The 72089-nt window shown below is 36.3% G+C and overlaps 2 protein-coding genes and 2 pseudogenes across 2 annotated transcripts; 3 read left to right on the plus strand and 1 right to left on the minus strand.

The window, feature by feature from the left end:
* The first annotated feature begins 1738 nt into the window (after positions 1 to 1738).
* LOC115985209 lies at positions 1739 to 20499 on the plus strand (annotated as a pseudogene).
* A 7611-nt stretch (positions 20500 to 28110) lies between these two features.
* LOC115987840 (probable LRR receptor-like serine/threonine-protein kinase At1g06840) lies at positions 28111 to 40951 on the plus strand. The gene is made up of 20 exons (XM_031111446.1): positions 28111 to 28256; positions 31128 to 31278; positions 31669 to 31740; positions 31915 to 31986; positions 32258 to 32401; positions 32482 to 32553; positions 32647 to 32718; positions 32937 to 33011; positions 35034 to 35102; positions 35273 to 35341; positions 35512 to 35583; positions 35944 to 36030; positions 36288 to 36356; positions 36570 to 37054; positions 37700 to 37858; positions 38331 to 38614; positions 39137 to 39188; positions 39299 to 39549; positions 39954 to 40088; positions 40465 to 40951. Exons 1-20 carry the CDS (start codon positions 28148 to 28150, stop codon positions 40807 to 40809), a joined length of 2844 nt encoding a protein of 947 aa, XP_030967306.1. The 5' UTR covers positions 28111 to 28147; the 3' UTR covers positions 40810 to 40951.
* Positions 40952 to 43661: 2710 nt separating this feature from the next.
* LOC115987839 lies at positions 43662 to 45699 on the minus strand. The gene is made up of 3 exons (XM_031111445.1): positions 45614 to 45699; positions 44415 to 44746; positions 43662 to 44280 (listed from the first exon to the last, which is right to left on the minus strand). The coding sequence occupies exons 2-3, from the start codon at positions 44742 to 44744 to the stop codon at positions 43798 to 43800; spliced, it is 813 nt and encodes a 270-aa protein (XP_030967305.1). The 5' UTR covers positions 44745 to 44746; positions 45614 to 45699; the 3' UTR covers positions 43662 to 43797.
* A 4793-nt stretch (positions 45700 to 50492) lies between these two features.
* On the plus strand, positions 50493 to 57886 carry LOC115985210 (annotated as a pseudogene).
* Positions 57887 to 72089: the final 14203 nt, after the last annotated feature.

A 72089-nucleotide genomic window follows, 5' to 3' on the forward strand; every position in this document is an offset into this window, starting at 1 on the left:
AAAAAAATCATCAATAAACTAAATATGTAGTGGAAAATAAATTAACACGGTGATTTGTTTACGAATGGGGAAAACCAAATGGCAAAAACCCTATCGGGTGATTTTAAGGTCACTACTCTCGAAAATCCACTATTATCAAAACAAACAGTTACAAGTAAAGGAATTCTAGTAACTTATATTAACTTACAGTTGAACCTTTACCCCAATACTCAATTGGACTTGTTCTGTAATGACAATCTCTCCTTATAATGCACGGCTCCTAGTACGTGACTAACCAATTGTGCAAATCTCAGTACACGATTTCAATCACCAACTAGAAAAGGTTGTTAGCTGCAAAGTTCTTTAGTTCATCACACGATGAAGATCAAAAGGCTCCTTGGTTACAAAACCCTACGATGCACAAACACAGCAGTTTCTTCACAAAAAAGATGAATTAGGGCAAATTCTATCTCCGATCACAATTTGCTTGAACAAACTTTGCTCAACACTTGTGCAACTTGTTCCACCTTTGAAGGCCCTTAAAATAATCCTTTTATATGTTTAGGGTTGTGAGAAAAAAAAACCCAAACACACAATCACGGATTAAATGAAAAACAGTCCTGAAAAACTGAACTTTATAAATCTCGACAGATACCTATCTGTTGAGCTGTTGTTGAGCCACAAGCTGGAACAGCTCTACAGGTCTTGATAGATGCTAGCTGTCGAGCTAACTATCAAGATTTAATGACAGACACTTTTCAGACTTGAATCTTGGATAGATTTGCATGGCTTTAACACTTGAACTTGAAACAAGGTTTCTTGAAGTATTAAACACATCCTAAATCTACCCAAATACAAGTAAAGTGTGTTTTGTCAAAAGATTAGCTAATTACATAAAATAGTGACATATGTTCCTAATAAGTGAATCACATATATCCTAACAATCAGGTTGCTAGTATCATTAATCAGCCTTTACTTGGTTCTCAAGGTCAAGAGCCGTTAGGTATTTGGTTTTCTCCATCCTTTGAGTATTCTGTTTTTTCTTCAAGTGTCAATACTTCAAACATAGGCTCTACTGGTTGGATTCCTGATAATGGAGCTACTGACCACATGGTTCACTCTCTTCATTTTTTCAAGTCTATTACTTCTTTTGTTCAGATTTCTGTTAGGCAACCTAATGGTGATATGGTCAAGGTGATTCATGTAGGCACTGTCCAAGTTTCTGCCTCTTTACTCTTAGAGAATGTTCTTTGTATTCGTAGTTTTTGTTTCAATCTTATTTTCATTAGCAAATTGACCCAGAATTCTTCTTGTTACTATATATTTCTTTCCCATTATTGTTTTATCTAGGACTTACAGCTTTGGAAGATGATTAGATTGGGTAAAAAGCAAGTAGGCCTTTACACACTACAGTGCACTCCACAAGTCACCCTACCAGATTCTATTTCTGAGGTTTTATCAAAGTCGTCATCCTATTTTCATGGCAAAAGTATTAATTCTTGTAATCTTGATTCCTCATATAGTGTTTTTAGGCTATGGCACTATAGATTAGGTCATCCATCTTCACAAAGATTGAATTTGTTGAATACCATTGTACCCGAAATCAAATCTTGCAATAATAATAAGCCTTTTGATTGTCATATTTTTCCTTTAGCTAAACAGCAAAAATTTCCTTTTCCTCATTCTACTAGCATTTCTTTATCTTGCTTTGATTTGATTCATGCTAACATTTGGGGACCATATTCCACACCTTTCCTGAATGGATCAAGGTATTTTCTTACCTTCGTTGATGATCACAGCAGGTTTACTTGGGTATATTTGATGACGCATAAGTCTGATGCTTCTTCCTTGATTCAATCCTTCTTTAATATGATCTTAACACAATTCAAAGTTTCTATCAAGGTGTTTAGAATAGATAATGGACCTAAATTTTCCCTTTCTTCCTTTTATGCTTCTAAATGTGTCATTCATCAATTGTCATGTTTTGAGACTCCATAACAAAATGCTATGGTTGAAAGGAAACATAAGCATCTTTTAAATGTTGCTAGAGCCTTAAGATTTTAGGCAAATTTGCCTTTGAAATTTTGGGGAGATTGTGTTCTGACAGCCACCTATCTCATTAATAGGCTTCCTAGTCCACTTTTTCAAAATCTTACTCCTTATGAGAGGCTCTTGGGTCATCCTCCTACATATAATCATCTTAAGTCTTTTGTATGTCTGTGTTATGCTTCTACCTTAACTAGACATAGAACAAAGTTTGATCCTAGGGCTAAAGGCTATCCTTTTTGGTACAAACGGTTATAAATTGTATGATTTAGCTTCTAAGACTGTTTTCTTGTCTAGAGATCTCATCTTCAAGGAGTTCACTTTTCCTTTCAAACATTGGACATCCAAATCTGTTATACCTTTTGTTCCATCTTCTTCTTTTATTTTTCCACCTCAAACTTCAGTTCCAGATGTTACTCCTTTTGTTTCTGGCAAATTTTCCCTTCCTTTCTCTTCTATTGATCCTGCTGTTCCCCCTGATGAATTTCTTGACCTTGTGCATTCTGATTCAGCTTTTTCTCCATTTATCAATGTCCCTTCTTCTGATCATAATGAGCTTCCTGCTACTGTTTCCTCTCCTTTACCTGAGTTACCATCTGTTAGAAGGTCTTCTAGGACTCATAAACCACCTTCATATCTTCATGACTATCATTGTAATCTTGCATTTGCTCATGTGTTGGCCACTGCTTCTCTACCTTAATCACATGATTCCTCTATTTCTGATAGTCCAAGTATTCTTTATCCTCTTTCTTCTTCTTTTTCATATGATAGATTGTCTATTTCACATAGTGCTTTTGCTATTGCTTTAACTATTGCCAAAGAACCTACCTTTTATGCTCAAGCCTTGACTAATCCTTTGTGGCAAGTTGCCATCAAGGTTGAGATTAATGCTCTTCAAGCTAACAACACTTGGGTTATGACCAAACTTCCTCCTGGCAAGGTTCCAATTGGTTGCAAATGGGTGTACAAGATTAAACTCAAGGCAAATGGGTCTGTTGAGAGATACAAGGCCAGACTAGTTACTAAGGGATTCACTAAGGCTGAGGGCATTGATTATTATAAGACTTTCTCTCCTATGGTGAAGTTTGTGACCGTTAGAACATTGCTGGCTCTTACTGCTATTTATGGTTGGCATCTCTTTCAATTGGATGTCAACAATGCCTTTCTCCATGGGGATTTAGATGAGGAAGTATACATGGTTCCTCCACTTGGATTTGGCAGCAAGGGGGAGGTGTGTAAGCTCACAAATTCTCTCTATGGCCTCAAGCAAGCTAGCAGACAGTGGTTAGCTAAGTTGTCTACTACAATCATTGCTGATGGTTTCATCCAATCAAAATCCGACTATTCTATCTTCACTAAGGTTCACAAAGGTTCAATTATCATTTTACTAGTGTATGTTGATGACATTCTCAAAGCTAGCAATGATGTGGATGCTGTCAACACCTTTAAACTTTTCCTAGACAACAAATTCAAATTAAAAGATCTTGGCACTTTGAAGTATTTCTTAGAGGGTATTAGCTTATGTCAAAGGAAATTTACCTTGGAGCTACTTTCTGATACAGGTTTGCTAGCTAGCAAGCCTGCCAATGTGCCAATGGAGCAATTTGCAAAGTTCAGTAGTTCAATGGGAGAAGATGTTCTTGATCCTTCCTTGTACAGAAGATTGATAGGTAAATTGCTCTATTTGACCCTCACTAGACTAGACATATGCCACTCAGTACACAAGCTTAGCCAAGTCATGAGTTCCCCCAAAGTGCCTCACTTGCAAGCAGCTTATAGAGTTCTTAAGTACCTAAGGAAGACACCAGATCAGGGGTTGTTTCTTTCTGCAAGCTTAGAATTGAGACTTAAGGCCTACTGTGATACTAATTGGGCAGCATGTCCAAACACCAGAAGGTCCATATCAGGATTTTGTGTCTTTCTTGGTGAGTCTTTGATTCCTGGAAGTGTAAGTAGCAATAGGTTTTATCAAGATCTTCAGTAGAGTTTGAATACAGATCAATGGCTACAATCACAAGTAAAATTGTTTGGCTAATAGCTTTGCTCAAGACCTTTGGACTAGAGCACAATCAAGCAGCTTCTCTTTATTATGGTAGAAAGGCAGCTATATATATTGATGCAAATCCAGTTTTCCATCAAAGAACAAAGCATATAGAAATAGATTGTCACTTCATCCAAGAGAAGATTCAAGATGGTGTGATCAAGACCTTCCATGTTCCTACTAGACACCAGATTGTAGATTTCTTCACTAAGGCACTTGGACATAAACAATTTCATTACCTGTTATCCAAGATGAACTTAGTAAACATGTATAGTTCATCTTGAACAACAATACCGCTGCCGTCATTGCTTCTACCACCACCACTACCGCCTACGTTTAGAGTACGGATCCTAAACCGGTCAAGCCTCAAATCCGATTCTCCTCCTCTATTAGATGGTGTTTGCGGTGAGCCAATGCTCAAACTCCTTTGCAAGGTTGGAGTTGATCTCATTCTATTCACTTGGAGATGAGGTACTTGCACTTGAGGTACAACACCACCACATTTCTTAGACAACTCTACAAATTCATCATGAAGTCTAGGAAAACTTTTCTTGCATAGTTTCCTTCTTCAAACATAGAGCTCCCTAAAGAATTTTAGCAATGACAACAACCTCAGATCAACTGGTTTCTCTGACTTGGGTTGAAATTCATAGTAATTATTATCACCTATATACATATTGTCACCATGATTTAGGTGACTGCCCACCTTGATACTAGAATTAGAGAAACACATGGATCAGCAAAGCTAGTGAATTTTGTAAATGTTCATGTTGATGAAATGATGATTAAAATTTGTATTCACTTGTAGGGAAGGCATTGCAGGGCATCAAGAGCAGATTGATAGATCCCAATAGGAATCTGAGTAACTGGGATCAAGGAGATCCATGAACAAGGATTGTGTGCTACAATATTACCTTAGATGATGGATATCTACATGTAGATCAATTGTATGATTTTAACCTTTGCTATTTTATTTTTATCAGGGAGCAATATTGATTCTAATAATGTTGTATATTCTTCCACTTAGAACACTTTTCTTTTTTATTTCTTTTGTCCCCCTTGCATGATGAGATATTTCGTATTCCACTTTTATCTCTAGTCATATTAGTTGATGAAGGGAATGAAATTCCTCGGTTCTTTAGTTCATTTAAGATTCAAAAAATTATTGGGACTTGATCTAACAGCCCCATGTTCCACAATTTTTCTAGAAAATATGGTTCAGATAAAAGACCATGAAAGCGTTGATACAGCTTTTCTATTTACTACATGTAGGAATTTCTGTTGAAGAACTAATGTGGTGCTTTAATAATTCCTTTCTGGGCTGCCTTTCTGCAGGTTACTATTAAATATGAATTTGTTAGGAAGTTTCGCACCAAAGCTTGGCCAGTTATCGAATTTGACTATATTGTAAGGAAAAGCATATCTGAAAGCTACTTTTCTGTGCCATGATACTTTTTGTTATTCAAAGTTTTTGGTTACCTCTTTCACTTCATGTTCTGGGTTATTGTTATTCTCACCCCCATTGTAGCATTTGATGTACTTATCTTACTAATATATTTTTCTCTGTCTACTCTTTTGAAGGGATTTTATGTGGAACAACATAAGTGAGAGTATACCAAAGGAGATAGGCAATATTACGTCTTTGTTTCTCTGGTAAGTTGAGCAGCTTCTCTGTTGGACAGGTTAGACATTCAATATTGCAGTCACAGGATTACATGCTTAGACCATTAAGAAATGCAGATATGCTACTAGTTTGTGCATTTCAAAGCCTTTGAATTCTAAATACTATAGGAAATAATCCTTGTATCTGAACTAATTTACTTTATATGTCGGCACTTTTCTGAATACACGATATTTTAATATTGCAAATCTGCAATACATTGTTTTGTCTCTGATTCCATTTTCAATATTTTGTATGTTCCAGGCTTATGAATGGAAACCAATTAACAGGTCCCTTGCCTAAAGAGCTCGGTTATCTTCCAAACTTGGATAGAATACAAATTGACCAAAACCATATATCAGGACGACTACTTAAATCATTTGCATTCTTGAACAAAACAAAGCACTTGTGAGTGTGTTTCTGATGCTATAGTGTCTAAAATCCGTTCTACAATGATTAACCCTCATACTTCTCTTTTCTATGAGCTGTTACATGAACAACAATTTGATCAGTGGGCAAATCCCGCCTCAGCTATCCAGATTACTAAGTCTTATTCACTTGTAAGTCGGTAACTGGTTATCTTGTATATTATTTGTCTTATTTGTCAGTACAATCTGTGAGATCAGTGACCATCTTCAACTTTTGACCTGCAGCCTTCTTGATAATAACAACTTATCAGGGTCTCTTCCTCCACAGTTCTCCGAATTGCCAAATTTACTGATACTGTATGGTTTCTTATTTCTTGGAACATAAATATTTTTGTTTTTTATCACTTAAAAATGTCATTACAATTACAATTAAGATTTTTGAATTTATTTTCTTTTTCTTTTTCTTCTCTTCTTGAACAAGGTCATGATTTCTAATTTTCCTTTTTCTATAATCTAATAATACTTAAGCAATCTTTTCTCAAGTTTCTTGATGCTTCATTTTCTTTGTTTTATAGCCAACTTGATAACAATAACTTTGATGGGACTACAATTCCAGCTTCTTATGGCAACATGTCTAAATTACGGAAGTTGTAAGTGTATAATATTATGTTATTGTCCTGTGTTTTTATCTAGGTTTCAAAAGTAAAGGTGGATTGAGGTGCTAGCCTTGAGGTGTGAGGCAAAAAGGTTTTGTTTATTATTTTGGCAAAAATGCAAAACTGAAATAAATAGTGAAGAGGAAGAAAATTAGAGGTGACGGATCCATTTAGATGGACTTGACAGTGCAAGACAAATGGGCTAAAGTAAACGGATCTGATGTGAACGGACCCAGGGTGGATGGATCAAAAGGCCATGTGGCATTGAATTGGTCATTATGTGGTCTCCAAGAAACCCTAAACGGAAACGACTTGTGCCTCAAGATTAACCCTAGTCCATAGTGTCCCAATATGAATAGAATTTTAACATGAAGAGGATTCTGGAAGATACGCGCATTGATGGAGATCTTCTCCACAAGGAAAAGACTTGTGATGCAAGCAAAGAATTTTGATTCTACACTACTATAAAAACTTGAAGACCCTAAAAAAAAAGGTATGCATAATTGATTCCAGCTCTGACATTTTAGAGTTGCGAAAAGATTCTAACTTGACCTTTAGAGGATATTTGGTCGGCACCACACCGTTCTCTGTAAGGTCTTTTCTTTTTATTGTGTAGGTATTGTTGCGAGCGTGCAGGGACTGTGTGGCTCACTAGTGATTTTTTGGCATCATCAAATAGGATGTTGGTAATTGTCTTAGATTCTTATTTTGACTTAGTTGCCTTACCCGTGGATCTAGGCATAAAGTTGTTCAAACCACAGTAAACATTGTTGTCTTGTATTGATATTTCATTTCTCGTTTGTGTAAATGCACACTGAAATTCTGATAAGCTGTTATCAAAGCTAGGTTGATCTTAGTGTGGTTCAAGAAAAGATTTTTTGTACAAGTTTGTAATTGGTTTGATATAGGCGCACACAAGTTTGGCCTTATACATGGAAATGATGATCAACTTATTTGGGGAAAAAGTTTTTAGACTATGATGGAATTGTAACAGAAAGAACGAAGATTACTCGATGGTATTTGGGTCTGTGTGGAGATTTGATGAAAATTTTCTCCCATTTTGACTTGGTTTTAGTTTTCTTGGTGTGGGAGGAAAATTTATTCCTTATAAAAGAAGTAATTTGATACTTCTTTTCCACCAAGGAATATATACTGACACCTTATATATAGAAGACAGTACTGTAAATGGTTTTGTGGTTTTCTCCGAATAAATCCTACCATAAGGAGGAAAGAAGGGAAGGCTATTAGAAGAACACGAGTAGGTTTCTTCGAAGAGTAGTTTGAAAGGGACCTACATGTGAGACTTGAAAGTTTGTTTATTGTGTTACTTTGAGAGTATCATTGGGTGTATTAGGTTTTTTTGGATAGTGAAAAGGTCAAGTTTGCGAGTTGATATTCAGAGTTTGTTTTGGTGTATTAGGGTTTGGATTTGTTTGCATTTGTGAGAAGTTTTGAGTGTGTTGGTATTTGTGAAGGTTGTGAGTATTGTTGTGAGAGTGTGAGTCTAGTTTCTAGGCATTAGTTATGTGTTGTAATCCATATTCTTGATAGTGAATTTTTGTTGTTGTTTGTCTAGGGATGTAGACATTGAGTTTGCCAAACCTTGTTAAATATTGATGTCTTGTGGTAATGTTTATATTTCTAGTGTGTGGATGTTTATATTTTTGATTTTTGAATGTTCTTCAGCAAGCACCAAATTCTAACAGATGGAAAAACTAGCAAAATTAAATAAAAAAAAAATGATATACATTTTGTCGGAAATATATAAATTATTCAAACATTGATTGAAAAGAAATTAAATGGGAAAGTTACTTAACTTAGATTGTGGTGTTTGTTAAGCCAACTAAGGAGGCATATAAAGTGTTTTTTTTTTGAAACCTCTAGGCCACTGGTACAACAATGTTCCATACCAGTTTATGTAATCAGATATCAAAAATGTTTCATGTTATTTGGAGCTTTATATGCTTGCAAGATGGCAATCAAGGAGTATGCATATCTGTGTCACATGATATGTCAAAGAAAGATTGTTAATATTTGTGTTTTGGTTGGATTTTCCAGGAGTCTTAGTAACTGCAGTTTGCAAGGACCAGTTCCTGATTTGTGTCAAATACGACAGCTTGGTTATATGTTAGTTGCTTTATTCTATTTTCCTTTTTTCATCTATTTGACGTTGATTATGAATGAGCTTTTAAGTCAGAAAGATAAATGCACCAAACTGAATAAAATTTTCTCTTTACTTTATCAAAGATCAGTCTGCTAGCTACTTATACTTTAATATTAACTTACATAAATTTTAGAGATCTTAGTTCAAATCAGCTAAATGGAACCATACATCAAAATAGACTTTTTGTGAGTATCACGACTATGTAAGATTCTCCATCTTTTGAATGACATGTCATCTGCTGGTTTTTGTATTTTGTTTAAAATTATTTTCCAAATTTACGAAATATTCGGACACATCTTTCAGTTTTTGAACATAATTTACGCAAGCAATTCCCTTGACTTCTGATATCTATTATTCAAACAATATGCTCAGCAATTTATCTAACAACAATCTAACGAGAACAATTCTGACAAACTTTTCGGGTCTTCCTCTTCTTTAGGAACTGTGAGTAGTCCTCCACTACTTTTTTCCTCCTTCCGTATTTTTAGTTGTTAAGTTACCGATTGTTCCAAAATTTTAAGCTTTTGGCACATCGGATTGGAGAAGACAAGGATCAAACTCATGATCTCCTGCTTTGATACCATGTTAAATTACCGATTGTCCCAAAAACTTTGATACCATGTTAAATTACCGATTGTCCCAAATTGTTAAGCTTTTGGAACAATCAGTAATTTAACAAATTCTATAGTTCAATGTTATAGTAAATCATTTCATATCTATCTAAATTTGAGTTTCCACTTATCTCAACAGTTACTTATAAAGTTACCAGTTGATATTAGTCAATAAATTAAACTGTTAATTAATAAATTGCTTTATTTGGTAAATTATTCCCCATGGCAGGTCACTTGCAAATAATTCAATTAAACGGTTCATTTCCATCCGCCATTTGGGATAGTAGGACTTTGAATGCAAAGGGAAACCTTACAGTGTAAGATCTGAGTGACAATGTTTCTATTTCCCTTAGTTTAAAGCATAATTTTCTGTTGGGTGTGTGTGTGTGCACGTTCATGCTCTTAGACATCTTGTGCTTATATTGGTACAAATAAAGTTGATTCGTTTTACTGATTACAATGCACTCTTTTGTAAAATTCCAATATGTAACATCTTGGATTGACTTCAATAAGTTTTCAAGCATCTAATACTTGATTTTCTAAGCGCTTGCTTGTGGCCCTTTGGTATTGCAGGGAGTTGCAGAATAATAATCTTTCAAATCTTACTGGCAGTACTGTTCTACCTTCGAATGTCACTGTCTGGTTTGCTTCTATACTTGCTCCCCAATTTGCACTTGCTAATTAGCTTCATGTAGAATTTCATGAGTAAAAAAATGCATCTTAAAGTAACGTGATTACTTGTTAAGATGTGCTCCTTTTAGTTTTAATAATTAAAAAAAAAAATCAGAGGTGTAACAGACATACACATTGATACAATTATCATGTCACTTGTTTTGATAATTAATTTTCAGGCTTCAAGGGAATCCCGTATGCAACGGCAATGTAAATCTTCAGTTCTGTCAACTTGAAAATGACACTCAGAGTTTAACAAATTCCACTTCTGTTCCTATCCCTACAGTATACCCACCATCTTACGAATGTTCCACCACATATATGTATACAATAAAGCATTCTGATAGTATGCATAATAGTATTAGTTATTTTAAAACAAATCGGCACAACATCTTTCATTTTTAACATTTGACCTGTATTTAAGTTACAGTGTCTTGGACCACCATGAAAATTGATGGTGTGAAGGATTTCACTTATGGAGAAATAGCTCTGGCTGCAAACAACTTTAACAGCTCTTCTCAGGTTGGCCAAGGAGGGTATGGGATGGTTTATGAAGGCATTCTAGCTGATGGTATTCTTGTGGCCATAAAACGTGCCCAAGAGGGATCTTTACAGGGTGAGAGGGAGTTCTTGACAGAGATAGAATTGTTGTCATGGTTACATCATCGAAACCTTGTGTCTTTGATGGATTGTGTGATGAAGAAGGTGAACAGGTGCTTATTCTTATCTTGATTGGACATATAGAATTTTTTTTTTACAAAAGATTGGATTATCCATCATTCTCATGGTGGAATACACGAACATGAGTTGATGATTCCCATCAACTTAGGAAGTTGATACAATGAAATCATAAGGTCATGAAAGCGGTCAAAGAAAAAAAAAATAATAATAAAATAAAATAGAGTAAATCAAACTCAATCTAGACACATGATAGATGAGATGCTGCCAATTTTTTTTTTTTTTTTGCTGCGGAAATCACATTTTCGTCTTTACATTTTCAGGCGATTCCCACTTTGGTCCTTAGATTTTATTTTTACCACTTTTAGTCCCTATCTTGAAAAACGCTTCCCGTTTTGGTTCCTGCCGTTACATCAGAGACGGAAAATGCACACGTGAGAAACGACAGAATTAAAAAAAATATTAAAAATATTTTATTTTATTTTAAAATAAAATAAATTTTAGTTATCAATAATTTTAAATAAAAATATTAAAAATTTTAGTTAAAAATAATTGTTCTTCATGTTCTTCCCCCAAGAACATGGTTGCCCAAAATACTTTAAGGATGAAAATTGCTGATAGAAATTGCATCAAATCATCACCATTCCTCTATTCTCCTGTTACCCACCTCAATTTTCAATCTCAATTAATTAGACCCCTTTGAATTGATGTTTGTGGTTAATTAATAAGTAAATAAATAAATGAACCCAATAGATTTATTATTTTTCTTTTCTTCATTTTTTTCAACAAACAAAAGTGATGCTTAGTGTTCTCCAACACCCAGCTTGAATTCGTGAGTACTTCTTTCCTTAGCTTTCCCAGAAACCAAACAAAGAATTAAATTAAATTTATAAAAATAAAAGTAAAAACAAAACAAAACAAAGTTGAAGAAGGACCTGGAGCTTGCCACCGCTACCACCAAAGTTCATGTGGGCATCAATATCTATCTCCAAAGCCTTCATTTGGTCAACGATATCGGTGATCGTAGTTGGCAAAGGGGAGTTGGTGCCCCCGGCCTGCCACTCTTGCAATGTAACAGACCCATTGGCAAGTTCTCTAGGAGGAGAGCGAGAGGCTGAGCTTTATTTACTCTTTTATTTCATTTGTTAGTTGATTGTGTTAGAGTATCTGAGTTTGATCATGATTTTGTATATGTTTTTGTTTGTTTGGATGCTAAGAAAATGAAATAAAAGAGAAGAAAATCTTGAATTTCTTATTTTCTGGGCAACCATGTTCTTGGGGGAAGAATATGAAGAACAATTATTTTTATCTAAAATTTTTAATATTTTTATTTTAAAATTATTGATAACTAAAATTTTATTTTATTTTAAAATAAAATAAAATATTTTTAATATTTTTTTAATTCTACCATTTGCCACATGTGCATTTTCCGTCTTTGATGTAATGGCAGGGACCAAAATGGGAAGCGTTTTCAAGATAGGGACTAAAAGCGGTAAAAATAAAATCTAGGGACCAAAGTGAGAATCACCTGAAAATGTAGGGATGAAAATGTGATTTCCGCCTTTTTTTTTTTTTTTGTTAATGATGTAGAAGCATATGCAGAGTTCTTTATAAATTAAGGATGATTTGATTAAAAAAAAATGTATCAATAACTTATTATCTCCTTTCACAATGAACTTTCTATAGTACTGTTCTTCATAAGCAGTATGTTTCTCTTGCAAAATTGTTTGGCTTCCATACCAAGGATTGGCATTTTTATTCTTTGTGGTTGAATTTGTTTAAAAATATTGCTTGGGAAGAGCTTCATGTTAGTATTGTTGTGGATGCAGATGTTGGTCTATGAGTTCATATTAAATGGTACTCTAAGGGATCACCTTTCTGGTACACCTTACATACACCTTTTAAGTTTGCTTCTCCTAACAAATTTACTTTTCAAAATATACATCATATTCAAATGAGCTTATTTGTGGTTCATGTATGCAATAATACAATTAAGTCTAAAGAACCTCTGAGTTTTGCTATGAGATTGAAAATTGCCCTAGGATCATCTAAGGGCATCCTTTACCTACATACGAATGCTGATCCCCCAATATTTCATTGAGATATCAAGGCCAACAACATATTATTGGACTCTAAGTATACAGAAAGAGTTGCTGATTTTGGACTTTCTCGACTTGCACCAGTTCCTGATATTGAAGGAGATTTGCCTGCTCATGTATCCACAGTTGTGAAGGGAACACCAGTAAGACACTTATTTATGACATTTTCCTAAATAGAATTATAAACTTCATGAGTCTAGGTTGACGAGTGAATTTTTCCACCTCCTATCATTGATTTCATCATCAGTGTTCTCTTTATTGTGGCACCAGTGCCACATGTTAAGTGCCTATAAGTTTTATATGTTTCTTCATTTGACAATCTAGCCTGGGCTTCCAATCCTTCTTGGTAAAAAAAATAAAAATGAAATGATAATAGTGTCTTCCATTTCCATTTTTGTTTAAATTATAAATTTATACTTTTTTTTTTTTATCAAAATAAATAAGTCAAACTCAAACAAGATGAAATAGACTAAATATTGTGTGGTAGTAGATATGACTAATATCTATTTCTTTATTATTTCATTCTCTATATTAAATTTGCAGGGTTACCTAGATTCGGAGTATTATTTAACTCATAAACTAACAGACAAGGGTGATGTCTATAGCCTTGGTATTGTATTTTAAGAGAGGTAAAACGTTATAGACTTGTTTTCCTTAGATTCAATAGGAGCCCAATGGTACATTAGGTGATTGGGCATGAAAGATATTTTTGTTCTGTAATTTATTTTACCCTTGCAGTTTAATCCATAATGAAAATTCTCCTCTGCCATATGTCATTTTATACTAGGTGTAATAGTCAAGAGGGAGATCTTGAGTTGCAAGTTTCAGTTTAACTTCAAAAAAACATTGAAATCTTTTTACAATCCTATGCCAAACAGAATTTTATACAGTGAAGATCACTTTGTCATAATGTTGTTATCATATCATCCTCTAGGCAACAATGGCTTAAATTTGGTGTAATAAAATGAGAACTTGTAGTTTTTGACTGTCTTTATCCATTCCAAGTTAATGTCGCATATCAATCTGGTATGATCTTTTCAGTTATTGATGATCGAATGGGATCTTATCCTTCTGAATGTGTGGTGAAATTTTTGACTTTGGCTCTCAAGTGTTGTGAATGTTAACAATATAATGTGAGAGAAAGAAAGATTGAATAGTCTGTATATTGTGTGTAAATAATAATGTACAATAGAAAGTCTTATATAGACTAGGCATTTGTGCAGTACAAGTAATATGAGTAAATTACAAGTACAGTGTATTGGGCTAAGCCCAATGGGCTAATCTAGTCTAAGCTATACACTAACATCCCCCCTCAAACTCAAGGTGGCAAGGAGGAAGCCAACTGAAGTTTGGATATAAGATCTCGAAGATGACCAGGTGGGTGAGACTTGATGAAGATATCAGTAAGCTGGCGAGTGATATGGCAATCAATCTCAATGTGCTTGGTGCATTCATGGAAGATATCATTATGAGCAATGTAGATAGCACTGATTCACAATAAAGATGAGTGGTAGTGAGTTGTGAATCATCCATGTCAGCTAAGAGCCAGCGAAGCCAGACAAGCTTGTAGGTGGTGTCGGCAAGGGTATGATACTCAGCCTTAGTACTGGAATGGGAAACCACATCCTGCTTCTTGCTACGCCATAAGACAAGAGAAGTGCCCAACAGGAAACAAAAACCTGGGATAGGGCATCGATTAGTCAGATTACCTGCCTGTCCACATCTTAATAAGCATGAAACTCAAGAGAAGACTCGAAAGTAGTAGTGGAGACCATGATAAAGTGTGCCTTTGACATATCAGAGAATTCGAAGAACAGCATCATAGTGAATAGGATGAGGGGCATCCATGAACTTAATAACCATACGCACGACATGAGAAATATCCAGACGAGTAATAGTGAGATAGGTCATACTACCAACCAACTGATGATAGCGAGTAGCATCGGATATTGGTTCACCATCCAAGGTTGTGAGTTTTGCATTGTATTCCAAGGGAGTGGAAATAGTCTTGTTGTCAGTGATACCTACTTTGGAGAGAAGATCTGAAGCATATTTAGCTTAGGAGAGATAGTATCCATCAGAGGATGAGGTAACCTCAAGCCTAAGAAAATAGCTGAGAGTGCCCAGATGAGAGTGCCTAGATCTTTCATCTTAAAATGCTGACTAAGGAAGTGTTGAAGAGAGCTGATACCTGCAGAATCATCTCCAATAATAAAGAGAGCAATGTCATGAGGACTGAAGTGAAACCCTGTTGAGCAACAATTGAGCTAAACCTTTCAAATCAAGCTCGAGGAGCCTGCTTGAGGCTATAAAGAGCACGGCGAAGGCAACAAACTTGACTATTTGAGTGTGGATAGCTAAAGGGTGGTTGCATGTTCTTGGAGGTCTCCATTGAGGAAAGCATTCTTCACATCCATTTGATAAAGAGGCCAACTGCGAATAGCGGCCATAGCAATGAGACATCTGACAGATGTAAGGCAAGTAACAGGAGCAAATGTTTCCTCATAGTCAATGCCATACTCCGGAGTAAAGCCTTTGGCAACTAGGCGAGCCTTGTATCATTCAACAGATCCATCAGCCTTGGTCTTGATCTTGTAAAGCCACCTACAACTTACTACAGATTGACCAGGGGGCAAATCAACCATATCCCAAGTGTGATTCTTATGATGGTCATCTAGTTCTTCATTCATAGCTTGCTACCAAAGAGGGTCAGTATGGGCTTCATGATAGGTATGGGGTTCATAGAGGGTGGTAAGAGCAAAAGAGCAATGATAATCAGTGAGATAAGGGGGAGGAATGCTTACTCGAGTGGAACGACAAAGTTTAGGACCAACAAGAGACTCAGGAGAGGGTGGTGCCATAGGATTCAAGACAGGCGGGTCATATGCCAGGGACAGAATTGGAGATGAGTCGTCTAGAGAGGCAGCTAATGTCGAAGAATCCTCCATAAGTTCAGGATAGAGAGGGAGGAAAAGATCAGTAAAAATGGGAGACTCTGAGGAAGAGGACATAGGAAACTGCTGAAGACTCGTGAAAAGACGATGTTCCCAAAACTCAACATGACGAGAGACATGAGGGCGATGAGAAATGAGATCATAACAGTGAAACCCGTTTTGAGATACACCATAACCAAGGAAACAACAAAGACGAGCACGAGGCTGGAGCTTTGTTCGTTCATGAGGGGGAAGAGAAATAAAGCAAACACAACTAAAAACCCGAAGAAATGAGTAGTTAGGGGTTTGGCTATAGAGAAGCTCGAATGGTGATTTGTTGTGTGTAGTTGGTGAAGGAATACGATTAATGGTGTACACAGTAGTGAGTGTGGCCTCACCAGAAAAGCACTTAGGAAGAGAGGTAGAAATGAGAAGGGTGTGGACAACATCAAGAATGTGACGATATTTTCATTCTGCATGACCATTTTGTTGAGAGGTGTAAGGACAAGACCGCTGAGTAAGGGTCCCATGACTATCTAAAAAGGATAAGAAAGATTTATCATTATATTCTTGAGCATTATTTGATCGAAAGATTTTGACAATGTGATTGAACTGTGTTTTAATCATTTTATGAAATGTTTGGTAAATAGACACAAGTTTAGACCTAAGGTGAAGCAGATATATCCAATTATATTGAGACAAATCATCCACAAGTATGACAAAATATCTTAATCCCCCTCAGTGGGAACAGGTGTAGGACCTTAAATATCAGAATGTATAAGATCAAAAAGTACAGAAGAAAAGAAGTCACTATTATTAAAGGGAAATTTTGTTTGTTTACCAAAATGACAGGAAGTACAATCAAATTTTTGAAACTGAATTGAACCTAAATGGCCTTGAGAAGCTAACAAATGAAGATGAGATAAGGATGGATAACCAAGACGAGCATGTCATAGATCAGATGAGGGGGTGGCAGTGGTAGCAGCTACAGAAACAACTTGTGAAGGAATCTTTAAGCCATGAACCTTAAACATGCGACCAACCTTACGGCCTGTCCTAAGCACTTGACTCATCCGGGGATCCTGCACAGCCACACCATGATTAGTGAATAGAAGATCTATGCCTAATTCACAAAGTTGACCAACAGAAAGCAAATTGAGGGATAACTTTGGGATAAGAAAAGTGTCACTGAGGGACAAACAAGGAGAAGAGATTTTTCCTTTATGACTAACAAGCATAAGAGTTCCATCAGCAGTGTGAATGGTAATCGGGTGTTCTAAGGGTGCCTTATCAGAAAATTGGGATTCATCAGGAGTCATATGGTTACAACATACAGTATCAAAAAACCAAGGTTGTTTACCTAAGGTGACAGCAAGGGTAACGGAAGTTCGGGATAAAACCTGTTGAATTACTACCTCAATATCAGTCGTAGTAAGTGAGAAAGCCAAAGATGGACCTACATGAATTGATGGATCTAAAGGATATACAACAGTTGCTTGAGGAAGAGAAGCTTTATTTTACTTTTGCAGAAATTTTTGCAGGTTGCCACAAACTGAGATGTCATGGCCTTTGGTAAGGCAAAACTCGTAGCAAGTACCTTTGGAAGACTAAGAGGTGGGATGCCCAGAGTTTATCCATGGAGGAGCAGTGAATGCAACAATGGGAGGTTGTGGAGATGGTGTAGCCAATACATGATTAGATGATGACATGTGATGAGTAGGCCGACGGTTCTCCTCAGAAATGAGCTCCTTGACTATAGCATCAAGAGAAGGAGTAGGAGATTGGCTAAGCAGAGAAGCCCTAGTAGGCTTAAAATCCTCATGTAAACTCATCATGAAGTGCATAAATTTACGGCAATCCGATATTTGACAAAGAGCTCAATGTCCTTAGAACACACTAGTGGAGGATCTGCAGCAGAGAGTTATTCCCACATAGTAGAAGTCTGAGAATAAAAATCAGAAATAGATTGACCTGTCTCTTGGCACATTTGATAAAGTTTTGATTCAATGTGGAACTCTAGGCTTGATTCATTAGTACAATTATAGCGATCGACCAGAAATTTACAAGCAGCCTTAGCAGTCTCAAGGCAAGGAAGAAGATTATGAATGAAGGGAATAGATGTAACGACCCAAGGAAAAGCGCTAGCCACATCTGCGCTATACCTCAAAAGGACTAGTCAAAATTGAGGTATAGCACAGATGAGCTAGAGCTTTTCCTTGGGTCGTTACATATGGTATCAGAGCCGGCCTGGTAATCCCGTGTGGGCTCGAAGACACTACCCACAAAGTGGGCCCTAACGAGGACGTTAGGGATTTAAGTGGGGGAGATTGTAATACCCCAATTTGATTGATTGTGTGATATGTGTGGGTATGTAATGAGTCCCATATCAGGTATTTACTGGGTTGAATTGGACTTTATTAACAACTACAAGGAACTTCAATTGTGACTAGTCCTTTATTGTGATGCCCCAATTTGATTGATTGTGTGATGTGTGTAGGTGTGTGATGAGTCCCACATCGGGTATTTATTGGGTTGAACTGGGCTTTATTAACAACTACAAGGAGTCTTAATTGTGACTAGTCCTTTTGAGGTATAGCACAGATATGACTAGCACTTTTCTTTGGGTTGTTACATATGGTATCAAAGCTAGGTTCGATAACCCCGTGTGGGCTCAGAGACACTATCCCACAAAGTGGGCCCTAATGAGGATGTTAGAGATTTAAGTGGGGGAGATTGTGATGCCCCAATTTGATTGATTGTGTGATGTGTGTAGGTGTGTGATGAGTCCCACATCGGGTATTTACTGGGTTGAACTGGGCTTTATTAACAACTACGAGGAGCCTTAATTGTGACTAGTTCTTTTAAGGTATAGAGGTATAGCGCAGATGTGGCTAGCGCTTTTCCTTGGGTTATTACATATGGTATCAGAGCTGGCCTGGTAACCCCGTGTGGGCTCGAAGACACTACCCACAAAGTGGGCCCTGATGAGGACGTTAGGGATTTAAGTGGGGGAGATTGTGATGCCCCAATTTGATTGATTGTGTGATATGTGTGGGTATGTAATGAGTACCACATCGGGTATACTAGGTTGAACTGAACTTTATTAACAACTACAAGGAGCCTCAATTGTGACTAGTCCTTTTGAGGTATAACGCAGATGTGGCTAGCGCTTTTCCTTGGGTCGTTACAATATATGTATTGATAAACGAAGACAAGATCTTACTCTGAATACTCTCCCATTCCTCTAGGCGTTCTTCATAATCATCTGCTATAACAACAGTCTTGGAGGCATCTTCAGTAGCTGTGGCTTTGTACTGATGTTTTGGTACTAGCTTAGGAATTGAACCAGTCACATATCTCCACAGTTTATGACCTTTGAGAAAGACAATCATATTCTGAGACCATGCATGATAGCTAGTAGGACCATCCAGCATAATAGTGATAGGACGTATGATATCTCATTCATTTTGTTGAGCCATAATGAATAAAATGACCAAAAAGCAGTACTTAGACACCTCAAATGAAGAAACGGAGCCCGAAATTAGAATCTAAGCAAAAAACTAAGCAAGATTGGCCTTGTTCAAAATTTTTTGACTTTGGTCAAAAAGTCAGCACAAAAGTCATTGGTCAACAGTGCTAGTTAACGGTCAACAGTACTATCTGCTGACGTCACTAGATGACGTGTGATGCTGACGTGGTAGATGACGTGTTAGGGCTGACATGGCACTTAGAGGAGTTGAGCGCATGTAGTGCGTGGCACGACTGGAAGTGCGTGATGGCGGCTTGTCAGGCATGTGAGCCGCATGAGGATCACGGTGGAGCGTGAAAGCGTGTGCAGCGCATTTGTGACAGGTAGAAACTTGGGGCGACGTGTGAGGGTGCGTGGGAGCTCCTTTAGGACTGTTTCTGGCTGTGTTTTATTCAGAGAAGTTTGATATACCATGTCGTAACTGTGGTTCAACAATTTGATTGATGAATAGACTAGATCTGAGAGGTAGTGGTTGGGTGTGACAGCGGTGACTCGCTTCTGACAGTGGATACCGGTGAAGGCGAGGGCAGTGGAAGAACGCCTGAAAATACCACTAGGTTAGAGCAATGGCTCTAATATCCTGTTAACAATACAAAGTGAGAGAAAGAAAGATTGAATAGTATGTATATTGTATGTAAATAATAATGTACAATAGAGAGCCTTATATAGGCTAGGCATATGTGTAGTACAAGTAATATGAGTAAACTACAAATACAGTATACTGGGCTAAGCTCAATGGGCTAATCTAGTCTAAGCTATACACTAACAGTGAAGATGAGACAAATGCTAGACCTTCAATGGTAGAGGTGGTCTGAGAACTTGAAAATATATGGCTTCTGATGCCTGATTTTGACATTAAAACAACGGATCCTATGCTCTCAGGTTCAAAAAAGGCAATGACTTCGCCAACATCATCCTCTAATGTGAAGAATCCTTTTGTGTCATCAGATGTATCTGGCAATGACCTTGTTAGTGGAGTCGTTCCATCCATCACGCCTAGATAGGAAATGTTTGGAAAATTGGTTGTATTTGAACCTGAGGTTGCTAATGTCTTGAATATTTGAACTGGGAAATGGTCTTTATGTTCATCTTAGTTGTTGATGTTGTGGAAAGTCTCTCTCTCAAATCTTCATTACAATTTGTTTTGGAAAACTAATGTACTTAGAGCAGTAGATGGTTTAATAATATTGGCAGTGGCAGCGCCACATGCAGCTCAAGGTGTTCCTAGGAACACCCTGACCTGAAAAAAAAATTATATATAATAATTAAAATTTTTTATTTTTTTACCCTTAAAAAAAATTAGGAACACCCTCAAATATATATATATATATATATATATTTAAATTGTTCTACTTTCAAGCAAAAAAAAAAAATTGAACTCCTCAGTTCCACAAAATAATTCATAACTGTTGTCTTCCACGAATCTCTACTCTAATAATTCCTCTAATGTATCTGTAAGGGGAAATAAATGGGGGTGAGATAACCCAATAAGTGGAATACACTAACATTGAGGTATGGGAACAAACTTTTCAAATAAATAATACTTACAACAATTTCATAACTTGTAAGTCATCAATATTTCACATTAAAAAAATACTTTTATATTGTGAGCCATCATAATATATATATATATATATATATCAATACCATCATATAAACAATTACCTAGGCTTTTCTCGTGACCAACGTTTATGCCCTATTGACAGGGTTGTATTGTCTCCTTTTTGAGAATGGAACCTCATTTTCATCCCTTTTCTTAAGGATGGCTCCTTTGGAACCTAAAGGAGCACTCCCTTACTACGGAGCTTTCTTTTTGTATCCTCAACAGTATACTCCCTTACTAAGGAGCTATCAAATGTGTATTGTCCCCTTTTCTAGTACCGTCCCTTGTTAAAGACTAGCTCTAGTATGATTGTCCCTTGTTAAGGACTAAATACAATACTAAGCTTTTAATCACGACTTGGCATAGGTTTTCAAAACATATTCAAGATGCTCACTAAAATAATCCATTCAAGATGCTCACAAAAATAATCCATTAATAATTCTAAAAAATATAAGGATATATTCACACATACAAGTTTAAATAAATTTAGGTTGTCCCACAAGTTTTTCATAAAACTAATAGTCAATGTGCACATCAAACATTTATAAAATATCAATTTATATATAGAATATCAACATATTTCTTTGATATAAAAATAGTTTAATAATCAACATTGTTTTGGGAAAACCCTCAAAATTAGTAAATACCACTTACCTCTTAGTTGCAAAAATAAAAGAAATCAACCTCCCTTGAATCACAACAATTCAGTAGAATTAGAACCTAGCAACACCAAAAATAGGTTCATCAATACACAATTTCCCACTTAAAAAAAAAAAAGTCTATTTTCAGACTTAAACGGTTTTATCCTAGACAATATTGATATATTCAAAATTCTCCATTTATTCACCTAACTATCCAATTCACTTTCAGCTTTGATCATATTTTTGGACTTAAAGATATTGCTACCTAATCAGATTTTTCCATTACATTATTATAGGTATTCATGAAACTTCATTAGGGCCGAATAATGAACATGTGATCAACCTGAATGTAACAGCCATATTATTTATTCATATCCATTCACTCTAACATTACATTTATCCAATCTAATATTGGAAGCCACGTATAGTATAGCCTTAATTTATCAATCTAGTTGCTTAGCATTCCCTCTTGATGACGTTAGATATCTATTGACTCTAATATTATATATATATATATATATATATATTCAACTTAACATTGAAAGCTACATGATAGCTTTAATCTATTAATCTAGTTGCTTAGTATGCCCTCTTGGTGCCATTGGATTAGGATTTTGACAATAACAAAAGTGTGATGCATGTCAGTTGACGGTAAGCAAGTGAGACTATAAACAATTAAATATAAACCATAAAAAGCAACCTTTTCCCTCTCACATGATGACAACTTGAATTGATAAGTCCAAGCCTATTACAAATTCAAAGCCTGTGGCCCTTTCGTGACATATTGATCATTTCTTATCTAATATAATACAATTATAGGAGCCCTTTTATATTAGTATAATGATAGTCTAGGTTCATGACAAGGGCTAGCCATTGACTATTCAAACTTCTTAAATTTAGAGCAAGACAAACCATACCTGAACTACATGTGCATAGCCGTAGAGAAGAAAAGAAACAGTTTAATAGTGTATTGCGGCTGAAAACAAAAAGGAACTTTCTTATGTACATACATGTGTAACTTAAAAGGTAAAAGGTTAGGGTTATCAAGACCCATATTTTTACTTATGCCACCTCACTTGGGCTTCATATCCCATAGCATTTATCTTATTTTTTATATCTTAGACCCAAATCAATTTAATCTATTTAATTGTAGGCATCTTTTATAATTTACGTATAATAATTTAAAGAAAATGCTAACGAGTGTCCTTAGGGCATTGGTTAATAATCCATTTAAAGAAAATTTTTATGGGAAATGAAAAAAAAGGTAATTAATATTTCGACAACTTTTTTCATTTTCCATAAAAGTGGTATCAAAACTTTTCTAAAATGAATTATTAAAGAGTACCCTAAGGGCACTCGTTAGCATGATCCATAATTTAATTAATATCAAAATTATGGGGTGTTACATTAATAATGAGATTATCATACAACGATTTCAAAATATGAAAACTCGTAGAAGATAATTGTAAACTTTATGTATTTGCATGTATTTTGATTTGTTATTGTCAATATATGAATTTCTCAAATTGTATAATTTATGCTTTTTAAAGAATACTTTTGAAAAAATTTATGGAGCTGCCTTTGCCTCCATTGGTAACAAATTCTTAAAGCTAGTTATGGTGACCTGGTCAGAAACATGTGCCACCTTCCACAACCGCGTGGTCCCCATTTTCAAACTTCGTTTTCTGCGTTTAAATACTCATCTGTCATTACATATCTGCTTACATCATTCTAGTAAGTATTTCTTTATTTTTTGTGATAACCTTTACAAATATGTACAATTTAATTATTGTTCATCAAAAAAAAAAAAAAAATGTACAATTTAATTATTAATGGCAATTTGGCTGCTTTGTCTCTTCTCAAGCTGTAATATGGGAGTAGAACCTTGAGTGATTCTCTTATTTTATATTCTTCTTGGAGCCTTGTAGGTTTATTTTTGCTGTACTTAACTTTGAGTTCTTTGATTGTTCATTTATTTAATTACCACAGTTAAAAAAAGTTATTTTTAGATAAATTGAATTGCTTTAGAATTTGATTGTGTTTGTTTGAGTTCTGATGTAGTTTGTTTCTTGTTATAAGGTGGAGTACTGGGATTCAACCACAAATTCCAGTCTTGGGTACTAAGAGAAAGTTGAGAGTTCTAGCTCTCTTTGTGATAGTGGGATGTATCTGTTAAAAGCTTGTACGTATGGATTACTTATTGTTGCATGGTTGTCTTGTTCCTCACTACTTATTGATCGGAGCTTAGGATACTCGGATTACCAACCCGGATGAAGGTGATTTTGCTTAGCTTAATTTGCTGTTCTATTAATTGCAATTTATGATTCATAAGGTTTTTTGCAATTAAGGCTGTGTTTGTTTTGGCTTCAAATCACTTCCGAAAATGTTTTTCCGTAAATGCGGGTGTTTGGTTGTTCATGGAAAATAAATTTTCTGGAAAATATTTTCAGTTGACCGTGTGTTTTAGTTGGTTTGATTTGGAAACTGGTTTCAATCAAAATTTTCACTTCAAACCATTTCCGGACTCACGCGCAAAGAGAGAGAGAGAGAGAGAGAGAGAGAGAGAGAGAGACTTCGACTTCAACTTCGCTGATCTACGAACCGATCACGCCTTTGACTTCGCTGATCTACGAACCCACGAACCGATCTTCGACCCAGAGCCTTCAACCCACAAGCCTTCGATTTCGCTGGCGACCTAGAGCCTTCGACCCACGAACTGATCTTCAACTCAGAGCCTTCGACCCATGAGCCTTCGACTTCGTCGGCGACCCAGAGCTTTCGCACCATGAGTCGATCTTTGACCTAGAGCCTTCGACCCATCGATCTATGAACCCACGAACCGATCTTCAACCCAGAGCCTTCGACTTCGCCGGCGACTGAGAGCCTTCGCGCCACCAACCCACGAACCGATCTCTCCCTCTTTGTGATTTTGATTTTTTGTGTGATTTTGATGGACTCACAAACCAATCTATGTTTCTGTGTGATTTTGATTTTTTACTTTCTCTCTTTGATCTCTGATTTTGTTGTTGTTGTTGTGGTGGTGTGGATGGTGGTGTTTTGGTGGTTTTCATGTTGTGTGGTGGTGGGTTTTGTGTGGGTGGTGGTGGAAAATAGCATTTTCAAAATGTTACCAAACACATGAAAATATTTTTTAGAACAATTTTCATAATGCAACCAAACACTTGAAAATATTTTCCTTTCCCGAAAATAGCATTTCCAGAAAATATTTTACATGAACCAAACATAGCCTAAGTTTTCACAATGGTCATGGGCACATGTTTTCTGAAAATTTACCCATGAACTCTCTAACAAGTGATTTCATTCAGGAAAATGCTAAATATTGTGACACATCGGTTTGTAAGGCTTATGTAATAAAATTTACAGTATACCTAGCATTGCTATTTTATTTACCATGGTTTTTAGACCCAGATCGGATTGTACAGTTCGACCAGGAACCTTTCACTAACACGATTCTTTAAACCACCAGAAACACTCTATGCACAAAAAGCACGAAACCGTTTGAAACTCAGTTGAACTACCCGAATTTTAAAACCATGAACGCAGTTCATATCAACGCTTTTAAAAAAATTAAAAAATAAAATAAAATATTTTTAAGAAGCTAACAGCACGTTATCACGATGGTTGAAGCCTCAACCACTATGAGATGCTGTCAAACATTGAAAATATTGAGATCCCATCATCTCTATCTCGCTAGTTCTGTCTCTCGTTTGTTATTTGTCCATAACTTTTCTTCTTAATCTTCTTCTCTTTCTCTCTCTGTCTTGTTTTCCTACCTCTACTTCGTCTAGATGTTGCGTAAACTGGTTTAAGAAAACTAAAGAAAGGTAAAAAAAAGAAAAGGTATGAGCTGGGAAGTTGGAGTGATGGAAGAAACGAAGGTTAAGAAGACGAAAGAAGGAAAAAATATGTAGAAGTAAAAGGTTGACTTGGTATAGAGATTTTTTTAAAAGGTGTGGTGTAGAATAAACTTTGGGAAATGGAAGCCTGGGGGAAATTTTTTTTAAAAAAAAAGAAAAAGAAAAAAGAATTTAAAGTTGATGTTCTGATGAGACCAAACGTGATGTGTTGTTGGTATTGGAGTGGCCGGTGAATGGAGGGAATAAAAAGAAAAAAGATTTTAAATTTGTATTGGGTTAGAAAGAGAAAGGTTATGTCTACAATATTTTTATAATAAATTTTAAGTGGTGGATTGCTACTAGTTGTCATTGTTGGAACAAAAAAGTAATCTTAATGATAGGTTCAAATTTGAATTAACTTATAATTTGTTGTTAAAATAATGTAGACGTAGATATTCTAGATTAGAAATTAATGCAATGATATTTTTATTTAATATGTTTATAATATTTATACAATAAATTATTGTATTGGATTAATAATTAAAGTAATGTTAATTCTATAATAAATTCACCATAAATCTTAGGTTGAAAAATGTTTATTTTCAAAATAAATTATATATATTTTTTGAACTATTTTAGTTAAATTTTCATTTTTTACTAATTTAATATATTTATTTGTATTTTAAATAATTATTAAATAAATTATGACATTATCATAGTTCGACCCCGATTCGACCTCGGTCAGACCTTAAAAATCTTGAACCTCTCTCTTATATGGTTCTTTGAATGGTCCGGGTTTCAAAATCATGTTATTTACAGGAACTTCACATATCAAATACTCACTTCCCCTAAGTCATTACTGATTATTGTTGCAAATAGTTGAGCTGTAGTTGTTATTTGATTGTATATGCTCAAAACGTGGGGCTGCTAATTACAAAGTTGATGTACAATGGTTAAACAACTTTGCCTTTTCCTTTCATATGGAAACCTTGCTACTAGAATTAGAGAAACACATGGATCAGCGAAGCTAGTGAATTTTGTAAATGTACACGTTGATGAAATGATGATTAACATTTGAATTCATTTGCAGTGAAGGCATTGCAGGCCATCAAGAGCAGATTGATAGATCCCAATAGGAATCTGAATAACTGGGATCGAGGAGATCCATGTACATCAAAATGGACAGGGATTGTGTGCTACAATACTACATTAGATGATGGATATCTACATGTAGATGAATTGTATGATTTTAACCTTTGCTATTTTATTTCTATCAGGGAGCAATATTGAAAAAGTCGATAAGTTGGGATATTTATAAGGGTGAGATGTTGGAAAACTTGTTGGCAAATTCAAAATCAAACTTTAAATTAGATTAAGCTAAGTTATTACATGCTCATTACTTCAAGCTACGTGTTTTTGACTAGAAGATAGCTATTTCAAGGATAATATTGGCTAGAGCGACTTCTTCCTATGACAGCCCAGTAGAGGCTTCATTAATTCGAGGGTTTCATGGTATTTTGCGATAATAGGACTGGCTTCTCACGCAGTATTTTAATAAAGCCGTCATGACTCATGATAGCTTTCTTGGAGAAACGGATCACTTGCATAGGCATGATAACATTGATAATAAGATTATTATACAATGATTTCAAAATATGAAAACTTACAAAAAGCAATTGAAAACTTTATGTATTTGCATATGTTTTGATTATTATTATTGTTAATATATGAATTTCTCTTTTTATTAAATGATGTAATTTATACTTTTTAAAAGACATCCTGAAAAACATTCCTGAAGACACCATCATTAGTAACGAATTCTTAAAGTTAGTTACGGTGACCTGGTCAGAAACATGTGCCACCTTCCACAATCGCGTGGTCCCCATTTTCAAACTTCGTTTTCTTCGTTCAAATACTCAATATCTGCTTACATCATTCTAGTAAGTATTTCTTCGTGATAACGTTTATAAATATGTACAATTTAATTATTAATGGCAATTTGGCTGCTTAATCGCGTGGTCCCCATTTTCAAACTTCGTTTTCTTCGTTCAAATGCTCAATATCTGCTTACATCATTCTAGTAAGTATTTCTTCGTTTTTTGTGATAACCTTTATAAATATGTACAATTTAATTATTAATGGCAATTTGGCTGCTTAATCGCGTGGTCCCCATTTTCAAACTTCGTTTTCTTCGTTCAAATACTCAATATCTGCTTACATCATTCTAGTAAGTATTTCTTCGTTTTTTAACCTTTATAAATATGTACAATTTAATTATTAATGGCAATTTAGCTGCTTTGTTTCTTCTCAAGCTTTAACATGGGAGTAGAGCCCTGAGTGATTCTCTTATTTTATATTCTTCTCGGAGCCTTGTAGGTTTAGTTTTGCTGTACTTAACTTTGAGTTCTTTGATTGTTCATTTATTTAATTACCTCAGTTAAAAAAGTTATTTTTAGATAAATTGAATTGCTTTAGAATTTGATTGTGTTTGTTTGAGTTTTGACGTAGTTTGTTTCTTGTTATAAGGTGGAGTACTGGGATTCTACCACAAATTCCAGTCTTGGGTACTAAGAGAAAGTTGAGAGTTCTAGCTCTCTGTGTGTTATTGGGATGTATCTGTTAAAAGCTTGGACGTATGGATTACTTATTGTTGCATGGTTGTGTTGTTCCTCACTACTTATCGGAGCTCAGGATACTCGAATTACCAACCCGGATGAAGGTGATTTTGCTTAGTTTAATTTGCTGTTCTGTTAATTGCAATTTATGATTCATAAGCTTTTTTGCAATTAAGTTTTCACACTGGTCATGTGTAATGCCCCAAAATCATAAGCAATAAAAGTCTATTTAACCTAAATAATCCATAAAAATATTAAATAAAAGAAACTAGCAACCTTAAATCTCATCACAAATGTCAGAGCTCTAATTCACCAAAGACAAACATCCTCAAAATAATTCTCCAATACAATGTTTAATGCCATAATAATAATAATAAAATCCTTAGTTCCACAAAATAGTTCGTAACTGCTGTCTCCCAAGAATCTCTACTCCAATAATCCCTCTAATGTATCTGTAATGGGAAATAAAGGGAGGGGGGAGGGGGGGAGGGAGATAACTCAATAAGTAGAATTCACTAACATTGGGGTGTGGGAACAAACCTTTCAAATAAATAATTCTTACAACAATTTCATAATTTGTAACTCATCAATATTTATCATCAAATACTTCATATATATATATATATATATATATCAATACCATTATATAAACAAATTCCTAGGCTTTTCTTATGGTCAATGTTTAGGCCCCGTTGACAGGGTTGTGATGTCCCCTTTTTAGGATTTGAACCTTCTTTACATCCCTTTTCTTAAGGATGGCTCCTTTGGAACCTAAAGGTGCACTCCCTTGTTAAGGAGCTTTCTTTTTGGATCCTTAATAGTATACTCCCTTGTTAAGGAGCTATCAAATGTGCACTGTCCCCTTTACTAGGACTGTCTCTTGCTAAGGAATAGTTGCAGTATGATTGTCCCTTGCTAAGGACTAAATATAATACTGAGCTTTTAATCATGACTTGCCATTGGTTTTCAAAACATATTCAATATGCTCACAAAAATAATCCATTCATAATTCTAAAAAATATAAAGATATATACACACGTACAAGTTTAACTAAATTTAGGTTGTCCCACCAGTTTTTCATAAAACAATAGTAAATGAGCATATCAACTATTTATAAAATATCAATTTATATATCGAATATCAACATATTTCTTTGATATAAAATAGTTTAATAATCGACATTGTTTTGGGAAAACCCTCAAAATTAGTAAACACCACTTAACTCTTAGTTACAAAAACAAAGGAAATCAACATCCCTTGAATCACAACAATTTAGTAGAATTAGAACCTAGCAACACCAAAAATAGGTTCATCAATACATAATTTCCCACTAAAACAAAAAAAAAAAAAAAAAAAAAAAATCTATTTTCACACTTAAACGGTTTTATCCTAGACAATATTGATATATACAAAAGTCTCCATTTATTCACCTAACTATCCAATTCACTTTCAACTTTGATTAGATTTTGGACTTAAAGATATTGTTGCCTAATTAGATTTTTCCATTAACATCATCATAGGTATTCATGAAACTTCAATAGGGCCAAATAATAAATATCTAACCAACCTGAATGTAACAACCATATTATTTATTCAGATCCATTCACTCTAACATTACATCTATCCAATCTAATATTGGAAGCCACGTATTGCCTTAATTTGTTGCTTAGCATTCCCTTTTGATGCTGCTGGATGTCTATTCACTCTAATATATATATATATATATATATATATATATATTCAACCTAACATTGGTAGCCACATGATATATAATCTATCTGATCAACCTAATATTTATATCTATTAAACAAAAGTAGAAGCCACATATTATAGTATTCTTAATTTATCAATCCGGTTGCCTATATTTTTCCCTTGATGCCTCTGGACTAGTACTTGGACCATAACAAAAGTGTGATGGTTTGACAGTCAACAATTGAGGCTATATGTGATTACATATTAACTACAAGCACCCTTTGCCCATTAAAATAAACATAGTTTTAGATCCAAGATGGCCATATACAGATATACATATAAAACCACAGAGCAACCTTTTCCCTTTCATATGATAAAGTCCAAGCCTATTACTCTATTAGGAACAATTTCAAAACTTGTGGCCCTTTCCTAACATATTGACTATTCCTTATCTAATATAATACAATTATAGGAGCCCTTTCCTATTAGTATAATGATAGTCTAAGTTCATGACAATTGCTAGCTATTGACTATTCAAACTTTTTAAATTTAGATCAAGACAAACCATACCTGAATTACTTGTGCATAGTTGTAGAGAAGAAAAGAAATAGCTCACTCATGTGTTGCGGCTAAAAACAAAATGAACTTTCTTATGTACATAGACGTGTAATTTAAAAGGTAAAAGGCTAGGGTTATCAAGGCTCATATATTTACTTATGTCACCTCACTTGAGCTTCATATCCCATAGTATTTATCTTATTTTTAATATCTTAGGCCCAAATCAATTTAATCCATTTAATTGTAAGCCTCCTTTATAATTTATGTACGGTAATTAAATTGGTATCGAAATTATAGGGTGTTACATCATGGGCACATGTTTTCTGAAAATTTACCTGTGAACTCTCTAACAAGTGATTTCATTTAGGAAAATGCTAAAGATTGTGACACATCGGTTTGTAAGGCTTTTGTAATAAAATTTATAATATACCTAGCATCGCTACTTTATTTACAGGAACTTCACATATCAAATACTCACTTCCCTTAAGTCATAACTGATTATTGTTGCAAATAGTTGAGCTGTAGTTGTTATTTGATTGTATATGCTCAAAACATGGGGCTGCTAATTACAAAGTTGATGTACAATGGTTAAACAACTTTGCCTTTTCCTTTCATGTGGAAACCTTGATACTAGAATTAGAGAAACACATAGATCAGCGAAGCTAGTGAATTTCCTAAATGTTCAAGTTGATGAAATGATGATTAACATTTGTATTCATTTGCAGTGAAGGCATTGCAGGCCATCAAGAGCAGATTGATAGATCCCAATGGGAATCTGCGTAACTGGGATCGAGGAGATCCATGTACAACAAAATGGACAGGGATTGTGTGCTACAATACTACATTAGAAGATGGATATCTACATGTAGATCAATTGTATGATTTTAACCTTTGCTATTTTATTTCTATCAGGGAGCAATATTGATTCGAATAATGTTGCATATTCTTCCACTTAGAACACTTTTCTTTCTTTATTTCTTTTGTCCCCCTTGCATGATGAGATATTTCGTATTCCACTTTTATCTCTAGTGATATTAGATGATGAAGGGAATGAAATTCCTTGGTTCTTTAGTTCATTTAAGATTCAAAAAAATTATTGGGACATGATCTAATAGCCCCATGTTTCCCAATTTTTCTAGAAAATATGGTTCAGATATAAGACTATGAAAGCTTTGATACAACTTTTCTATTTACTGCATGTAGGAATTTCTGTTGAAGACCTAATGTGGTGCTTTAATAATTCCTTTTCGGGCTGCCTTTCTGCAGGTCACTATTAAATATGAATTTGTCAGGAAGTTTAGCACCAGAGCTTGGCCAATTATCGAATTTGACTAGATTGTATGGAAAAGCATATCTAAAAGATACTTTTCTGTGCTTTGATACTTTTTGTTATTCAAAGTTTTTGGTTATCTCTTTCACTTCATGTTCTGGATCATTGTTATTCTCACCCCCATTGTAGCATTTGATGTACTTATCCTACTGATATATTTTTCTCTGTCTACTCTGTTGAAGGGATTTTATGTGGAACAACATAAGTGGGAGTATACCAAAGGAGATAGGCAATATTACGTCCTTGTTTCTCTTGTAAGTTGAGCAGCTTCTTTGTTGGATAGGTTAGACACCCAATATTGCAGTCACAGGATTACATGCTTAGACAATTAAGAAATGCAGATATGTTACTAGTTTGTGCATTTCAAAGCCTTTGAATTTTGAATAATATAGGAAATAATCCTTGTATCTGAGCGAATTTACTTTATATGTCAGCAGTTTTCTGAATACATGATATTTTAATATTGCAAATCTGCAGTACGTTGCTTTGTCTCTAATTCTATTTTCAATATTTTGTATGTTCCAGGCTTCTGAATGGAAACCAATTAACAGGTCCCTTGCCTAAAGAGCTCGGTTATCTTCCAAACTTGAATATACTACAAATTGACGAAAACCGTATATCAGGACGACTACCTAAATCATTTGCATTCTTGAACAAAACAAAGCACTTGTGAGTGTGTTTTTGATGCTATAGTGTCTAAAATTAGTTCTACAATGATTAACACTTATACTTCTCTTTTCTATGAGCAGTCACTTGAACAACAATTCGATCAGTGGGCAAATCCCGCCTCAGCTATCTAGATTACCAAGTCTTATTCACTTGTAAGTTGATAACTGGTTATCTTGTATATTATTTGCCTCATCTGTCAGAACAATCTATGAGATCAGTGACCATCTTCAACTTTTGACCTGCAGCCTTCTTGATAATAATAACTTATCAGGGTCTCTTCCTCCACAGTTCTCCGAAATGCCAAATTTACTGATACTGTATGGTTTCTTATTTCCTGGAACATAAATATTTTTGTTTTTTATCACTTAAAAATGTCATTACAATTACAATTAAGATTTCTGAATTTATTTTCTTTTTCTTTTTCTTCTCTTCTTGAACAAGGTCATGATTTCTAATTTTCCTTTTTCTATAATCTAATAATACTTAAGCAATCTTTTCTCAATTTTCTTGATGCTTCATTTTCTTTGTTTTGCAGCCAACTTGATAACAATAACTTTGATGGGACTACAATTCCAGCTTCTTATGGCAACATGTCTAAATTGCTGAAGTTGTAAGTGTATATTATTATGTTATTGTCCTGTGTTTTTAACTAGGTTTCAAAAGTAAAGGTGGGTTGAGGTGCTAGCCTTGAGGTGTGTGGCAAAAAGGTTTTGTTTATTATTTTGGCAAAAATGCGAAATTGATTCTTATTTTGACTTAGTTTGGATTTTCTTGGTGTGAAGGGAAAAATATATTCTTTGTAAAAGCAGTAATTTGATTTATTTTATCCACTAAGGAATAGGTATTGAAGCCTTATATAGATAGCACTGTGAAATGTTTGGTGGCTTTGGCCCAAAAGGTCCTCCCCATATGGGGAGAGATTAAGAAGACTAAGAAGAACATGAGTGGGTTTCATTGAATAGTAGCTTGATAGTTCTTTTGGGGTTTAAGGATACCCACCCATGTGACTTCAGAGTTTGACTAATGTGTTACTATAATAACATCATATGGTGTATTGGGATTTTGGTACTAAAAGAGTGTCAAGTTTGGGATTTGTTATTGAGAGTTTCTTTTGGGTGTATTGGGATATGAGTTAGTTTGTGTTTGTTAAGTCAGTGAATATTGTTTGTAAGAGTTAGTGATTTTGGTTTGTGGTTTGTGGTTGTAGTTCATATTGTTTATAGAGGATTTTAGTTGCCTTACCTGTGGATCTGGGCAAAAAGTTGTTCAAACCACGTTAAACATTGTTGTCTTGTATTGATATTTTATTTCTAGTTTGTGTAAATGCACACTGAAATTTTGACAAGTTGTTATCAAAGCTAGGTTGATCCTAGTGTGGTTCAAGAAAAGATTTTTTGTACAAGTTTGTGATTGGTTTGATATAGGTGCTCACAAGTGTGGCTTTATACATGGAAATGATGATCAACTTATTTGAGGAAAAACTTTTTAGACTATGATGGAATTATAACAGAAAGAATGAAGATTACTTGATGGATTTGGGTCCGTGTGGAGATTTGAAGAAAATTTTCTCCCATTTTGACTTGGTTTTAGTTTTCTTGGTGTGGGAGGAAAATTTATTCCTTATAAAAGATGTAATTTGATACTTCTTTTCCACCAAGGAATATATACTGGCACCCTATATATGGAAGACAGGATTGTAAATGGTTTTGTGGTTTTCTCCCAATAAATCCTACCATATGGAGGAGAGAAGGGAAGACTATTAGAAGAACATAAGTAGGTTTATTTGAAGAGTAGTTTAAAAGGGACTTGCATGTGAGACTTGAAAGTTTGTTTATTGTGTTACTTTGAGAGTATCATTGGGTGTAATGGGTTTTTGGATAGTGAAAAGGTCAAGTTTGTGAGTTGATATTCAGAGTTTGTTTTGGTGTATTAGGGTCAGGATTTGTTTGCATTTGTGAGAAGTTTTGAGTGTGTTGGTATTTGTGAAGGTTGTGAGTATTGTTGTGAGAGTGTGAGTCTAGTTTCTAAGCATTAGTTATGTGTTGTAATCCATATTCTTGATAGTGAATTTTTGCTGTTGTTTGTCCAGGGATGTAGAAATTGAGTTTGCCAAACCTTGTTAAATATTGATGTCTTGTTGTGATGTTTATTATTTCTAGTGTGTGGATGTTTATATTTTTTTATTTTTAAATTTTCTTCGGCAAGCACCAAATACCAACAAACCGAAAAACTAGCAAAACATAAAAAAATATAAAATTGATAGAATGGTATACATTTTGTTGGAAATATATAAATTATTCAAACATTGATTGAAAAGAAATTAAATGGGAATGTTACATAACTTAGATTGTGGTGTTTGTTAAGCCAACTAAGCAGGCATATTTTTTTTTTTCTTTGAAACTTCTAGGCCACTAGTACATTGAACAAGTCATGATTGCTTTAATTAATGATTAATCCTTTGAAGCTTTATGCAATGTTCCATACCAATTTATGTAATCAGATATAAAAAATGTTTCATGTTATTTGGTGCTTTATATGCTTGCAAGATGGCAATCAAGGAGTATGCATATCCGTGTCACATGATATTTCTTGGCAAGATTGATAATATTTGTGTTTTGGTTGGATTTTCCAGGAGTCTTAGGAACTGCAGTTTGCAAGGACCAATTCCTGATTTGAGCCGAATACAAAAGCTTGGTTATATGTTAGTTGTTTTATTCTATTTTCCTTTTTTAATCTATTTGACGCTGATTATGAATGAGCTTTTGAGTCAGAAAGATAAATGCACCAAGCTGAATAAAATTTTCTCTTTACTTTATCAAAGATCAATTTGCTAGCTAATTATACTTTAATTTTAATTTACATAAATTTCAGAGATCTTAGTTCTAATAAGCTAAATGGAACTATACCTCAAAACAGACTTTCTGCGAGTATCACAACTATGTAAGATTCTCCATCTTTTGAATGACATGTCATCTGTTGGTTTTTGTGTTTTGTTTAAAATTATTTACCAAATTTACAGAATATTTGGACACATCTTTTAGTTTTTGAACATAATTTATGCAAGCAATTCCCTTGACTTCTGATATCTATTATTCAAACAATATGCTCAGCGATTTATCTAACAACAATCTTACGGGAACAATTCCGACAAACTTTTCGGGTCTTCCTTTTCTTCAAAAATTGTGAGTAGTCCTCCACTTGCTTTTTTCCTCCTTCCGTACTTTTAGTTGTTAAATTACCGATTGTTCCAAAATTTTAAACTTTTGGCATATCAGAATGGAGAAGACAGGGATCAAACTCATGACCTCCTGTTTTGGTACCATGTTAAATTACTGATTGTCCCAAAAGCTTAAGCTTTTGGAATAATCAGTAATTTAACAAATTCTATTGTTCAATGTTATAGTAAATCATTTCATATCTATCTAAATTTGAATTTGCACTTATCTCAACATTTACTTATAATGTTACCAATTGATATTAGTCAACAAATTAAACTGTTAATTAATAAATTGCTTTATTTGGTAAATTATTCCCCATGGCAGGTCACTTGCAAATAATTCATTGAACGGTTCAGTTCCATCCGCCATTTGGGATAGTAGGACTTTGAATGCAAAGGGAAACCTTACAGTGTAAGATCTGAGTGACAATGTTTCTATTTCCCTTGGTTAAAAGCATAATTTTCTGTTGGGTGTGTGTGTGTGTGCACATTCATGCTCTCAGACATCTTGTGCTAATATTGGTACAAATATAGTTGATTCATTTTCCTGATTACAGCACACTCTTTTGTAAAATTCCAAGTGTAACATCTTGGATTGACTTCAATAAGTTTACAAGCATCTAATACTGGATTTTCTAAGCGATTGCTTATGGCCCTTTGGTATTGCAGGGAGTTGCAGAATAATAATCTTTCAAATATTACTGACAGTACTGTTCTACCTTCGAATGTCACTGTCTGGTTTGCTTCTATACTTGCTCCCCAATTTGCACTTGCTAATTAGCTTCATGTAGAATTTCATGAGTAAAAAAAAGCATCTTAAATTAACGTGATTACTTGTTAAGATGTGCACCTTTTGGTTTTAATAATTAAAAAAAAAAAAAAAATGGAGGTGTAACAGACATACACATTGATACAATTATCATGCCACTTGTTTTGATAATTAATTTTCAGGCTTCAAGGGAATCCCTTATGCAACAGCAATGTAAATCTTCAGTTCTGTCAACCTGAAAATGACACTCAGAGTTTAACAAATTCCACTTCTGTTCCTATCCCTACAGTATGCCCACCATCTTACGAATGTTCCACCACATCTACTCAGAGTTGTTTCTGTGCTGCCCCTCTGATTGTTGAATATCGGTTGAAAAGTCCTGGATTCACAGATTTTCGTCCATACATAGATGACTTTGAAGTGTACATGACAGCAGAATGTCTTAATTTATCTCTTAATCAGCTGGACTTTAAAAATTTATGGGCATGGGAAGTAGGACCTAGACTGAAGATAACCTTGAAGTTTTTTCCTGAGAACACCTCCGTATTCAATAGTAGTGAGGTTCAGCGAATCACGAGCAACTTCACATATTGGAAATTTCCTCTTAATGACGTATTTGGACCTTATGAACTTCTCGGCCTCGATCTCCTGGATGTTTATAAATCTGGTTTGTCTTGAAACCCCTGTTTGAATATGTTTTGCAACAGAGCTTTGTTGAAGTTGGAACTTATGCTTATTTACCAGTTGAAGAATGTACAACTGTCTTCTCTAATGTATTTGACCTACACCTTGAAGTCCTTTATACTAAATAGATAATCTTAGGTTTGTGGCATTATTTTCTGTTAGTGGTTATACCTGTGTTTGAGTCCATACAGAGCTGGCCTATGCTTGTCACTCTAAGCAATTGTGTGTCTGTGGGTGGCACATTTTAGTGGAGGTCAAATTGTTTTTTTTTTTTTTTTTTCTTTTTCTGCCAACCATTTTGAAGATAGGCTTGATCTAGGCAGTTTAGTGCTTTCACCATAGTGATGCTATGTTCAGTGGTATTGTAGATACAGTTGCACTCACAAGTGAATAACTGCAATGTCCTCAGTTCAAGAGGTTTTATATTTTTTTTCTGGGCAATTAAGTTGTGTTCTATATTGGCCAGGAAGGAAGCTTCTAATTCACACCTGATGTTACTTATGTCTTCACCCCAAGCATAGATGAACTGTGTGTCAGGCACATGTTAATTTCATATATTCATATATGAGATGAATATTGTTGGATGGTTTTGAATTTTTTATGCTAATAATTTTCACTAATGTCACAGAGGTTGGCAACTCTCCAAGCTCTGGTATAAGCAAAGGTGCATTGGCTGGCATAGTGGTGGGGACCATTGCAGGTGCAGTTACATTGTTTGTAATTGTTTCTCTTCTGATACTGAGAGTGCACATGAGGAAGCACCATGCAGTTTCAAAACGACGTCACTGTGAGTATCTTATGTTTATGAAGTTAGGATGTTTAGGTATACAATTTTTCACTTTCCCTGTATTTGTTTTAATTAGGCCTGTCAAGCTTGCCAGGCTGACGCTTGTCCAAGCTCAGCATGAGGTACAAAGGCCTCAAACTGGCCTGAAATGGTCAATATTATAGCCCTGTCTCAACTATTGGTATAGGAAAGCCGCAGCCAAGTTCTGGCTGGCCCAAGAATGGAAACATCATTTTGGGATGAAATGTTTTAATGAAAAATACCATTAGACTTGGCGGCATGCTGGCTCGAACCAACTCTAAAATAAATAATAACCACTCAGCCTTTCACTTATAAAGTGAAACATATGCACACACAACATATATGTATACAATAAAGCATTCTGATAGTATGCATAATTGTATTAGTTATTTTAAAACAAATGGGCACAGCATCTTTCATTTTTAACATTTGACTTGTATTTAAGTTACAGCGTCTAGGACCTCCATGAAAATTGATGGTGTGAAGGATTTCACTTATGGAGAAATGGCTCTGGCTACAAACAACTTTAACAGCTCTTCTCAGGTTGGCCAAGGAGGGTATGGGATGGTTTATAAAGGCATTCTAGCTGATGGTACTCTTGTGGCCGTAAAACGTGCCCAAGAGGGATCTTTACAGGGTGAGAGGGAGTTCTTGACAGAGATAGAATTGTTGTCAAGGTTACATCATCGAAACCTTGTGTCTTTGATTGGATTGTGTGATGAAGAAGGTGAACAGGTGCTTATTCTTATCTTGATTGGACATATAGAATTTTTTTTACAAAAGATTTGATTATTCATCATTCTCATAGTGGAATACACGAACACGAGTTGATGATTCCCATCAACTTAGGAAGTTGATACAATTAAATCATAAGGTCATGAAAGCGGTCAAAGAAAAAATAAATAATAATAATAAAAACAATAGAATAAATCAAACTCAATCTAGAGACATTATAGATGAGATGCTGCCAAATTTTTTTTTTTTTTTCATCTTTTTTTTTTTGGTTAATAATGTAGAAGCATATGCAGAGTTCTTTATAAATTAAGGATGACTTGATTAAAAAAAAAAAGTATCAATAACTTATTATCTCCATTCACAATGAACTTTCTATAGTACTATTCTTCATGAGCAGTATGTTTCTTCTGCAAAATTGTTTGGCTTCCACACCAAGGACTGGTATTTTTCATTCTCTGTGGCTGAATTTGTTTAAAAATATTGCCTAGGAAGAGCTTCATGTTAATATTGTTGTGGATGCAGATGTTGGTCTATGAGTTCATGTCAAATGGTACTCTAAGGGATCACCTTTCTGGTACACCATACATACACCCTTTAAGTTTGCTTCTCCTAACAAATTTACTTTTCAAACTCTACATCACATTCAAATGAGCTTATTTGTGGTTCATGCATGCAATGATACAGTTAAGTCTAAAGAACCTCTGAGTTTTGCTACAAGATTGAAAATTGCCCTGGGATCATCTAAGGGCATCCTTTACCTACATACGGAAGTTGATCCCCCAATATTTCACCGAGATATCAAGGCCAACAACATATTATTGGACTCTAAGTATACAGCAAAAGTTGCTGATTTTGGACTTTCTCGACTCGCACCAGTTCCAGATATTGAAGGGGATTTGCCTGCTCATGTATCCACAGTTGTGAAGGGAACACCAGTAAGACACTTATTTATGACATTTTCCTAAATAGAATTATAAACTTCATGAGTCTAGGTTGATGAGTGAATTTTTTCACCTCATTGATTTCATCATCAGTGTTCTCTTTATTGTGGCACCAGTGCCACATGTTAAGTGCCTATAAGTTTTATATGTTTCTTTATTTGACAATCTAGCCTGCGCTTCCAACCCTTCTTGGTAAAACAAAATAAAAATGAAATGATAATAGTGTCTTCCATTTCCATTTTTGTTTAAATTATAAATTTATACAATTTGTTTTTTTTTTTTTAATTAAAATAAATAAGTCAAACTCAAACTAGATGAAATAGACTTAATATTGTGTGGTAGTAGATATAACTGATATCTATTTCTTTATTCTCTCATTCTCTGTATTAAATTTGCAGGGTTACCTAGATCCGGAGTATTTCTTAACTCATAAACTGACAGACAAGAGTGATGTCTATAGCCTTGGTGTTGTATTTCTGGAACTCCTGACGGGGATGCATCCGATCTCACATGGCAAAAACATTGTTAGAGAGGTAAAACATTATAAACTTGTTTGCCTTAGATTCGATAGGAGCCCAATGGTACATTAGGTGATTGGGCATGAAAGAAATTGTTGTTCTCTAATTTATTTTACCCTTGCAGTTTAATCCATAATGAAAATTCTCCTCTAACATATGTCATTTTATACTAGATGTAATAGTCAAGAGTGAGATCTTGAGTTGCAAGTTTCAGTTTTAACTTCAAAAAAACATTGAATTCTTTTTACAATCCTATGCCAAACAGAATTTTATACAGTGAAGATCACTTTGTCATAATGTTGTTATCATATCATCCTCTAGGCAATAGTGGCTTAAATTTGGTGTAATAAAATGAGCACTTGTAGTTTTTGACTGTCTTTATCCATTCCAGGTTAATGTCGCATATCAATCTGGTATGATCTTTTCAATTATTGATGATCGAATGGGATCTTATCCTTCTAAATGTGTGGTGAAATTTTTGACTTTGGCTCTCAAGTGTTGTGAAGATGAGACAGATGCTAGACCTTCAATGGCAGAGGTGGTCCATGAACTTGAAAATATATGGCTTTTGATGCCTGATTCTGACATTAAAACAACGAATCCTATGCTCTCAGGTTCTGAAAAGGCAATGACTTCACCATCATCATCCTCTAATGTGAAGAATCCTTTTGTGTCATCAGATGTATCTGGTAGTGACCTTGTTAGTGGAGTCGTTTCATCCATCATGCCTAGATAGGAAACGTTTGGAAAATTAGTTGTATTTGAACCTAAGGTTGCTAATGTCTTGAAAATTTGAATTGGGAAATGGTCTTTACGTTCATCTCAGTTGTTGATGTTGTGGAAAGTCTCTCTCTTAAATCTTCATTACAATTTGTTTTGGAAAACTAATGTAATCAGAGCAGTAGATGGTTTAAAAATATTGGTAGTGGCAGCACCACATGCAGCTCGGGGTGTTCCTCAGGGTGTTCCCATGAACACCCTAACTTGAAAAAAAAATTATATATAATAATTAAATTTTTTTTATTTGTTTACCCTTAAAAAAAAATAGGAACACCCTCAAATTAAAAAAAAAAAATTGTAATAAAGTAAGTGGCAAGCCCACAGATTCAAAAAAAAAAAAAAAAAAAAATGGATGCAAGTCCAACATCAAGCCCACAGCAAGCCAACAAATTACAGAGGTATCAAACCCATGGATTCTCAAAAAAAAAAAAAAAAAAAAAAAAAAAAAACCAATACAGAGCAAATCACTAAATCAAAAACCTCAAATCACTAAAGCAAACCTAAAGACAAAAACATCAACAAAGCGACGCCTTACGCCTTAGGCTTAAGCCAACAAATGGAGATCGGTCACGTCGCTCACTCGACTTTGAAGATCGGTCACGTCATCGAAGATCGGTCCAATCCAAAGCACATCGTTGCATCAGAGATTGATCACGTCACTCGCTCGTCGTTGTCACTCGCTCGTCGATCGGAGATTGTTCATCACTCGCCCCTCATCGGAGATTGCTCATCGCTCGCCCCTCATCGGAGATCACTCATCGCTGGCCCCTCATCTAAGATCACTCATCACTACCTCGGCATCAGCCTTCAAGCCTCCTTACTTTGGTGCTCCCTTAAGATATTTCATTTTACTAACTTGTCTCTCTTTTTCTCTCTAACTCTCTCTAAGTCTCTCACTCTCTCTCTCTTTATCTGAAATCACTGAAATGACATGAATGAGACTCTCTCTCTCTCTCTCTCTCTCTCATAAAGACTAACTTTATCTGATTCTTTTGAACTGTGATTGGTTAAAGCTTTAACTTTATTAATATTTTGCCTAATTTTTAACTTTTTGGCTTTATCTTATCCATTGGTGTTGGTGTGTGTTGGTGTTGGTGGGATATTAATTATTTTTTAGTGGAATGTGTATTGTGATTTGTGATTGTGAAATTTTTAATTGGTAACTGGCTCTTGTGATTGGAACATCAAGCATGAGGCTTATCTGTTGGGTGGGGTAAGAGGTGGATGGGCACACGGGGTCGGGTAAACAATAATTAAAGCAGTGTAATGTGCACATGGGATGTGTAAATTGTAATGTGCACATGGCTAGCTCTTTTAGTGTAATGTGCACATGGGATGTGTGCTAGTGCAACTAATAAACAATAATTTAATTAACACTTGTTTTGAAAGAGAATAAGTTAGCATTTTAATTTTGAAATGGTCTACTAATATGCAAGGTGATATTAGTGGTTTCAAAACTTTAATTATGAAAGAGAATAAATTAGCATTTTATGTCCATTGTTTTGCTCATCAGCTTCAATTGACACTTGTTGCTGTTGCTAAAAATCACATTAACATTGCTGAATTTTTTTATGTGGTTAGTAATTTACGCTCCGTTTGTTTCGATGTAAAATATTTGCAAAGGTAAAATATTTTACATGTAAAATATTTGCAGGAAAATATTTTCATTTTACAGTGTTTGGCAATGTATATGAAAATGTTGTGTAAAATATTTTCCAGTGTTTGACACAACGTAAAATGGAAATAAAAAAACCGGTAAAATGAAAACTCAGAATCAGCAATCAATATTCAAATACTAACTCAATCATTCCATCCGTATAGGCAAAGAAAGACACAAATTGCTTAAAGTCATATGTGGCATCTACAAGAAAAAGAAAAAAAAAAAAGATTCTGAGCACATCATCAGTATAGGCAAAGAAAGAGAACAGTAGTCATTAAGGTGAAATATTCACGGTTTAAAAATGTTCTATGTACAAATTAACACTATGCAGAATAGTTTTAGCTAAAGAGTATGACTGGGGAAGCCATCATAATAATGCTTGTATGTATCATTGTTACTCACATTATTAGGAAGCCATCACTCATTCGATTCTGCCAAAGATGGCTCCTATTGTTTATCCGGGATGCTACTTTCTTGCCAGCTTTAGGAACTGAACCCAGCAATAAAATTATTAACGACAAGAAAAGAAAAACGAAAAATCAATGCAGATTTAGTTGAGCATAAATGCATAAAATGATTACAGCTGGCCCATTTATGAACAATTTTCTAAAATTTAACATTGTAAAGCTGGCCCTTAAGTCAAACTACTTCAATCATTCCATTTTACTTTTGACCTTCACCCCCTATACCATAACAGTATTCAATACTAACTCTACAATCTACAGACCATGAACCAGCAGAATTCAACTCAATATAATTGTTGCTTGGCAAAGGCATTCCATTCCAGGTACAAGCCCCTCCATAAAGGTTTCCTCCTACTACTTTTATAGAAGGTAAGTGCCAAATCACCACAACCTCAATCTGTGAAAAATTTCTGTAACCAACTCAATGGCCTACAAAAATTAATAAAGCAGTAATAAAGAAGAGAGAGAGAGAATCTGTTAGTATTTTCATTTAACAATCACCCCATTGTTAAATGAAAGCTCAGAATCAGCAGTCAATATTTCAACCTGATAGTTTAGGTAATCCAAGGAGAGTATCTTGTCCTTAATGGCCTATTTCAAAATGAAAGAACCTGCAGAATATTTCCCAACCAATACAGCAGAACTTGCAAAATATATCTGGAAAAAATATAACATTATCAAAATACTAATGAATCCAAAATATAACATTATTCCATAATAACTCCAAAACATGTCAATCAGTGTTCCATAATTATTAATAACCTAAAGAATACCATGGTACCACTAACATGTTTCACACAACGTATCCAGCAACTTCAAGTTAGAAGGTTTTGTTGAAAAATTTCTCCAACCAAAGCTTTCTCATCCTATCATTTTTAGCCATAAAGGCCCTTCCTGCCTTTTCATCATTAACCAAATGATCAAAAGCTTCATCAAGCATGTCTTCTTCAAAGCCTTCAACATTCATCACTACTTTATGAAGCTCATTTGTATTAACTGGGCCATGACTCAAAGCTGTAACAGCTACTGCAATCTGTTTGAGTTGTTCAGTCATCTCACTAAAAGGACTATCTTCATTCATAGCTACATAAGTTCTCTTTCTATGGCTCCTTCCCTTAGATGAAGTTCCATTGGAAGCTTCATGGGCATCTTTTGGCAACGTATCAGTGTCACCTTCAAATTCTGGATTTTGGATGTCATTTTGTGGGGTCTCATTTTCAACCAATGGAGAATGTTCACTCCATTGCTTTGAAAAGCCACCGGTTGCCATGTCCTTACCAACAACAATAGCCATCTCATCATACTGTTCAATTTTTTTATTTAAATAAGGCACATGAGCAGGATGAGCCTGTTCAAAGAAATATGACAATGTCAATAAATTGGATGATTTTATATAATAAATGTATAAAATGAAGCTCATTTATATAAATTTCATACCAGCACTTCAGCATCATAAGTTTGCTTGTCACATGTGATCATTTTCAAATTATCATCCCAACCAAATCCACTTTTTTTTCGAATATCCTGAACGAGTTTCCACTCTTTTCTAACCGTACGAAGGCGGTTATGCACATGTGATGCATGACACTCTACATTAAACTTCACACCAATTTCTTTTGCCACTTTGTCAAGGGATTGAGGCTTATATTTGTTTGAGGGCTTGTTGCCTTGTTCAGCCTCAACAACCAACATTTTAAATAGCATGTCACACATTGGTTGTGTCCACCTAAGTTGAGTTCCTGATTCTTTCCCCTTGTTCTTGGACATTGCTATAGTCAAAAGGACAATCTAATGAATCACAACCATTATGATAATAACAATATAAAACATTATTACAAAAATAAAAATTGAAACTATGGAACAAAAAATTCATCATCAAAAAACAATGCAATGCTATGTTGACTTGAACTTGAGGAACCAAATAACAATTTTAACTGTTTCCCCACAAAAATATTCAATTATTACATTTTAAAAAGTATACAAGATATCCACTTATGCTTTGTTAGCAACCAAATACAAAGCCAAATAAAGTTGACAGCACCTAATCATAGAAAGCTGTAATACATCATCAACAAATAACTCCAAACAGTTTGGACTGAATAAATTTATGCATGTCTCCTAATTATGTAGTCAGCCCACATTGCTTGACATATCTCATCCCTCTTATTATTCCATTCTCTACTTTCCACTATAGCTTCGCGTCGGCTAGGTTGGACTCGATCACTAGACTCTGTCTCAAATGTTCCATCTTGCATAATTGGGTCATTAGGATCAACCCCCATGATGTGATTGTGAATAACACCACATGCTAAAACTACATCCACTTGTGTATTAAAAGACCAAAATGGTTCTGCATCCAAGACACGAAAACGTTTTTTTATAACTCCAAACCCTCGCTCAATGGTAGTTCGCAACGAAGAATGACGAAGGTTGAATAATTCTTTTGCATTTTTAGGTGGATGATCACTAAACTCTTTCAAATGATATCGAACACTTCGATAAGGAGACAAGATTCCAGGTCTATTTCCATAACCGGCATCACCAAGATAATATTTACCTACAAATTATGAATCAATTTTTTTAAAAAAAAATTCCAGCATAAAACCAAACATAAAGGCTAGTTATCTATATAATACCTTCTGGAATTTTAAGTCCCCTTGGTCTACTAAGTGCATCATTTAAAATACGAGAATCATGAGCACTGCCTTCCCAACCAGCTAACATATAGGTGAATTTTAAGTCAAACGAAACTGCAGCTAACACATTTTGTGTTGTCCCCCCCTTTCGACCACGAAACCTTCCTTGGATTTCAATTGGAACAGATGCACGGACATGAGTTCCATCAATTGCTCCCACACAATCCTAATGATGACCAATATTAAGTAATGTTCATTTCAAAAACCACCTAACAAATAAAAAAACAACAAACAAAATTTGAAAAGTTTACCTTAAAGTAAGGATAAAACCTTCTACTATTCCTTATCTCTGGGGGTGTAGAGTTGTCAGATAATCTAACAACATGCCTATATAATTGCAAAACTGCTTTAAGGACAATTTTAAAATATCGATAAGCTGTCTCAATCGATCTATGGAACCTGGCAGCAACGACTCGAAACCTAACATTATGGCCAATAATATGCAAAAACATCAACACCTGCTCTGTAACAGACATGTAGATAGCCTCACGTACCAAATTTCTCTCAACAAGAATTCTACATAATTCATAGAAAGCTACAGGTCTCATTCTTATCATAAAACTGCAACGTGCATCACCTCGATGAAGAATATCACTTATAAAACCTTCTCTTTCATAATCCCGGTTCACACGAGGTTGCCTAATTATAAATCTCCTAGACCTAATATCTTCTAATATTATAGCTCCCACAGCAAGGACAGATGCAACTGTGGCAAGAACTGCTGCTTGAATTTTTTGGTTATCCATCTACATAACAAAACCAAGATAATGGGCTCTTTTAACTTTTCTTTTGCCACACAAAACTAAAACAAAATAGAAAAAGCCAACAACACAACCAAAAAGCAGAGGCAGCAACCAAATAAGTGATCAAAGGTGAGTGGTTGTAGATTTTGATGGCCCTGTATCCTTTAAAATATCACAACCACATTACCCTTAACCAATGAATCCTTCACCTTACATATATTTACGAAGAAATGAACATAAGACCACAGTTGAGAAAAGTAAGCTGGCCCATTTAAGAACAAATCAATTATAACCTACTCTTGTGGCCAATCATATACAAAATATAGTAAAACCCAAAATCTCAGAATTTTTACAAAAGCCACTAGATTTATATCTTATGGCAAACCCAAAATCAAGCAATCATCCAGTTTAACAACCGTGCCCAGAACAATGCAAAACCAATTATATAACACACATCCAGTTGCTAACAAAACGTACAAAATCAAAGAATAAATGGAAGCAAATGTTTCTATTATAAATGCTTCAAAAAAAAAAAAAAAAAACCCATATATTTGCCTAAATCAGTTGTACTCTAACCCCACTGATCACCAATCCATTTTTAGATTGAAAAATTCAAACAGGCATGCACATAGTATTAACTAAAAATCAACAGCCCCAACCTCCCCTGCCAGTGGACTCTGCTCACTCCCCGTTCCAACATTCTTACTCTTGCAGATTATCAAAAAAACTAAAAATCAACAGAACATTGCAAATTATCAAAAAAAAAAAAAAAAAAAAAGAAACACGGAAACATTGTAGATTTTAAGTAATACATTGCAGATTATCAAAAAAAAAAAAAAAAAAAAACTAAAAATCAAAAAAGTTACATAATCGAACACAATATTGTTACATTGCATTGGCCAATGAACCAAATCATTGAACTTAAATGTCTTTAGAAAAGTTAACACTCAATATAGTCATGTGGTTGATTCAATTGAAAAACCCAGAAACACAAAACCCAGAGAAGGGTTAGAGACAACCCAGAAGCGAGCACAAAAGCCATTTTGTTGAAAAACCCAGAAACAAAACCATAACGACACACCAGATCGAACAGAAAACCCAAAGAAGGGTTAGAGATGAAGAAAAACGAAAAGAAAAGGAGAAATCTAATCTAAAAAGGCAGAAAAGTACCTGGTTTTGCCGGTGATGGGCGGCGCCGGCGGAAGCTGGAGCTGGCCGGTGGTGTCTTGGACCTTGAAGCCGGAGATTGGAGGGAGAGGGGACCGAAGGTGGCTGGGTTTTTTGGAGAGAAATCTGAGAGGGTGGTTGGATGTTTTTGGAGAGATATATGAGAGGAGAGTTTTAGCGCGAAGGTGCGGGAGTGATAAGTATCGGGGTGTGAGGAAGTAGCAAATGTAAAATGTTTTCCCAAAATTTTAAGCGTAAAATATTTTACACAAATTTGCTTAGATTGATGTGGTTGACTGAAAATATTTTACTTTTGACCAAATATTTTACTGTAAAACAAACACGCTAAAATTGAAAAATATTTTCCTGAAAATATTTTACATTGAAACAAACAGAGCGTTAGTAACTGTTGTTAGATGCTCTTGTAAGAAACAAAATGCTCTTCGAGATGCACAATTTGCCAAAATTAAAGAAGATTTAAAGAATGGTATATGTAGAAGTGGATAAGTTTTGAATCAAGAGACAAATCTTAAACATCCTAGTGATACACGTTGGGGATCATATTATGGGACTATTCTCAACTTGATTTTAGTGATCTTTGCTATTGTTGATGTACTTGAGATTACTGAAGAAGATGGCCTCTCCAACCAAAAAGTTCAATCTCGATCTATTATGAGGTCAATTCTATCTTTTGAATTTGTCTTTGCTCTGCACTTGATGAAAAACATTTAAAGGATCATAAATGAGTTGTCAACAGCATTGCAAAAAAAAAAAAAAAAAAAAAAATCAAGATATAGTAAATGCTATGGATCTTGTTAAAGTGTCTAAGCAATGATTCCAAGTGATGAGAGATGATGAATGGATATCTTTATTGACTGAGGTATCTTTATTTTGTACCATACATGATATTCCTATCTTGAACATGGATGAAATATTTGTTGTTAGAGAGAGGCCGTGATGCAACACCCAACAAAATACAAATTTACATCATTATCGTGTTGAGCTATTCTACACAATCATAGATATGCAATTTCAAGATCTTAACAACCATTTTTTAGAGGCGAATACCGATTTGCTACTTTGTATGGTTTGCTTGAATCCAAGTGATTCATTTGTGGATTTTGATAAGGAAAAGTTGATACATCTAGCAAAGTTCTATACATCTGATTTTCTTAGGACTGATATCTTGGCACTTGACTATCAACTTCAAAATTACATTTTTGATAGTGCAACAATGACTTGTTTTTAGAGCTTCAAGGAGTTAGTGAACTTGTTGAAAAGTTAGTGAGCACAGGGAAATATGAGACTTATCCATTAGTCTACTTGCTTGTGAAGTTAGTTTTGACCATTCCTGTCACTACTGCAGCAGTAAAAAGAAGTTTTAGCAATTAAATATATAAAGAATGAACTGTACAATCAAATGGGAGATCAGTGGATGAATGATTGCTTGATTGTGTATATCGAAAGAGATGTAGCTTGTAGCATTGATAATGAGACTATCGTGCAACGATTTCAAAATATGAAAACTCGTAGAAGGCAATTGTAAACTTTATGTATTTGTGTGTTTTTTGATTGTTGTTGTTGTCAATATATTAATCTCTTTTTAGTAGATTGTGTAATTTATGCTTCTTAAGGAACACCCTAGGAAAAATTCTTGGAGTTGCCACTGGCCGATACAAACCACTTTCAAATATTGACATATCATCAATCGTGCCGAACATTGGTTGATTCCAAGAGCTTGATGGCATGTTGTTTGTAGGATAATTGGTCATTCTCTCATCTGATGGATACCAAAGTGGATATGTTTCTTGTTCGGAGGGTTGCCCCCCCGATACATGGTTATCCATGAACACTACTTTTTTGGTTTAAAAAAAGAAAATTGAGAGGAATAAAGAAAAACTGAGATTGAGACTTTTTTTTTTCTTTTTTTTTTTTTTTTCTTTTTTTGGAGAAGAAAGATTGAGACTTGAGAGAACTAAAGAATGAGATTGGACTTGGTGAAAGTATAGCAAAGAGCTCAATAGGTTTGGTTTTGATATGTGGCTTTGGTTTCTTTGGTCTGATGAAAAAGTTGATAAATTGGGATATTTATAAGGGTGAGATGTTGGAAAACTTGTTGGCTAGTTCAAAATCAAACTTGAAATTAGATTAAGCTAAGTTATTACGTGGTCATTACTCCAAGCTACGTGTTTTTGACTAAAAAATAGTAATTTCAATGATAATATTGGCTATAGTGACTTCTTCTTATGACAGCCTAGTTAAGGCTTCATTAATTCGAGGGTTTCATGATATTTTGTGATAATAGGACTGGCTTGTCACGCAGTATTTTAATAAAGCTGTCATGACTCATGATAGCTTTCTTGGAGAAACGGATCACTTGCATATGTTGGGCTTTATGGAGCCTAGTTATGTTTGATCTAGTTGACGACCTGACCCGATCTGAATAATATTGCATGATTTTTAATGGGAGATTTTTTAAAGCTTATTCCATGGAGCGGAGGCTTGGGCCAATAGGTTTTAGCTAGAGCGCTTATGGGCAAGCTTCCTAGGGCTCCAAGGGCAAGACATTGTGAATCCTGTACGCAAGATGTAAAACCGTTTTTTGGTGATTTGGGTTTTGTATTGTCATTGTTCTTGAGAGATTGAAATATTGTACTACCGCACTTTGTATTTTTCCCTGATAATAGTGAAATCCCTATAACTCCGTGAACAGGCAAATTGCTGAATCACGTAAATACTATCTTGTGTGTGATTGTTTTCTCTTTAGCGTGTGTTTTCTCTATTTTTTGTCTCTCATAGGTTGGAAATTTCAGCTTAGTTCCCTACAATTGGTATCAGAGCCTAGGTTTAGGTTTGAGTGGGAGCAATGGTAGAGGAAGTAGGAAAGGCATTTGGAATAGAAAAGTTCGATGGCACAGATTTTGGAGAGGATGCAAATTAAGGATTATCTTTATGGGAAGAAGTTGCATCTACCGCTTCTAGAGTCAAAACTTAAGACTGTTAAGGCTAAGGAATGGGTTTTTCTTGATAGACAGGTACTGGGAGTTATCAGGTTAACTCTGTGTAGGTCTGTTGCACTTAATGTTGTAAAGGAGAAGATCACAGCAGATCTGATGAAGGCTTTGTCTAGTATGTATGAAAAGCCATCATCAAATAATAAAGTGCACTTGATGAAGAAACTGTTTAATTTGAAGATGGCAGAGAATGCATCAGTAGCACAACATCTCAACGAATTTAACACTATCCAAAATCAATTGTCGTATGTAGAAATTGACGTTGATGATGAGATCCATTCACTGATTGTTTTGGCTTCTTTGCCAAACAATTCGGAGGCAATGAGGATGGCAGTAAGCAATTCTACAGGAAAGGAAAAGTTGAAGTACAATAACATACAAGATTTAATTATGGCTGAGGAGATTCGCAGAAAAGATGTAGGTGAAACCTCAGGATCTAGTTCTACTTAAACCTTGAGACAAGAGTCAAAAGCAATGACAGAAATTCAAATTGGGGCAGATCAAAATCTAGAAATTCTAATGGAAGAATGAAGAATGAAGAATGAAGATGATTCTGTTAATGCTATAATAGAAGAGACACAAGATGCACTACTTCTTGTAGTAGACAGTCCACTTGATGATTGAGTTTTGGACTCAAGAGTTTTGTTTCATACCACTCCACACCGAGAAATCATACATAATTTTTTTGCAGGTGATTTTGATAAGGTGTATTTGGTTGATTGGATGTTGTGGGTATGGGAGACGTGTGGATATTGTTTCCTAATGGATTTGTTTGGTTATTGGCGAAGGTTCGACATATTCCTGACCTAAGAAGGAATCTAATTTCTATTGGACAACTTGATGATGAAGGGCATGCAACACTATTTGTTGGTGGTACTTGGCAAGCTACAAAGGGAGCCAGAGTATTGGCTCATGGAAAGAAGACCAATACTCTATATATGACCTCAAGTCCAAGAGAAACAATTGCAGTTGCTAAAGAAGTACTTATACAAGCTTATGGCACCGTAGACTTGGTCACATGAGTGAGATAGGGATGAAGATGCTGCTGCCAAAAGGGAAACAACCAGAATTGAAATTCGTTCATTTTGACATGTGTGAAAGTTGCATCTTAGTAAAGCAAAAAAAGGTGAGTTTCTTGAAAACTAGTAGGACATCGAAGGCTAAAAAATTGGAGTTAGTACACACTAATTTATGGGGACCTTCTCCGGTTGCATCACTTGGAGGTTTAAGGTATTACATCACCTTCGTTGATGACTCAAGCAGAAAGGTATGGGTTTATTTTTTGAAAAATAAATCTAATGTATTTGAAACTTTTAAGATGTGGAAGGCCATGGTTGAGACAAATTCAGGTTTGAAAGTAAAATGTTTGAGGTCAGATAATGGAGGAGAGTACATAGATGGTGGGTTCAATGAGTATTGTGCTACATAGGGAATTAGGATGGAGAAGACCATTCCTTGGACACCACAGTAGAATGGTGTGGCTGAGTGCATGAACAAAACTCTCAGTGAGCATGCTAGGAGTATAAAATTTTCTCTTTACTTTATCAAAGATCAATTTGCTAGCTACTTATACTTTAATTTTAATTTACATAAATTTCAGAGATCTCAGTTCTAATCAGCTAAATGGAACCATACCTCAAAACAGACTTTCTTCGAGTATCACAACTATGTAAGATTCTCCATCTTTTGAATGACATGTCTCTGCTGGTTTTTGTGTTTTGTTTAAAATTATTTACCAAATTTACAAAATATTTGGAAACATCTTTCAGTATCTGAACATAATTTATGCAAACAATTCCCTTGACTTCTGATATCTATTATTCAAACAATATGCTCAGTGATTTATCTAACAACAATCTTACGGGAACAATTTCGACAAACTTTTTGGGTCTTCCTTTTCTTCAGAAATTGAGTAGTCTTCCACTTGCTTTTTTCCTCCTTCCGTAGTTTTAGTTGTTAAATTACCGATTGTTCCAAAATTTTAAGCTTTTGGCGCATCAGAATGAGGAAGACAGTGATCAAACTCATGATCTCCTGTTTTGATACTATGTTAAATTACTAATTATCCCAAAAGCTTAAGCTTTTGGAACAATCAGTAATTTAACAAATTCTATAGTTCAATGTTATAGTAAATCATTTCATATCTATCTAAATTTGAATTTCCACTTATCTCAACAGTTACTTATAAAGTTACCAGTTGATATTAGTCAACAAATTAAACTGTTAATTAATAAATTGCTTTATTTGGTAAATTATTCCCCATGGCAGGTCACTTGCAAATACTTCATTGAACGGTTCAGTTCCATCTGCCATTTGGGACAGTGCGACTTCGATTTCAAAGGGAAACCTTACAATGTAAGATCTGAGTGACAATGTTTCTATTTCCCTTGGTTAAAGGCATAATTTTCTATTGGGGGTGTGTGTGTGTGCACGTTCATGCTCTCAGACATCTTGTGCTAATATTGGTACAAATATATTTGATTCGTTTTCCTGATTACAATACACTCTTTTGTAAAATTCCTAAGTGTAACATCTTGGATTGACTTCAATAAGTTTACAAGCATCTAATAATGGATTTTCTAAGCGATTGCTTGTGGCCCTTTGGTATTGCAGGGAGTTGCAGAATAATAATCTTTCAAATATTACTCGCAGTACTATTCTACCTTCAAATGTCACTGTTTGGTTTGCTTTTATACTTGCTCCCGAATTTGCACTTGCTAATTAGCTTCATGTAGAATTTCATGAGTAAAATAATGCATCTTAAATTAACGTGATTACTTCTTAAGATGTGCACCTTCTTGTTTTAATAATTAAAAAAAAAAATGGAGGTGTAACAGACATACACATTGATACAATTAACATGTCACTTGTTTTGATAATTAATTTTCAGGCTTCAAGGGAATTCCTTATGCAAGGCAATGTAAATCTTTAGTTTTGTCAACCTGAAAATGACACTCAGAGTTTAACAAATTCGACTTCTATTCCTATCCCTACAGTATGCCCACCATCTTATGAATGTTCCACCACATCTACTCAAAGTTGTATCTGTGCTGCCCCTCTAATTGTTGAATATCAGTTGAAAAGTCTTGGATTCATAGATTTTCGTCCATACATAGATGACTTTGAAGTGTACATGATAGCAGAATGTCTTAATTTATCTCTTAATCAGCTGGACTTTAAAAATTTATGGGCATGGGAAGTAGGACCTCGACTGAAGATAACCTTGAAATTTTTTCCTGAGAACACCTCCTTATTCAATAGTAGTGAGGTTCAGCGAATCACGAGCAACTTCACATCATGGAAATTTCCTCTTAATGACGTATTTGGACCTTATGAACTTCTCAGCCTCGATCTCCTGGATGTTTTTAAATCTAGTTTGTCTTGAAACCCTTGTTTGATATGTTTTACAATAGAGCTTTGTTGAAGTTGGAACTTATGCTTATTTAACAATTGAAGAATGCATAACTATCTTCTCTAATGTATTTGACCTACACCTTGAAGTCCTCTATACTAAATAGATAATCTTAGGTTTGTTGCATTATTTTCTGTTAGTGGTTATACCTGTGTTTGAGTCCATACAGAGCTGGTGTATGCTTGTCACTCTAAGCAATTGTGTGTCTGTGTGGCACATTTTAGTGGGGATCAACATTTTTTTTTTCTACCAACCATTTTGAAGATAGGCTTGATCTAGGTAGTTTAGGTAGTTTAGTGCTTTCACCATAGTGATGCTATGTTTAGTGGTATTGTAGATACAGTTGCACTCATAAGTGAATAATTGCAATGTCCTCAGTTCAAGAGGTTTTATATTTTTGTTCTGGGCAATTAAGTTGTGTTCTATATTGGCCAGGAAGGAAGCTTATAATTCACACCTGATGTTACTTATGTCTTTACCCAAAGCATAGATGAACTGTATGTCAGGCACATGTTAATTTCATATATTCATATATAAGATGAATATTGTTGGATGGTTTTGAATTTTTTATGCTAATAATTTCCACTAATGTCACAAAGTTTGGCAACTCTCCAAGCTTTGGTATAAGCAAAGGTGCATTGGTTGGCATAGTGGTGGGGACCATTGCAGGTGCAGTTACATTGTCTGTAATTGTTTCTCTTTCGATACTAAGAGGGCACATGAGGAAACACCATGCAGTTTCGAAATGACGTCATGGTGAGTATCTTATGTTTATGAAGTTAGGATGTTTAGGTAGACATATCATGATTTTTCACTTTCCCTGTATTTGTTTTAATTAGGCCTGTCAAGCTTGTCAGGCTGACGCTTGTCCAAGCTCAGCATGAGGTACAAAGGCCTCAAACTGGACTGAAATGGTCAATATTATAGCCCTCTCTTAACTATTGGTATGGGAAAGCTTCAGCCAATTTCTGGCTGGCCCATGAATGGAAACATCATTTTGGGATGAAATGTTTTAATGAAAAATACCATTAGACTTGGTGGCATGCTGGCTCGAACCAACTCTAAAATAAATAATAACCACTCAACCTTTCATATACATACACAAAATATATGTATACAATAAAGCATTCTGATAGTATGCATAATTGTATTAGTTATTTTAAAACAAACAGGCACAGCATCTTTCATTTTTAACATTTGACTTATATTTAAGTTATAGCGTCTTGGACCACCATGAAAATTGATGGTGTGAAGGATTTCACTTGTGGAGAAATGGCTTTGGCTATAAACAACTTTAACAGCTCTTCTCAGGTTGGCCAAGGAGGGTATGGGATGGTTTATAAAGGCATTCTAGCTGATGGTACACTTGTGGCCATAAAACGTGCCCAAGAGGGATCTTTACAGGGTGAGAGGGAGTTCTTGACAGAGATAGAATTGTTGTCAAGGTTACATCATCGAAATCTTGTTTCTTTGATTGGACTGTGTGATGAAGAAGGTGAATAGGTGCTTATTCTTATCTTGATTGGACGTATAGAAGTTTTTTTACAAAAGATTGGATTATCCTTCATTCTCATAGTGGAATACATGAACACGAGTTGATGATTCCCATCAACTTAGGAAGTTAATACAATGAAATCATAAGGTCATGAAAGCAGTCAAAGAAAAAATAAATAATAATAATAAAAACAATAGAATAAATCTAACTCGATCTAGAGACATTATAGATGAGATGCTGCCAACTTTTTTTTTTTCTTCTTCTTCTTCATTTTTTTTTTTTTTTGGCAAAGTTCTTTATAAATTAAGGATGATTTGATTAAAAAAAAAAGTATCAATAACTTATTATCTCCTTTCACAATGAGCTTTCTATAGTACTGTTCTTCATGAGCAGTATGTTTCTCCTACAAAATTTTTTGGCTTCCACACCAAGGACTGGTTTTTTGTATTCTCTGTCTCTGAATTTGTCTAAAAATATTGCTTGGGAATAAGAGCTTCATGTTAGTATTGTTGTGGTTGCAGATGTTGGTCTATGAGTTCGTGTCAAATGGTACTCTGAGGGATCACCTTTCTGGTACACCTTACATACAGCCTTTAAGTTTGCTTCCCCTAACAAATTTACTTTTCAAACTCTACATCACATTCAAATGAGCTTATTTGTGGTTCATATATGCAATAATACAGTTAAGTCTAAAGAACCTTTGAGTTTTGCTATGAGATTGAAAATTGCCCTAGAATCATCTAAGGGCATCCTCTACCTACATATAAAACCTAATCCCCCAATATTTCACCGAGATATCAAGGCCAGCAACATATTATTGGACTCTAAGTATATAGCAAAAGTTACTGATTTTGGACTTTCCTGACTCGCACCAGTTCCTGATATTGAAGGGGATTTGCCTGCTCATGTATCCACAGTTGTGAAGGGAACACTAGTAAGACACTTATTTATGACATTTTCCTAAATAGAATTATAAACTTTAAGAGTCTAGGTTGATGAGTGAATTTTTCCACCTCCTATCATTGATTTCATCATCAGTGTTCTCTTTATTGTGGCACCAATGCCACATGTTAAGTGTCTATAAGTTTTATATGTTTCTTCATTTGACAATCTAGCCTGGGCTTCCAACCCTTCTTGGTAAAACAAATAAAAATGAAATGATAATAGCGTCTTCCATTTCCATTTTTGTTTAAATTATAAATTTATACAATCTGTTTTTTTTTTTTTTATTAAAATAAATAAGTCAAACTCAAACAAGATGAAATAGACTTAATATTGTTTGGTAGTAGGTATAACTGATATCTATTTCTTTATTCTGTCATTCTCTGTATTAAATTTGTAGGGTTACCTAGATCCGGAGTATTTCTTAACTCATAAACTGACAAACAGGAGTGATGTCTATAGCCTTGGTGTCGTATTTCTAGAACTCCTGACGGGGATGAATCCGATCTCACATGGCAAAAACATTGTTAGAGAGGTAAAACATTATAGACTTGTTTGCCTTAGATTTGATAGGAGCCCAATGGTACAATAATTAGGTGATTGGGCTTGAAAGAAATTGCTGTTCGGTAATTTATTTTACCCTTCCAATTTAATCCATAATGAAAATTCTCCTTTGCCATATGTCATTTTATACTAGGTGTAATAGTCAAGAATGAGATCTTGAGTTGCAAGTTTCAGTTTTATCTTCAAAAAAACATTGAAATCATTTTACAGTCCTATGCCAAACAGAATTTTATACAGTGAAGATCACTTTGTCATAATGTTGTTATCATATCATCCTCTAGGCAACAGTGGCTTAAATTTGGTGTAATAAAATGAGCACTTGTAGTTTTTGATTGTCTTTATCCATTCCAGGTTAATGTCGCATATCAATCTGGTATGATCTTTTCAGTTATTGATGATCGAATGGGATCTTATCCTTCTGAGTGTGTGGTGAAATTTTTGACTTTGGCTCTCAAGTGTTGTGAAGATAAGACATATGCTAGACCTTCAATGGCAAAGGTGGTCCAAGAACCTGAAAATATATGGCTTCTGATGCCTGATTCTGACATTAAACCAACAAATCCAATGCTCTCAGGTTCTGAAAAGGTAATGACTTCACCATCATCATCCTCTAATGTGATGAATCCTTTTGTGTCATCAGATGTACCTAGCAATGACCATGTTAGTGGAGTCATTCCATCCATCACGCCTAGATAGGAAATGTTTGGAAAACTGGTTGCATTTGAACCTGAGGTTGCTAATGTCTTGAAAATTTGAACTACGAAATGGTCTTTACGTTCATCTCAGTTGTTGATGTTGTGGAAAGTCTCTCTCTTAATTCTTCATTACAGTTTGTTTTGGAAAACTAATGTACTTAGAGTAGTAGATGGTTTAATAATATTGGCATTAGCGGCACCACGTGCAGCTCAAGGTGTTCGTCAGGGTGCTCCTGACTTTAAAAAAAAATATATATATATATATATAATAATAATTAAATTTTTTATATTTGTTCACCCTTAAAAAAAATTAGGAACACCCTCAAATTTAATATATATATATATATATATATATTTGTTCTACTTTGAAGGTAAAAAAAAAAAAGGCCCAAAAAAAATTGAACTAAAATATGAAAAAAAAACTAAATAAAATAAAAAATTGTAACTGAGCAAGCGGTAAGCTCACAGATTCTAAAAAAAAAAAAAAAAACAACAGTGGATGGCAAGCCCAACATCAAGCCCACCTTAAGCCCAACAGATTACAAAGATAGCAAACCCACGGATTCTCAAAAGGCAAACCAGAAAAAAAAAATACAGAGCATATCACTAAATATGAACCTCAAATCACTAAATCAAGAATAACTAAATTAGAAATCACTAACACAAATCTAAAGACAAAAACGTCAACAGAGCAACACCTTACGCCTTAGGCTCAAGCCAACAGATGGAGATCAATCACGTCGCTCGCTCATCTTTGGAGATTAGTCACGTCATCGGAGATCGATCTAGTCCAGAGCACATCGCCGCATCAAATATTGGTCATGACGCTTGCTCGTCATCGTCGCTCGCTCGTCGATCGGAGATTGCTCATCGTTCACCCCGCATTAGAGATCGCTCGTCACTACCTTAGCCTTAGCCTTCAGGCCTCCCTGCTCCGGTGCTCCTTCAAGGTCTTTCATTTTACTAACTTCTCTCTCTTTTGCTATCTAACTCTCTCTCAGTCTCTCTCTCTTTATTTGAAATCACTGAAATGAAATGAATGAGACTCTCTCTCTCTCTCTCTCTTTATTCTTTAAGACTAACTTTATCTGATTTTTTTGAACTGTGATTGGCTGAAGCTTTAACTTTATTATATTTTACCTATTTTTTGACTTTTTGGCTTTATCTTATCCGTTGGTGTTGGTGTGTGGTGAGATATTAATTGTATTTTAGTATAATGTGTATTGTATATTGTGATTTGTGATTGTGAAATTTTCTAATTGACAGCTGGCTCTTGTGATTGGAGGCATCAGGCATGAAGCTTGTCCGTTGAGTGGGGTGGGGGGTGGATGGGCACATGGGGCTAGGTAAACAATAATTAAAGCAGTGTAATGTGCACATGGGATGTGTGCTAGTGCAACTAATAAACAATAATTTAATTGAAACTTGTTTTGAAAGAGAATAAGTCTGCATTTTAATTTTGAAATGGTCTAGTAATATGCAAGGTGATATTAATGGTCTCAAAACTTTAATTTTGAAAAAGAATAAGTCAGCATTTTATGTCCATTGTTTTGCTCATCAATTGCAATTGACACTTGTTTCCATTGCTAAAAATCACATTAACATTGCTGAATTTTTTTATGTGGTTAGTAATTTAGTAACTGTTGTTGGATGCTCTTGTAAAAGACGAGAGGCTCTTCGAGATGCACAATTTGCCAAAATTAAAGAAGATTTAGAGAATGGTGTATGTAGAAGTGGGCAAGGTTTGAATCAAGTGACAAATCTTAAACGTCCTAGTGATACACGTTGGGTTATGGGACTATTTTGAACTTGATTTTGATTTTCTCTACTGTTGTTGATGTACTTGAGATTATTGAATAAGATGATCTCTCTGACCAAAAAGTTGAAGCTTGATCGATTATGAGGTCAATTCTATCTTTTAAATTTGTCTTTGCTCTACAATTGATGAAAAACAATTTAGGGATCACAAATGAGTTGTCAATAACATTGCAAAAAAAAAAAAAAAAAAACAAGATATAGTATGATAAGGATAAAAGAGAGATTAATCATAAAAGACAAATCAACGGTTAGTAGCTGACGGAAAACGACTGAGCTGTCGGCCCTTATTTAATGAGGGCTATCGACGGAGTAAAGTTGTAGGCACCGGAAAGGCACACCCTAAGGCCGACAGGGTCATGAAGCTAACGGGATCATAAAGCTGAAGGGATCTTGGAGCTGATGGGATTAAGACTGAAGGCATAGAGTAAGCTGATGGTATTAGTCAAAGAATGCTTGTTAATCACGTTTGTGTATGTAAGGAAATGACTTGTCCTCCACGTTTTAAGAAACCTAAGAGGGATTCCTATATGGAAAGGATCCCGCAAAATGCACCTAAAAAGACTCCTATAAGGAAAAAACCTCTACTCCAAGGGAAAGGAGTCAATCCCTACTACTATAAGAACCCAAGCACCCTCACAAAACAAGGTACGCATAATTTACCCTCTCTAGCACTCTAGAGTTGTAAGAATAATTCTGACTTAACTTTCGGAGGGTATTTGGCTGACACCACACCGGTGCTCTCTGCTAGGTCTTTTTCTATTTGCTGTGCAGGTGTTGTTTCGAGCGTAAGAAGACCATGTGGCTTATTGGTGACATTTTTGGCATCATCAGTTAGCGTCGTCTGTGGGAAACGTGTAGTGTAAGTCATATTACCGCTTCCCAGACAAAAGTTGCATGGTACTCACTCGCTCAATGGCAACCACTAACGACATTCAAGAAGAGGAACCACCCACGACTGCCCTCAAGAAGCAAGTTAAAACTCTCGCCGTTGCTATGAAATGCCTTAGGCTGAATCGCGACCTGGAAAAGCAGTTGCACCAAAAAAATGCAGCACTGGACAACTAAGGGGCAGATTAAGAAGGAACCAGTGCTGACAGAAGGAATCAAGAGGGACCCCAAGCTAGTAACGCCCCAAGCAAACCGGAGCGTCAGAATGTGAGCCTCCCTTCCCTAGTAGACATGGCTCTGCCACCTATCATCGTAGAGATGCAGGCAATGAAGGAACAAATGGAAGTTATGATGAATGCTCTCAAGGGACGAATGTCCAACGATTTTGACGACCTTGTTAACCAAATTGACTCACCGTTCATTACGCACGTCAACTCTTTCCCCCTGCCAAGTAAGTTCCACATGTCGCAGATAGATAGTTATGATGGAGTCAGGGACCCGCTGGACCACCTAGAGACCTTTAAAACCCTGATGCACCTTCAAGGAGTGGCAGACGTGATCATGTGTAAGGCCTTCCTTACGACGCTGAAGGGTGCGGCAAGAATTTGGTTCAACCAGCTGACACCCAACTCCATCAGGACCTTCAAGGAGCTAAGCGCTTAATTCACTGCACATTTCATCAGAGGACTTCGGTACAAGAAGTCTACAGCTTTCTTGATGAGTATCAAGTAGCGAGAAGAGGAAACGTTAAGAGCCTACATATCCCGCTTCAATAAGGAGGCACTCTCGATCGATGAAGCCGACAACAAGATACTTGTAGCAGCATTCACGAATGGACTGAAGAAGAGTAAATTTTTGTTCTCACTATACAAAAATGACTCAAAGACCATGTCAGAAGTGCTTTATAAGGCCACTAAATAAATGAACGCCAAGGACGCGCTGTTAGCTCGAGAAGAGAGGCCCCAGAAAAGAGAAAGGCAGGAAGACACCTAGTAGGACCAAGGACGAAAGAAAACAAGGATGGGAGACCGAAGGGATGAGAGACACCCTAAGCCCCGGGGGGGAAGACTCACAAGCTTTACTCTGTTGACCACCTTGATAGATCAAGTTCTAATGCAAATCAAGGACGAGGAGGCTTTGACATTCCTTGGAAAGCTAAAGAGTGACCCCGAAAAACGGTCTAGGGATAAATATTGCCGCTTCCATCGTGACCATGGTCACGATACGGCCGATTACTATGACCTAAAGCAGCAGATCGAGACCCTTATCAAGTAAGGAAAACTGCAAAAGTTCGTTAGTAAGGAGAAAACAGATCCACCCCCACAAGACCAATACTCCCAATAGGATAATGAGCGACTGAGACTCCCAAAAGGGGAAATAAGGATGATTGTAGGAGGAACGGCTGCTATTGGGTCATCCGAAAATGCCCGAAAAACCTACCTTAGGATGGTACAGAACGTTCAGCTAACGGGGCTTGTGCCAAAGATAGCACGAAGAGAAGGCCCCATTATCGGGTTCTCAGAAGAGGATGTGTGACGCCTTCACCATCCACATGACGATGCGCTCATCGTTAGCTTACAAGTAGAAGACTATAACATGCATCAGGTGTTAGTCGACAATGGCAGCTCAGCAGGTATTCTATACTACCCGATGTTCCAGCAGATAACGATCGAAAGGGAGCGATTGATTCTGATAAATGCCTCGCTCGTGGGTTTTGGAGGGAGCCTGCTATTTCCCCTAGGCGCAGTCACATTGTTCGTAGTAGTAGGTGATTACCCCCAGCAGATAACCAAGGACGTAACATTCTTAATGGTCTATTGCTCCTCTACCTACAACGCTATCTTCGGACAACCCACGCTTAATTCATGGAAGGTGATAACTTCAACTTACCACCTGATGATTAAGTTCCCTACTGACTATGGAGTAGGGGAGCTGTGCGGAAGTCAAATGGCCGCATGCAAATGCCACGTGGTCATGATGGAGATTGAGGATCAGGTCCAAGCCTTGAATATAGAAGAGCACCGTACAGTGACAGAGCCAGTAGAGAAGCTAGAAGAGATACCCCTTGACAGTTCTGATCCTAGCCGAACAACCAAAATCGGAACACTCACTAACTTCGCAATCGGTCAAGAGCTCATAACCTTTCTTAGAGGCAATCGAGACATATTCGCTTGGAGCCATGAAGATATGCCAGGAATAGACCCTTCAGTCATGGTGCACAGGTTGAATGTATCACCCTCCTTTCCACCCGTCTGACAGAAGAAGAGAATGTTCACCCCCGAATGGGATCGGGCCATAGCAGAAGAAATCTACAAACTACAGGAGGCAAGTTTCATTAGGGAAGTATACTACCCCGATTGGCTAGCGAACGTAGTAATGGTTAAGAAGGCTAGCGGAAAGTGGCGGATGTATGTGGATTACATCGACCTTAACAAAGCCTACCCCAAAGATAGCTATCCCCTCCCAAGGATCGATGTCCTAGTAGACTCAACAGCTCAACACCAGTTGCTAAGCTTCATGGATGTTTTCTTAGGATACAACCAAATCTGAATGCACGAAACTGATCAAGAGAAAACTTCGTTTGTGACTAGTCAAGGCCTCTTCTGTTATAAAGTAATGCCCTTCGGCCTGAAGAACATGAGCACAACGTACCAAAGACTTATGAACAAAATGTTCGCACAGCAAATTGGGAGGAATGTCCAGGTCTACGTTGATGACATGCTAGTAAAAAGCCGAAGGGAGGAAGATCATTTGGAAGATCTCAAAGAAACATTTAACACATTTCGTTCTTACAACATGAAGCTCAATTCGGGAAAATACGCCTTCGGGGTGACGACGGGAAAATTCCTAGGATTGATGGTGTCCCAGGCAAACCCAGACAAGATCCAGGCCATTATGGAGATGGCGCCACCAAGAAATGTGAAGGAAGTACAAAGCCTCAACGGAAAAGTAGCAGCACTAAATAGGTTCATGTCGAGGGTGATGGACAAATGTTTTCCCTTTTTCCGCACGCTGAAGAGATCATTCGAGTAGACTACTGAATGTTAGCAGGCATTCGAGGAGTTAAAGGCTTATCTCTCCTCCCCACCATTATTGAGCCCATCATAGCCAGGAGAAGAGCTTTTTCTTTATCTCGCCGTCTCCCCCACTGCCATCAGCGCTGCCTTAGTCAGAGAAGAAGAAAAAGTACAAAAGCCCATACACTACGAGAGCCGAGCACTTCACGGTGCTGAAGAAAGATACCCGCCTGTGGAGAAACTTGCCTTTGCATTAGTTACGATGGCTCGCAAGCTCAAACCGTACTTTCAAGCCCATACAGTGAACGTCTTGACCAACAAGCCCTTGCGACGGGCGATGAGCAATCCTAAGGCTGCGGGTCGATTGGCGTTATGGGCTATAGAGTTGAGCAAATTTGATATCCAGTATCACCCACAAACCACCATCAAAGGATAGATCGTCACAGACTTCATAGCAGAATTCACTCATGACTAAGACAAGGAGGTAGAAGAGTCCCCTCATTGGAGCATAAACAAGGACAGATCATCCAACAGACAAGTCAGAGGGGTCGGCATCGTACTACTATCGCCCGAAGGAGATACAGTTGAATGTATGGTCCGTCTCGACTTCCCCGCCACCAACAATGAATCAAAGTATGAAGCGTTAATAGCAGGTCTCGACCTCACTAAAGCAGCAGGAGTTGCGAGGATAGTCATTCACTACAACTCTCAGGTCATTACTAACCAAATAAATGGAGACTACGAGTGTAAGAGCGAAAGGATGAAGAGGTACCTTGATCAAGTAAGGGCAAGAGTAGATGAGCTAGAGGCCAAAATCGTCTAAATCCCCAGAGGAGAAAATGAGCGAGCCGATCGCCTTGTAAAGGCCGCTTTAACAGAACATATGGTCATCCCTCGTAATGTACTCTCTTTTGTTCAGCTTTCTCCACTAATAGATTCTAGCAACGTACAGGAAATAGGCTCTGACAGTAGCTGAACCGCACTGTTAATTTCATACTTAAAAAACGGAGTCCTACCAGACGAAAAAGAGGCTGCAAGAAAGTTGAAGGTCCAGGCAGTAAGGTTCATCTTAAAAAAAGACGTCCTCTACAAAAGAGGCTTTTCCTGTCCATATCTGAGATGTTTGGGTATGGAAGAAACAAACTACGTCATAAGGGAGGTACACGAAGGAATCTGCAGAAACCATTTGGGGTCAAGATCATTGGTGCACAAGCTTGTGTGAGCAGGGTACTATTGGCCCACCATGCAAAAGGATGCTGAGGCTTATGTCAAGACCTATGACAAATGCCAAAGGTTTAGTAATAATATTAGACAACCAACTGAAGAGCTGACCCCGATAACGGCCCCATGGTCGTTCGCACAGTGGGGACTAGATATTATGGAACCATTCTCTACAGTAGTACGACAACTGAAGTTCCTGGTAGTGGGCATTGACTACTTTACAAAGTGGGTGGAAGCTGAAGCTTTGGCCACCATTATAGAGAAGAACGTACGAAACTTTGTCTGGAGATGCATCATATGTAGGTTTGGCATTCCTAGAGTCTTTGTCTCAGACAACGGGAGTTAATTTGACAACGACTCCTTTCGGGATTTTTGCTCACAGTTAGGAATAAAGAACCACTACTCCTCCCCCGCCCACCCTCAGGCTAATGGCCAGGTCAAAGTCACAAACCGATCCTTACTTAATATTATCAAGACTCGGCTCGAGAGGGAAAAGGGTATATGGCTTGAAGAATTGCCAAGAATATTATGGGCATACAGAACAACAGCAAGGACACCCATAGGAGAGACACCGTTCTGACTAACGTATGGAAGCGAAGCAATCATCCTAGCTGAAGTTGGGCTCACAAGCTATAGGGTGCACAACTATGACAAGAACAAAAATGACGAGGTAATGCCACTACAGCAGGACCTAGTGGACGAGATTAGGGCGGTGGCAGAACAAAGGCTTGCTAGGTACCAGGACTGCATGGTCAAACACTACAACTCTCAGGTTCAACACAGAGATTTCCAAGTTGGAGATCTCATTCTTAGAAAGGTTATGGCGTGGCTAGGGACCCTACCCAAGGGAAGCTCGGTCCCAATTGGTAAGGACCTTACCAAGTTACATCGTGGCAGAGGAAAAACACTTACCACCTAGAGACGTTAGACAGATAGAAGTTGCCACATCCATGAAACACCGAGCACTTACGAAAGTATTACCAGTAGAAGCGGCAACATGAAGACCAACCTTTTTATTTACATTTCAGCATTTTAGTCTTACTTCTCAGTTTTATCATTTACTTTAGTTTTTGCAACAATACCTCTTTTTCATTTTAAGCCCAAAAGGTAGGATTTGGTTTTAGAACTACTTTTATTTACTAATGCATGGCAATAAGAGGAGTCTATTCAAAATTGTTGAAGCATCTATTTTAGATATCTACAGTCTAAAGTTCACAAAAGTGGACGATTAAGTTCACAAAAATGGCAACAAAAGTAAACGACTAAGTCCATAATTCACATACTAAAAAGCTGACGGTCCCACCAAATAGATGAGACTATCATCATATGGATAAGATTCTAAAACCAATGGGCCTACAAAGATGACAAGCTCATCAAGTCTATGACAGACTAGCCCTAAAAAGTTGACGGTCCCACCAAATAGATGAGACTATCATCATATGGACAAGGTTCTAAAACCAACGGGCCTACAAAGATGACAAGCTCATCAAGTCCATGACAGACTAAAGCTAAAAAGCTGACGATCCCAACAAACAGATAAGACTATCATCATATTGACAAGGTTCTAAAACCAACGGGCCTACAAAGATGACAAGCTCATCAAGTCCATGACAGACTAAAGATAAAAAGCTGACGGTCTCACCAAACGGATGAAGCCGTTGTAAAATCAACGGGCTTACATTAAGTCCATAAGATGACTGGAAATTAGAAAATTGACGGTCACATTAAAGTAAGTAAAATAATAAAAATGGTGACAATTGACGGGCATGGCCGTAAAGCGACGGCCTACAAGCGACAGAACCATTACTTGGATAATGCAACCCAAAAGGTCGTAAACCCAAGGGGAAAGCCCGTGAAACTGACGAGACTATCCAACCCAAAAGGATAAGATGGACATGCTCATAAGTCGCAGAAGGGCTATACCGACGGAGTCTCCAAACCAGTTCAAAAAACTGACGGGGTAAACAAAACAGATGGGAATGTTTACCAGGACTTCGTCTGGCACAATCACTGATTAAAAAATATGAAAACAATGGGAATAACATGCCATGTGATAAATGTAGCTGTATACAAACAAAAGCCCAAAAAAACAAATGGGCACTTAAACGATTGTTTGAAAAGTAATTAAAATACACATTAGACGATTGTTTGCAAAAATGATTGAAATACAAAAATAAAATACAAATAAAAAGTAAGGAGCAGGACCGTCAGCAGGATTCTCGTCAGCTTGTTGATTTTCAACGTCTACAATCACAGCCGGAGTATTAGAAGCAGGAGTAGGAGGGTTTGCAGCAGGCTGGGCTAGAACAATGACACCGTCAGACTGTAGAGTAAGATTAGGCTCAGAGGAGCTGTTATCTCCATCATCCATTGTAATTCCAGACAGGTCCAGCTTTGGGAATACTGAAGTAACCTGCTTAAGGCAATCATCAAACCAAGTGCCATCATACTTGGCACAAGAGTCAATGAACGATTGCGTCACTTTAAAATCTCGAACTGCGTCAGCCCCAGCCATCTGCACCCTTTGGCCTAGATTCGTCACCTCTTCCTAGAGCTTTTCATTCTAACAGTTAGCCTTCGCTAGCTTCTCCCTGACTTCCTTCAGCTCTTGGTTTAGGTACGGATGGCATCCTTGTATTGCCTTTGTTCATTCATCAGATTTGTATTATGCTTTCGGACCCGGGTGACGACTCCCTCCTTGGCAACACAACGATCCTGAAGGGCCTTGACATGCACCAAGGCCTGAGAGGAGAACATAGACGTCGGTCAAAGTATCAAAACAAAATAAAACCAATTCGACCAAAAGGTAACAAGCATACCCTGGTGAGATCAAAAAGGGCCGACGCCCCTAAATCGCCCGTCCCCAACAAATCACAAGGTCCTATGTCCATCGGTTTTATAAAGGATTTAACCTCCCCGACGACATAGTCCTTATGGGTCGAGAGGCAGTAGGAACCCTCATTGACGGGACCTGAGGAAGTCATTACCCCCTTGCTTGCACCATGGCTAGGCTTAAGAAGGGATTTTTCCTTAGCAATGCTATCTCCAGGAGTGACGGTGGCCTTCTTAGATGGACGGTCGTCACTCTCGTCGGGCTTCCTCTTTGCAAGCTTAGCGAAGGTCTTAGCGGTTAACGAGGTTTGCCCCCTGCCTCCTTTGCCCTCCTCTCCTCCTTCTGACGGTGTGCGGCAGCCCTCACCCTCTGTTTAGCAGACTCCATCTCTACACCCGAAAAAAAAAAGGGTTAGAACAACAGACGAAGGAGTAGACTGACAGAGGTAATAAGAAATCCACTTACGTCAACAAGAAAAATTGTCCAACTTTCGAGCTTCAGCTGACGGTTTTGAACCCCCACAGTATAAATGAATAGTGTCAAGGGTAATCAAATCTCTAACTTTGATTCCTCTAAAGGGATTTCGAGAACCTGAAGGATGAACTCCTCCTGTTCTTTGGTTATGTGGGGACGGGTATTAGTTGAAAAGAAAAAGAGAAAGAATGTTAGCAGCATCACTTTAAAGCTAAAGAAACATGGTTGACGAGATTAACCTCAATCCCTGACAAAGGCCCAAGTGTTATCAAAATAACCATGGGGCATCGTTGCCCATTTCTCTTGATGGCAAACCTAATCCGTCCCCTCAACAAAAAAATATCTACTTTTCTAGTTCCTATTGGAATCTGGCATATCTAATACCAGCCTCAAACATTTCTCCCTGGCGTTAAAATGGTATGTCCCCTTAGACAAGGCGATGTGATGAGGTCTGTAGTAGTAAAAGAATTCGTCCAAGGTAAGCTGATGGTTTCCTCCACTAAGGCAACCCTACAGGATTTTAGCACCTATGAAAGTTCTCCAGGCATTTGGGCCGATTTGAGTGACGGACAGGCCCAGAAAGTTAGCTAGTTGACAGTGTAGGGCCGTCAATGGCAACCTCAGTCTCGCAGCGAACATGGCATCATACATGCCAATGTCAACTGTTCTCCCTGAGTAACATCTCTCATTCTTTCTAGGAAGACGGATCGGGATATGGTCTGGAATTTGGTAACGAGCACGCAACTCCCTAAAAACCTTATCACTCATCCTAGGTAAAAACTTGTTGATAGCCCAATCCTCAAGAACAAGAAAGGACAGTTATCCCCTAGACCCTCCGAGGTCCCTCCACTGGATCCCTCCTCACCGTTACTACCATCTCCCTCAACGTCTACATCATTCCTGTCACTTCCGTTCTCTCCTCTTCCCTCTTCTACTTCATTCTTACCCCCCTCAGTATAACTCTCATCACTGTCAGGAGATCGGGCCGACGTCTCTCTCTCTCTGATGAAGGTGAGAAGTCCTCTGACTCATCATCAGAACCAATGGCCTCGTCGTAGCCCGCTCCTTCGCGGACTGATGACTCCTCACACGACGCGTCACTTGGCATCTGACTACCTACAAGTGACGGATCCAATCTAAGTACCTAAGCTAACGTCCTCACTAAAGAATTATTCAGGCATAAGCAAAAATGAAAGAGAAGAAGAAATAAAACTTACTGGTAGGATGACTTTCTTAGAAAAATGACTCCAAGGGTAGCGATGGATGGGCTGACGGAAGTAAGGAATAAGATGACGAGATTCAGGGCGACGGTCTCTCTCTTTCAAAGATCAGAATGGATGAAATAGGGGAAATAGGGAGAAGGAGCCACTTATATATAGAATGGAAGTTCGCGGAAGACAAAGCGACGCCCTCGTTAGAAGCAAAGCCAATGAGAACGCACCATTTGTCCAAAGCATTAAATGCACGGCGGCTCGAGAAGTTCCACGTAAATAACATTCCCGCCTCCTAAAAGAATATAACAATCAACAAGAACGTTAACTTTATAATCTGTCAGTATATAAAATGACGGAGATATGGAGTAGGGGGCAATTGATAAGGATAAAAGAGAGATTAATCATAAAAGACAAACAGACGGTTAATAGCTGACGGAAAACGACTGAGCCATCGACCCTCATTTAATGAGGGCTGTCAACGGAGTAAAGTTGTAGGCACCGGAAAGGCACACCCTAAGGCTGACGGGGTCATGAAGCTGACGGGATCATAAAGCTGAAAGGATTCTAGAGCTGACGGGATTAAGATTGAAGGCATATAGTAAGCTGACAGTATTAGTCAAAGAATGCTTGCTAGTCACGTTTGTGTATGTAAGGAAATGACTTATCCTCCACGTTTTGAGAAACCTAAGAGGGATTCCTATATGAAAAGGATCCTGCAAAATACGCCCAAGAGGACTTCTATAAGGAAAAGACTTCTACTTCAAGGTAAAAGGGTCAATCCCTACTACTATAAAAACCTCAAGCACCCTCACAAACCAAGGTATGCATAATTTACCCTCTCTAATACTTTAGAATTGTAAGAATAGTTCTGACTTGACTTTCGGAGGGTATTTGGCCGACATCACACCGGTGCTCTCTGCTAGGTCTTTTTTTGTTTGCTGTGCAGGTGTTGTTTCAAGCGCGAGAAGACCGTGTGGCTTACTGGTGACATTTTCGGCATCATCATAGTATATGCTATGGATCTTGTTAAAGGGTCCAAATAATGATTGCAAGTGATGAGAGATGATGAATGAATATCTTTATTGACTGAAGTCTCTTTATTTTGCACCACATATGATATTCCAATCTTGAACATAGATGAAATATTTATAATTAGTGAGAGGTCACAATACAACACCCAACAAAATACAAATTTACATCATTATCGTGTTGAGCTATTCTACACAGTCATAGATATGCAACTTCAAGAGCTTAACAACCGTTTTTTAGAGGCGGATATCGATTTGCTACTTCGTATGGCTTGCTTGAATCCAAGTGATTCATTTATGGCTTTTGATAAGGAAAATTTGATACATCTAGCAAAGTTCTATCTATTTGATTTTCTTAAGACAGATATATTGGCACTTAACTCTCAACTTCAAAATTATATTTTTGATATGCACAACATTGACTAGTTTTTAGAGCTTCAAGGAGTTAGTTAACTTGCTGAAAAGTTAGTGAACACAAGGAAGTATGAGACTTATCCATTAATTTATTTTCTTGTGAAGTTAGTTTTGACCCTTTCTGTTGCTAGTACAACAGTAGAAAGAAGTTTTTCAGTAATGAAATATATAAAAAATGAACTGTGTAATCGAATAAGAGATCAGTGGATGAATAATTGTTTGATTATGTATATTGAAAGAGATGTAACTTGTAGCATTGATAATGAGACTATCGTGCAACGATTTTAAAATATGAAAACTTGTAGAAGACAATTGTAAACTTTATGTATTTGTGTGTTTTTTTATGGTTGTTATTGCCAATATATGAATTTATCTTTTTATTAGATTGGGTAATTTATGCTTCTTAAGGAACATCCTAGAGAAAATTCCTGGTGCCGCCACTAGCCGATACAAACAACTTTCAAATATTGACATATCATCAATCGTGTCGAAAATTGGTTGATTGCAAGAGCTTGATGGCATGTTGTTTGTAGGATAATTGGTCATGCTCTCATCCGATGGATACCAAAGTGGAAATATTTCTTGTTCGTAGGGTTGCCCCCATGGTGCATGGTTATCCATGAACACTACTTTTTTGGTTTAAAAAACAAAATTGAGAGGAATAAAGAAAACTGAGATGAAGACATTTTTTTTTTTTTTTTGGGAGAAGAAAGATTGAGACTTGAGAGAACTAAAGAATGAGATTGGACTTCGGTGAAAGTACAGCAAAGATCTCAATAGGTTTGGTTTTGATATGTGGCTTTTGTTTCTATTACAACCAGTGAGCCACAAGTACTTGTGCACTCGAGATAGTACCTGCACAATACAAAAGAGAAGACCTTGGAGAGAGCACCGGTGTGGTGCCGGCCAAGTACCCTCCGATGGTCAAGTTAGAACTTCTTATAACTCTAAAATGCTAGACTGGGGTGAATTATACGTACCTTGACTACTGAGGGTATTATACAGTAGTAATGGGTTGACATCTCTTCCTTGGTGCGGAAGTCTTTTCCTTATCGGAGTCTTCTTGGACGTATTTGGCGAGATCCTTTCCTTATAGGGATCCTTTGAGTAGCATCAAACGTGGAGGGCTAGACATTTTCTTATATATGCAATCGTGGGTAGCAAGTAAACTTGCATCAGGGTCGTCAGCGTATTTATTTCCTTCAGCCTTACTAGCGTTAGTTTGTTGATGTTGTCAGCCTTTAGGTGTACCTCACAGATTTCCCTCATTCCCTCAATCTAGAACATCATCTGTTGACTCCTACATGAGGAAGCTGACGATTGTAACTGTACCCGTCAGCTTGTGCCTGATGGCTTACCTGAAACCGTAAACTTTATGCCTTGTATGAATAAATACTATTTTTATCCTCATCACGATAGATACCAAAGTGGATATGTTTCTTGTTCGTAGGGTTGCCCCCATGGTGCATGGTTATCC

This window comes from Quercus lobata, chromosome 4 (assembly GCF_001633185.2).
Source record: "Quercus lobata isolate SW786 chromosome 4, ValleyOak3.0 Primary Assembly, whole genome shotgun sequence".
Classification (NCBI taxonomy): Eukaryota; Viridiplantae; Streptophyta; class Magnoliopsida; order Fagales; family Fagaceae; genus Quercus; species Quercus lobata.

Excerpts from the sequence above, each read along its gene's own strand:
- LOC115987840 (XM_031111446.1), top strand. The coding sequence starts at position 28,148 with ATGTATCTGTTAAAAGCTTGGACGTATGGATTACTTATTGTTGCATGG. Across the intron at positions 35,342-35,511 it reads TCTGCGAGTATCACAACTAT|CGATTTATCTAACAACAATC; the intron begins GTAAGATTCTCC and ends CAATATGCTCAG. Across the intron at positions 38,615-39,136 it reads GTGATGAAGAAGGTGAACAG|ATGTTGGTCTATGAGTTCAT; the intron begins GTGCTTATTCTT and ends TTGTGGATGCAG.
- LOC115987839 (XM_031111445.1), bottom strand. The coding sequence starts at position 44,744 with ATGTCCAAGAACAAGGGGAAAGAATCAGGAACTCAACTTAGGTGGACA. Across the intron at positions 44,281-44,414 it reads CTTATGATGCTGAAGTGCTG|TATGATGAGATGGCTATTGT; the intron begins GTATGAAATTTA and ends AAAATTGAACAG.